Source organism: Notamacropus eugenii, chromosome 2, assembly GCF_028372415.1.
Source record: "Notamacropus eugenii isolate mMacEug1 chromosome 2, mMacEug1.pri_v2, whole genome shotgun sequence".
NCBI classification, from domain to species: Eukaryota; Metazoa; Chordata; class Mammalia; order Diprotodontia; family Macropodidae; genus Notamacropus; species Notamacropus eugenii.
In genome coordinates this window covers 94629538-94701626 of record NC_092873.1, presented here as the reverse complement: position 1 = coordinate 94701626, position 72089 = coordinate 94629538, and the positions used below count along the sequence as shown (strand labels likewise).

Sequence of the window (72089 nt, the reverse complement as noted above, 5' to 3'; positions counted from 1 at the left end):
TTTTTGATTCATTCATTCATTGATTCATTCTTTCTACGAGTTTTAAGGTTTACAAAGGTCTTCTTCGTGTAATAACCCCTTTCCCCCACATTATGATCCACTTACAGTGGCTGCCTCAAGGTGCTTCCAAGATGACATTCCATTGCCTAACTTCATACATTTTCACTTGGCTCCTCCATATTTGGAATTCCCCTCCTTCCTCATCTCTACCTCCTGGCTTCTGTGGTTTCCTTCAAGTTTCAACTAAAACCTCACTTTCTATAGGAAGTTTTTCCAGGTCCCCCTAAGGGCTTCCTCTCTGAAATTATCTTCAATGATTGCTGCAGATATTTTTTTATAAATAGCTGTTTGCATGTTTCTCCCCCATTAGACTGCGATTTCCCAGGGGGCAGGCATCATGGTTTTGCCCTACTTTGTGTGCCCAGGACTTAGCCTGTGCGCAGTGGTTGCAGGCACTTTATAAATGCTTGTCGATTTGATTCAATGGAAAGTAGGTGAAGTGTTATCATCTCCATTTTGAAGATGAGGAAATTACAGTTCAGAAACATGAAGCCACTCAGCTCAGCCAAGAAGGGGCAAGGCCTAAGGTCATTCAGCGAAATAAGTGACCTTACTTGACTAGGAAAGTGGGGGAGCAGGGATTTCTAGCCCAACTCTTTGTTTTGGTGATTGGCTGATTGGCAGCACCCCATAACCTGGGTAGGTAACACATTAGCCGGCTGCACCCATGATCATAATAAGTGAGTGCCAGGTCCTGAGGGGATAAGGAGGGAAATGTCTGGGAGATTGCCCAGTAGATGGGCAGGGGAGGGAGGCCCGAGAGCAGTGGAGAACAGCCAAGAGTTCTTAACCTGGGGTCTGTGACCTTGTTTTTAAAAATATTTTGATAAGCCTATATATATATTTAAGTATAATTTTGGAGTGTAATCTCTTGTATTTTATTATAAGCATTTAAAAACATTATTCTGAGAAAGAGGGCTGAGGTTTCACCAGATTTCTAAAGGAATTCATGATCAAAAAAGCAAAAACAAATCCAGTTTAAAATCCCTGGTCTAGAACTGGCATCTAGAACCCCTATGCCTAGAACTCTGTCCCTTCTTACCCCCAGCATCACCAAGACACTCTCTTCCTCTTAGAGGAGGCTCAAGTATTACTTTCTCCATGAAACCCTTCCTGATACCCTCAGTGTCAATGCCCCCTCTCCCAACTACCTTGTAATGAACTACTTTGTAACTGTATATAAATGAAAATCAATTTCTTGTGAGTAGGGATTGTTTCATTCACTTGTAACCCCATTGCCTAGCAGAGTACCTAGTATAGAGTAGGTGCTTAATAAATGCTTGTTGATTGATCAACACTGAATGTAGCACTGAAAGACTGTGTCTTTGAGAGCTTTGTGATTTTAAGAGCACTTTACCTCCCAGGGCTGTTGCGAAGGTCAAATGAGATATCCCATGTAAAGCACTTTGCAAACCCTAAAAAATACAATGCTATTATTATTATTAATATTAGTTATAATAATAATTTTGCCCTAGTCTAGAAACATTAGGGGCTTGGCCACTGCTTGCCCGTCCCCTCTTCCCCCCCTCCCTCAACCCTCCCCCACCTGCGGTCTCTGTGAGGCAGTTTCCGAGAAAGGGATGGTCAAGACTTTCTTGTCAGGGGCAGCTCCAAGTTCCTCTTACCGAAGAACAGGAAGTTGCTTAGTTTCTCCTTAGGGGTTTTCAGTTTCTTTCTAAGAAGTTCAAGGAGTCCCACCCCCTGGCCTCTGGGCCTCTTGCCCCCACCCTCTCTCTTCACCTCTCCCCCTTCCCCCCTCCCATTTCTCTAGTCAAAGAATTGTCAGAGTTGGAAGGTCCTTTAGGGATCATCTAATTCTGACCTCTTTTTACAGATGAGGAAACTGAGGTCCAGAACAATTAAGTGACTTGGGCAAGGCCACACAGCTAGTAAGTGGCAGAGGCAGGATTTTAACTCAGGACTTCCTGACTCCATCTGACTACAGGCAATGCTATTTCCACTGCACAAGAGGGCTGGGACCTTGATGCTTGTTTCTAGCTACCCAAGGCCCACTTCTCCCCTCCCATCCTCCGTTCTCAATTTAATTTAAGAATTTATTAAGTGACCACTATGTACCAGGCACTATGCTAGGGTATGGGGAAGCAAAATCAAATTTTGTTCCTGTCCTCAAGGAGTTTAAATTCCATTTTCAAAGTGAAATTAAAATGTGAAATATTATATATACCTTCCATTTTTCTCATCACCTTCATTTCTAGATATATTCCTTCCCTGCACAGAGAGCCAACCCCTGTAACAAAGAATAGAAAAGGAGAAAAGAGAAAAGAATGCCTTGTAAACAGTCTGACAGCACAGGCAATATTTTGCATCCATCATCCCTCTACAAAGTAATCCATTTTGTACATTGCTAAAAGACATCCTTCCAAAAGTGGGGGGGAGGGATCCCTACATAGTGTGAGATGATCATTTTTAAAATGAGCATCATTTCTTCAACTTTTTGCTTTAAAAAATTATGTCAATTCCCCCCCTCCCCCCCATCTCTCCAATAAAGGAGAGAAATGTATTTTCTCATCATTTATTCCAGGTCAGGCTTGGTGAGACTTAAATTATCTTATGGAAAGAAACAATAAACACAGAAATCAAGTACAAGAAATATACACAGCGATTTCTAGGATGAGGGCACTCACAACTAGGAGAGGCTATGTATAAGAGTTGACACTTGAACTGACCTTTTGGGGGGGGGTGGGGAGGGGATTCAGGGTTAGATAACCTGGCCAGGGTCACACAACTAGTGAGTATCTGGGGTCACATTTGAACTCAGGTCCTCCTGACTCTAGGGCTGGTGCTCTATTCACTGTGCCATCTAGCTTCCCCTGACATGTGACCTGATCTTTGAGGGAAGCTAGGGATTCTTCTCTATGAGGGAGACATGAGGAGGAACAGCATTCTAGGCAGGGGGAACAGTCTTTGGAGGTAAGAGATTCCCTATATGGGGGTAACAAGTGGGCAGGTTTGACTGAAACATATATGAGAGAGAAATGTGCAACAATCCTGTAAAGGGAGACTGAAGTCAAATTATGAAGGACTTTAAAAAAGAAGAGTTTGTATTTTATTCTAGATAGGGAAGAGGTGATGGGGACCACTGGACTTTATTGAGCAGAAGTGGGAAATGATCAGACCTGTCCTTTAGCAATATCTCTTTATCAGCAATCCCAGGGATGGAGGAGGAAAAAGCAGAAGGGGGAGAAGCCAATGAGGAACCTGTTGCAGTAGTACAGGTGAGAGATAACAGAAGGGTTCAACTACAGTGGTGGCCATGTGAGTAGAAACGAGACATGTATGAGATGTATTATGTCATGTAGGCTTGACAACACTTGCCAACTGATTAAATATGTGGGGTGAGAGAAGGTGAAAAGTCAGGGATAGCTCTGAGGTTTTGAATCTGGATAACTGGATAGAATAAGGCAGCTAGGTGGTATAGTGGATACAGTGCCAGGGTTGTAGGCAGGAAGACTTGTCTTCCTGAGTTCAAATCTGGCCACAGATGCTTATTGGCTGTGTGATCCTGGGTAAGTCACTTAACCCTGTTTGTCTCCATTTCCTCATCTACAAAATGAGCTGGAGAAGGAAATGGCAAACCAGTCTAATACTTTTGCCAAGTTCCATGATCCAGATGGGGTCATGAAGGTTTGGACATGACTGAACAATAGTTAGAAAGATGATGCTAGCTTCAACAGAAATTGAGACAGTAGGAAGTGGGGAGGAAGGTAATGAGTTCTGTTTTGAACCTGTTGAGTCTGAGATACAATGGGATATCCAGTTGGAAATGTCCAATATGTAGTTGGTGATATTCAGGAATTCAGGTGGAATTCAGGAAAAAGGTAGAGAATGAACATTTATTAAGCACCTACTATGTAAAAGACATTCTGCTAACTGGTTTACAATAATGTCATTTGATCCTGACAAGGACTCTGGAAGATCCATATTAGTCTTATTTATTGCCATTTTACAGTTGCAAAAACAGGTTAAGTGACTTGGCTAGGGTCACACAATCAGTAAGTGTTTGAGGTTAGATTTGAACTCAGGTCTATCCTAACTCTAGGTGAAGAGTTCTATCTGCTATACCACCTGGCTGCCTCTAGGAAGGTTGAGAGTGCATATGAAGATCTAGGGGATGTCAATAGAAAATTAATAGCTGGACCCAGAGAGAGTGAGAAGGTAAGAGGGAGTTGAACAGAACAGAGAGAATGGAATGAAATTGATGATTCTGCGAAAGAGCTGGGGAAAGAGTTCACCTCACTTTGGCTCTCCAGGGCATCCCTTCCCTGCGCTGTGGAAAGAGGATTGGCCCCGGAGTCAGAAATTCAAGCCCTGGCTTTGTCAACATGAACTATTCACTTGACTGCTCTAAGCCTGAGTTCCCACCTTTGTAAAAGGAGGTGAATAATACATCTTTTACGTAGTATCAGATGAAGTAATGGATGTATAAATATTATACATTATACAAAATGATTATCCTATGTTCCAAGGCTTCCCCCTTCCCTCCATTTCCTGTCTTCTTTTCAAGCTTCCTTCCCCTCACCTCAAACCACAAAAATTCATCTGATCTGTGTCCATTTACTTGGGGCTTTGCCACGTGACATATAAAGTAATTCACACTAAAGTATTGATGGGTGATACTGGGTTAATAGTATTTTCCTTTCTGGTAAATTTAAAAGAGAGTAGAGCTCACAAAGAGTCAGATAGGAGTGAAGTCACTGAGGTTCATTGGGTTTGGAGGAAGACCTTTGTGGGGCCTCTAGGAGACCATGCACAGTGTAACAGAGTTGGTTTCTAGAAGTTCCAGAGCAGGAGTTCCCCACATTTTTTTGGCCCTGTGCACCTTGGCTTTTATCCAACCTTCCTGTACTCCCTGTTCAGGATGAAAGGAAATATATTCTACAATTTCCTTACATGCATATGCATGTGAGAAAGAAAATAGAGTAAATTCAATACAATAAAATAATTATTAACCAATTATAGTTATTCCTTCCACATCGAGAGGGTTAAAGGCGTGGTACCCACTTGATCTGGAAAATCTGCGTAAAATTTTTGGTGCTCCCTTCATGCCAGTGAAGAAGTCTGAATTATGATGGTATTAAAAGATGAAGTACGTTGATATTATCCAATACTATACATATATTTTATGCTCTTTTAAGTTTCTAAACTTTTTCTGTGTTGTCTGTTGGTATTTTCATGTCATCCATGGCTTTCACAAAACTCTCCCCAAAATTTCCATTTAATTTCTTATGCCTACCTACAATATGTGGAAATTGCAATGGGGAAAGTCACGGTGTGGAAGATAGAAGTATCTACCCCATGGCCTCTTTAGCAAACTTCTCATGCTCCTTGGGGCTACATGCATCCTAACTTGGGAATGGGCTTGTTTTGGGTTCTACAGAGGAAATTCTTCTAGGGGGGAAGCATTATACCGGGTCAGATTGTCTAAAAGGGAGAGCCAGGAAATGAGAACGAGAAGCAAAGCTGATCCGTCAACCAGCATATATTGTTTGTCTACTACATACTAGGCATTGAGCCAGGTGTTGGGGATATGAAGATGTATACAAAGCAGTAGTGACCTCAAGGATCGCATCATTGCCTCACCGGGAAACGACATGTAAACATTTTAGTTGTGCATGTGTGTATATTATATATACACACATACATATATAATGTATATATGTGTATATATATATATACACATATGTATTATACACACATAACCCCCCCAAAATTGAAGGTAATTTTGGTGTGTGTGAGGGGTCCCTAAACAGCAGAAGATTCAGCAAAAATTTCATCCAGACTCAGAAAGATTCTGAATCTTTTTTATGTGTCATGGACTCCTTTGAGTGTCAGGTGAAATCTATGGAGTTTTTCTCAGAATAACTTTTAAAAATGCACAAAATTTTTTAAATGGGACTCAAAGGCTATCTATATATGTATAAATATGCATGCATATATAAATATACACGTATATATCATATGGGGGGTGTATATGTGTATATATACATGTAAACGTGTATATGTACATATATGCCATATGTTGTTTGGTTGTTTCAGTTGTGTCTGACTCTGCGTGACTCCATTTGGGATTTTCTTGGCAGAGATACAGGAATAATTTGCCATTTTCTTCTCCAGCTCATTTTACAGATGAGCATCTGAGGATGGATTTGAACTTGGGCAGATGAGTCTTCATGACTCCAGGCCCAGCACTCTATCCACTGCATCACCCAGCTACCGTAGATGGGCTTCTAAGAGGCAAAAGTGAGGATGGGGAGTATTCCAGGCACAGCATCTGCTAAGGCACGGAGATGGAAAAGAGAATGTTCCATGGGTTGAACAATGAGAGGACCATGGAGTGAGTGAAAAGGAGTAATGTATACTCAAGCTTCTAAAGTAGGATGGACTTAGCTTGTAAAGATCTCCAGAAAGTGTGAAAAGTCTGTATGGCTGCCTCTAAGAGAGATTTGCCTGCTATGGTCTGAGGGCAACTTGATTGAACAGAATGGTTCCCCATACCCCAACTTGTCTTTCCCCCATAATCCTCTGCTTCACTTGTAATCATTCTTTACATCAGTCTCATTTTTTTTTTTGTTTTTGTTTTTGTACCCTCAATGTCTGGTGCAGGGCCTTACACATGGTAGACATTTAACAAATACTTCTTAGTTGAAAGCTTAAACAGGTGGTCTTCTAGAAACCCATGTCTGAAACTAGCGGTTCTCAACTTTTTCAAGTTTGAGGATCCCTTTAGTAGTGAAAAATTTTTTTTCCAACCCTCAGATGACGGTAGTTATCTGACAAGTATTCATTGAGAAAAAAACAACCCCTTGCAATAACTCAACTCCCAAGACTGGGAACCATTGTCCTTACCACAATCTCTTCCCTCTCCCCAGATTTTTATATCCAATGAGTAATCAATTTGTTATTGCTACTTCCTGATGAAGTCTTGACTCACTTCTGGAATCATTGTTTCCTTCTCATATCTCACTTTTTACTTTGTTCCTTTCTAGTAAACTTCGTGAATTATGTTATATTATGGTTACTGTGCCTTCCTTCTTGCCCTACTAGAAGGTCAGCTCACTGAGGGTAGGTACTATGTCTCAGCTAAACTTTGCATCATAAATCTTTTTTTTTCTGGTCATCTTTATTGAAGGGGCAGCTAGGTGGCTCAGTGAATAGAACCCTGTCCTGGAGTCAGGAAGATTTGCATTCAAATCCAGCCTCAGGTCTTCTTGGCAAATCACAACTTTGTTCGCAAGTTTTCTTACCTGTAATATGAGCGAACCACTTCAGTATCTTTGCTAAGAAGTTTCCAAATGAGTCACGAAGAGTCCTGAGGTGACTGAAAACGATTAGAAACTATAGAATTGTCTATTGAAATGGTCATGATAGTTGATGTTTACTCTCACGATAAAAAATAAAATTAATAAATAGATTTTTGTACCTCCCTTAGTGCTTAGCACAGTGAATTGTATTTGGGTGCTTCATGAATATTCACATACACATATGTGCGTGCATGCACAGACACACCACAGAACCACAGGATGTTAGAACGGGAAAGGATCTTAGAGATGAGGAAATTGAGGGAGAGAAGTTATTTGCCCAAGGTCACACAGAAAATTAATCCAAGGCCACAGAGCAGGGGTCAGACAATGACCAACTTCTCATGACTCCAAGTTCTACTATACCACCTTTCCACATTCTTGTTTCATAAAGGAACCAGCAAAAACAAACAGACAGAAACCTGGACCAATAGGATTCAATCAGAGCATCCAGTACAATGGGAATAGTACATAGCAGTTTAATAAATGCTTGTTGATTGACTAATCAATTGATTGATTGAGTAGAGACAGAATGAGGCATTTGTGACCCCTAAACAAAACTGGAACATTTTATTCTGGATATTACATATTTATCTACACAAAGTAGATATCTATGAATTTTGAATTGTCTATGAAATGAAATTTCCTGGCAACGAAATTTGTGTCTATGGCAGGGGCCATCCTATAAATTGTGCATGGGGGTGAGCCTACCCTCTGGCCCCCTGCTAAAGGACATGAGTGACCAGTGCCATCTGGCTGGTCTCCATATGTTGTATCCACATTGCTGGGGGCTGTGTTGAAGAGGATTGTCAGCTGGGTCAGGAAGAGGTACCCACTCAAAAAGGTTTAAAAGAAAAAGCTGAAGACCCCACTTCTGTCTTTGGAGAGTGTCCCTACTAGCTCTCCTTTGGACTTTCAGTGATCGAGAGAGGGAATTGCTCTCCCTTACCCCTTCCCAGTAGAAGCTCTGGTGCAGAGACTGAGGTTGGACCTCAAGGCCTGGATGCCTCTTCTGTTTTGTGTTTCTTTCCCAGAGTACAGATGACCTGTCAGGTCCAGGGCTTAGACCCATTCCCCACATATCCTGTAGAGGTTGGTATCCCCCTTCTCCTTACATGTGCATTTATAAAAAGGAATGTAAAAAAATGCTTCTAGATGCACCCTTCATAACTGTCTACCTTAGCACAGTGCTTGGCACATAGTAGGTACTTAGCAGGGTCACATAGTAGGTGCTTAACAGTGGATAGAATGCCCGGTCTCATTTTTCTGAATGCAAATCTGGCCTCAGACACTTCCTAGATGTGTGATCCTGGGCAAGTCACTTAACCTGTTTGCCTCAGTTTCTTCATCTATAAAATGAGCTGGAGAAGGAAATGGCAAACCTCTTCAGTATCTCTGCCAAGAAAATACCAAATGGTGTCATCAAGAACCAGACACAACTAAATGACAATAGTAAATGCTGATTGATTGACTGATTGTCTTTATGCCTAGACCTGGCTCTGAGGTTCAGTCTATAGAAACTCATTTGACAGTCACACTGATAGGGACCTAATTTTTCTGAAGATGGAGGAATCTCTTTCCTCATAGGATATCCTATGGGCCAAGGGAAGCTGACAGCATGACCTTTGCCTTCTGCAGCCCTTCTCTTTTCTCATCATAAGTTAGGGTGACCATACTTCCTGAACAAAAAAAAATCAGTTTTGAAAAAGAACGTTGTTAATTGCAGAACTTCTATTTAACAAGTGCTCTTTTTTCCTTGAAATTAGGACTTTGAGAAAAATCCAGATATGTGGATGGCAGTGCCTAGCACATAGTTGGTGTCTAATAAATGCTTGTTGACTGACATATTTTGATGAGTCATTGATCTATAGGATCATAAATTTAAAACTGAAAAGGACCTTAGACATCATCTAAACCTAACCTCTTCATTTTACAGATGAGGAAACTGAGGCCTAGGGAGGTAAAGTATTTTGCCTAAAGTCACATAGGCAGTAAGTGGCAGAACTTAAATTTGAACTCAGATCTTCTGTCTCCAAATTCACCAATCTTTTTTGTTTAATTTCCAAATTTAAAAACTTTTTTGGGGAGATCATAGATTTGCTTTATTCTGAAGTAAAGAATGTTATAAATCATAACATTATGTTATCACTTAAAAATGTGACATGACTAGATCTCAAAGTATTTATAATTAATTTTCTTCAGAAAATGCCATTAAGATGACTCTTTCTTAAAAATTCAATTTTATTTTCAATTCCAGATTCTCTCCTTCCTTCCCAATCTTTTCCTCCACCCATTGAGGAGGCAAGGAATAACTCAACCCATTACAAATATGAAGTCATGCAAAACAAATTTCCTCAGTCCCCATATTCTGAAGAAAAAAAAAAAAGAAAGAAAGAAGAAAAAAAGATTCAGCATCTTCCCACGACTGTTGCCTTAGAGAGCCATGGAGGGAACCCTTGGCTTTCCAAGGCCAAGTCACATACTTGTGGACCCTCGACCTGAAAAACTTTGAGTCAAACTATATGTCAATCAGTTGAGTGCCGCCACCAGCAGCCTAGCTAAATTCAGACAGGCTCAGCAGTAGATTAGCTCCCCCCAGGTCACTGTAATGTTTTGGGGCCCCTGTACCCCCCAAAGAAGACCATCTATCAAGATATGGAGAAACTTGCCCTTTGCGTCTTGATAAAGGACTCCCATCGCCAAGATCTTTGATCTTTGTCAACATCCAAGGATGGTCTGGGTTCTTGTATCCACATGGAACCTCTTTCTGCATGTTGACTTATGTAGGGGAACTGTGACCATGAGGCCAGCACAGTATAGGAGCATTGGGATTGAAGTTCAAAGGGCCTGGATTTGAATGCTGCCTCTCCTACTTACTGTTCGTGTAACCTTGTGTACTTCATGCTTCGGGGAGTTAGTCCCTCATCTAGGGAGTTAGTGGCAGAGTGGGAGACATGAGTTCAAATCCTGCCTCAGACATTACTACACAAGGGTCATCTCTCAACACATTTTCTCATCTGAAGAATGGGGATAATGGCAACCCCTCCCCTCTCGGGGTTGTTCAGGGTTCTTGTGAGGATTGAATGAGCTAACAGCTAAAGCACTTTACAAACTTCAAAGTGTCATTTAAATGCTTCCTATTTGTAAAATGACAGAGTTTGACTAAATGATCTGTGAGGTCGCTATCAGCTCTGAATCTAAGATCCTATAATTCAGATCAGGAAGATACCTTAGAGATTATCTAGTCTATTCCTCCCTTAGTTTACAAATGAGAAAACTGAGACCTAGCATGGGTAGGTGACTTGCCTGAGGTCACGGGGCATTAAGTAGGAGAGCCAAGATTTACACTCAGGTCGTCAGATTCCTTCACCCTCTGCCCCATGCCAACCACCCCCCACAGCTTTCCAGCTTGCTTTTATGTTGGGTCTCCCCCTGTTAGAACGAAAGGTCCTCTAGAGTAGGAACTCTCCTGTTTTCTTATATTCACATCCCCAGTACTTATTTAGCACAATGCCTGGCCTACAATAAGTTTTATAAAAGCTTTATCTTATATCCAAATTCAATGCTGTCATTATTTTCGCACTGCATCAGGCTGTCGCTTTCAGTACCTTATAGTCCCCAGGCTATTAGTGCCCCAAGAAAACTAACCAGAACAAGACAGATAGTGGGCAGAAAGATAGTGGTTTAGTGATGTCTGACCCTTGATGACCCCATTTGGGGTTTTCTTGACAAAGATACTGGAGTGGTCTGCCATTTCCTTCTCCACTCATTTTGCATATGAGAAAACTGAGGTACATAAGGTTAACTGACTTGCCCAGGGTCACACAGCTAGTAAGTGTCTGAGGCTAGATTTGAACTCAGAAAGATAAACCTTCCTGACTTCAGGCCTAGTGCTGTATTCACTGTGCCACCTAGCTGCCCCAGCAATGAAGGATAGAAAAGATCCTAAAAGCCATCTGATCCAGGACATGGGGAAGTACAGTTTGGTAGAATGAACCCTGATGTCAGAGAATCTAGAATTGAAAGCCAGCTCTGCTTCCTACCAAGTATGACCTTGGGAAAGTCACTTATCTTGAGTTTCAGTTTCCACCTCTGTAGAAAGGCAGGATGAGATAATCTCTAAGATTCCTTCCAGACCCAAAGTCTATAAATTTAGGATGATGGATGGAACAGGGAGACAAAGTCCCTGGGACCAACAAACTCCCTCCTTCAGGGAGGAGGAAAAAGGGGGAGGGAAGGTGCACCCATGGTGAAAACAGTAAGGAAACAGCTTGTCCACAGTTAAGATCATTCCATTCATTGTCAGTGACAGATGTCCTATTTAGCAGTCTTGAAAATCAGGAAACCCAGGACCTGAGTCCTACACTTGGCTTTCATTTCTCATCCCAACCCTGAACTTTCCCAGCTGCTCCCTGGGCAAGTAATTTCTGTTCCTGCGGCCTCTGTTTGTTCATTTATCTAATAAGGGGGTTATACTGGATGGTCACTAAGGACCTTCTCCAACTCCATAAATCCCATGTCCTGGCATGACCTACTGGGAAAGGCCATTTAAATCAAAACACTTAATGATTCTGCAGGTCCTCAGGGAAGGTGAAAGTCAGTCAGAAAGAAAGTTTGGATAGACAGGGCTTTCTGCTTAAGGAGGCACTGGACTTTCACCTCAGGAACTGAGACCACCTCAAAATAAGGAGCAGACTGGAACAGTTCCTAAGCATCATCACTGTATGCCTTTATTTTTTGATTTAAAATGCTGAGAACTCCCACAACTTGAGACACACTCCTAATCCAAGTCCAAGATGGAAATATAGAAAAAAAAATCCCTCCTCACTCAGTCACTCAATAGATATATCCCTATTAGAAAATTTAAGCTAAGTTAATTTTTTCCATTCATTCCATCTTTCAACAAATGTTATTGAGCATTTACATGTGATTAAAATATAATGGCATTTTAAATTGAACAGGGGAGGTGCTATTTAAAGAAGTCATTCTGAATCCTGGTGTTAATTATAGCAGAAAGAACCCTTGACAAAGAATTGAGTTCTATTGTGGGCTCTGTCACTGATGCACCATGAGACTGTAGGCAGGTACACAGCGAATTATGAGAATTAGAAAATCTAGGCCTCAATTTCCTCGTCTTTCAAGAGGGAATACAACCTGTCCTGTCCTCTCTCACTGGGCTGTTGTAAAGACTGAATGGGACGGAGTCTATGGAAACACTTTGTAAATATACAGTTGCCAGGGTTCCACCTTCCCCCTAAATCTGCCCCTTATCCAAACTCACTGTTTCTGTGGAGAGCACTAGAATCTTCTCAGTTACCCGGGTTTTATAACTTTGGAGTCATCCTTGATGACTTGTCAATCAACCAATTATCCTTTATTAAGCCCTTACTATATGCCACCTAGCTACCTATTTGTCATGTACCTCAAGATGCTGCTTTTTTTTCTTCCTTCCTTCCTTCCTTCCTTCCTTCCTTCCTTCCTTCCTTCCTTCCTTCCTTCCTTCCTTCCTTCCTTCCTTCCTTCCTTTCTTTCTTTCTTTCTTTCTTTCTTCTTTCTTTCTTTCTTTCTTTCTTTCTTTCTTTCTTTCTTTTTTCTTTCTTTTTCTTTCTTTCTTTCTTTCTTTCTTTCTTTCTTTCTTTCTTTCTTTCTTTTTTTCTTTCTTTCTTTCTACCTCTCTCTCTCCCTCCCTCCCTCCCTCTTTCCTTCTCTCCCTCCCTCCCTTCCTTCCTTCCTTTCCTTCTTTCCCTAAAACTTTACACTATTTTATGGAGGACTCACATGGGGCAGGAGATCACACGGTGGCCAGAAGAAATGATTCAAGGACACTCTCAAGGTCTCTCTCAAGAACTTTGGATTTGACTGTGCAACATGGGGCACACTGGCACAGGACCACTCAGCATGGCGTGCCCACATCAGAAAGGCTGCTGTGCTCTATGAGCAAAGCAGAATTGAGACAGCACAAAGTAAATGTAGGATGCGCAAATTTGGAGTATCCACCCCAAATATTCACATGGACTATCTGTGCCCAACCTGTGGTAGAACATTCTGAGCTCGTATTGGTCTGATCAGCCACAGTCGGACACATTGAACTTTTGCTTTATCATGGTGATGTCATTTTGGTCCTCTTGGAGAACGAAGGACAGCAACCAGACCCAGTGCACTCTGAAGCCCATAGATTGAACAACAATGGTCCCTGCCCAAACTCCACTGTTTTTGGACCCTCCTGGCTTAGAGTGAATGTCAATAGTAACAGTTTCTCTTCAAAACAAAAACATCCCTGAGGCTCCTGCCCCTCCCATTATGATTTATTTAACTATTATTTTTCTATTCTATTCCCTGACTACTTCTTAAAGAGGCCTATTCACTGAATAGGCATTACCTCACTTTAAGTGAGTACCTGAAAAGACCTTAGCCTAAAAGACCAAGGTCTCCCATTGCATCCTGGGCCATCTTCAATCATCCTGATGAATATCTGGTCACTGGACCCAGATGGCTCTTGAAGAGAAAGTGAGGCTGATAACCTTGCACAGCCCTCCCTCGCTCAATTCAAAGTCAAGAGCAAGTCATGTCATCATTTCTCGGATGTCACCGTCCTCTTTGAAAAAGGACAAGCACAAGCCATGAGAAGGCACAGTGGATAGAGTGCCAGGTCTGAAGTCTGGAAGACTCATCTTCCTGAGTTCAAATCTCAGACACTTACTAGCTGTGTGACCGGGGGCAAGTCAATTTACCCCGTTTTCCTCAGTTTCGTCATCTGCCAAATGAGCTGGAGCAGGAAAGAGCAAACTACTCCAGTGTCTTTGCCAAGAAAACTCCAAAAGTGGTCACAAAGAGACAGACATGACTGAACAACAATCTGCTTGATTGGGACTTTCTGGGTCAGGAGCATTTATTCCATGTAGAGTAGGAATTATTGACAAACCTTCAGGCTTGTTCTGATTATATATCAATCTTCTAAGTGCCAAAGCTTATTCCAGACACAGCAGAGAAACAAAATCTGAGCTAGCCTTTTTAAAAAACCAGGCATGTGATTTCATTAATGTGGAAAGCTCCAAGATTGTCTTTCTTTATAGCACAGTACCTAGCATGTAGTCAGCACTTACATGGGCATTTAGGCAAAGTGCAGTGGATAGAGCGCTGGGCTTGGAGTTAGGAAGACCTGAATTCAAATTCATTCTCAGACTCTTTACTAGCTGTGTGAACCTGGGTAAGTCACTTAACCCTCTCACAACTTTCACTCTTGGATTAACCCATTCAAAAAACCACTGTCCTTGAGTCTTCTGTCAGTCGCTTAGTAGGTTAAAAGGCCTCTAAGCGCTGTGGTAGCTAGAGGCTAGACCTGGTCTTGGAAGACCTGAATTAATATCTGGCCATTTTTAACACTAAACAAAGTCACTTAATCTCAGTCTCTGTTTCCTCATCTGTAACATGGGGATAATAATAGAACCTACTTTTCAGAGTGGTTGTAAGGATGAAGGGAGATAATAGTCATAAAGCACATCGTCTATGATGCCTTAGGTGCCATATAATTGTTAACTTTTTGTTGCCTGATTCCTCATGACCTCATGGACCAGCTGTCCATGGGGTTTTATTGGCAAAGATACTGAAGTGGTTTGCCATTTCTTTTCCAGTGGGTCACCTTTGTCAGATAGTGATCACTGCCACCACAACAAGGTGGTGATCCATGAGGAAAATAGGGGTTAAGTGATTTATCCAAAGTCATGCAGCTAGGAAGTATCTGAGGCTGGATTTGAACTCAAGTCTTACTGGTTCTCCTGACCCAGTGCTTTATCCACTGCACCACCAGCTGCCCTTATTGTTAAACTGTTAGCTATTAATAAATGTTTGTTGACTGACTGACAGATCAGCATTTACTGCATGCTCTGCAATTTATCGTGTTGGCAAGTTGTCTAGGGGCACCGAGATGTTAATTGCCTGTATGTGTCAGAGGTGAGATTTGAGCCTAGGTCTGAATGATGTCCACTTTTTACGTCATACTTTTATCCACTTAGAAGGATGAACCTTGATTCTCAGAACAGAAAAATTCCTGAAAAATACCATAAGACAAAATTTCTAGAAATGAAATGCATTTTCCCCAATGCTTTCCATGACAATTTCCAAGATGTCTTCTCACTTTTCTTGCTGGTGCTGCTGGGTTGGGAAAGAGGAAATGCAAGAACTTGTCCAAGCATGGACACTAGAGCACTGGGCAGAAGAAACCTGCCCTCTTCCATCCTCCTCAAGGCTGTTTTGGGGATTGTTCAGTCATTCCAGTTGTGTCCGACTCTTCGTGACCCTATTTGGGATTTTCTTGGCAAAGATACTAGAGTGGTTTACCATTTCCTTCTCCAGCTTATTTTACAGATGAGAAAACTGAGGCAAACAAGGTTAAGGGACTTGCCCAGGACCAAATAGCTAGTGTCTAAGGTCACATTTGAACTCAGGTCTTTGTAACTCCAGGCCCAGCTACAGTGCCTCATAGGGGAGTAGAAACTAAAACAGGGAATTCATTAATATAGAGAACTCCCAGATAAGCAAACTTCCTCTACTAATGCCAGTCAGCAGCTCCTTCTCTGAAATTTATAGTCTTGGAGAGTTGCCTAGAGCACTGAACAGGTAAATGACTTGCCCAGGGTCACACAGTCAGTATGAATCAGAGTCCAGACTTGAACCCAAGTCTTCCACGCTTCGAGGCCAGCTTTCTAGCCACTGTGTCATACTGTCTTAAAGGAGTGAAAAGAGAGCTGAAATTTAATTAAAGTTGACAAAGATACATTGTCAACTCTGTGGGTACAGAGTTAGCCTGGCAGGAGAGAAAATGAAGAGACAATGGAAGTAGGATGGAGAGAGAGAAAGTATGGTGGAGAGAGAGGGAGAGTGACAGAGACACAGAGAGACAGAGACACAGAGAGAGACAAAAACATAATAGGAGAGACAGAGCAGGGAGAGAATGAAGAGAGAGAATGGAAATAGGATGGAGAGAAAATATAGTGGGGAGAGACACAGAGTGACAGAGACAGAGACAGACAGAGACACAGAGAGAGACAAAAACATAAGAGGAGAGACAGACAGAGAGACAGAGCAGGGAGAGAATGGAGAGAGAGAATGGAAATAGGATGGAGAGAAAGTATAGTGGGGAGAGACGGAGACACAGAGAGACACAGAGAAAGAGACAGAGACAGAGAGAGAGATTGAGAGAGAGTGGGAAAATAATGGAAATAGAATGGAGAGAGAATATGTAGTGGGGGAGAGAGAGAAACAGAGACAGAGACAGAAACAGAGAGAGAGGAGACAGAGAGAGATTGAGAGAGACAGAGAGGGGAGAGAATGGAGAGAGAAAATGTAGTGGGGGAGACAGAGACAGAGAGAGCTAATGTTTGAGTGTTTGTCAGGCCTCATCCTGCTCCCAGGGCCTGGTGAGAACCATGACACAGCATTGCAGGAGGGCCCCAGGCAGCTCTCTGCTTCCCACGGAGGGAAAGGTGACTCTCAGCTGTTTCTGTTGGCACAGACCCATCGGGCAGCTGGCCCAGGCACGGGGCCATGAGGGGAATGAGGGCAAAGGGAGGTTTGAAAGTGGTGGGGAGAGATTGTGCTGGTAGGGCAGGAAGAGGTGACAGCATGCCTCCCAAGAGGAGGAAAGGAAGGAGGAGGGGAACAGGCAGCTCTGAGGGCATCTCTGAGGCTGAGGCTGCAGGAGAGGGAGAGATAAAGGGGGAAATGACCAATCATCAAAGGGGATCCTTTGGCAGAATGTTTCTCAGAACACCACCCTGCTGGGGGCAGGTACTTCACTGGTTAGTTCATTCATTCATTCATTTATTGAGAACCCACTATGTGCAGGGCACCGAATGAAAACTTTCCTGGCTCAAGGGTCACCTTTTTTCCTGCAAATGTTCCTGGTTCCCTCCAGATAAAAGTGACAGACTTTTCCACTTTCCTTAAGGTGTTTTGCCTCTCTCCCTGGTCTTCAACATATCTGACATTGTATTATACTCATGCAGCTCATATCCCAACTACAGTAGGGAATAAGCTCTCTGAGGGCAGGGACTCGCCCATGTTTGTTTGTTTTTTAATCTTTTCAGCCAAGTGCCTTGTGCATAGTAGGGCATAAGTGTTTATTAAATGCCTTTAAAACCTACAAAGCATGGTGCAGAACCCTGAAGGAGAGACAGAAATGAATGTAGACATTCAATTACACAACCTGAGATTCATATTTATACTCTTCTGGTTGTGACAGACCTTGTACACAAACAGATAGTTCACCTTTTTCTTTTGTCCACATCTGTGAGTCCATTGGTATAAGGAACTCCTCAGGGACAAAGCCTTGTAGGCTTGATGCCTACTCTCTAATTTCTAGTCTCAGAGAGCTGCCTGGGGGCACAGAGATGTGGAAGGTTGGAGGGGAGGGCACCCAGATCTTCCTGACTCTTTCTCCACCACATTTTCCTTTCTTCTCCCTGGAGTTTGGAAGGAGTTTTTGTTAATATGGGGAGCAGCTAAGGTGACAGGTCCAACTCACACTGTCTATGAGGACATCCAGGGTCACATAGGATGTGTCAGAAGTGGGTCTTGAATGCAGGTTTTTCCTGACTCCAAGACAGACCCTCTATTTGCTCCACCTTCCTACCTTTTTAAATGAACAGTGTAAGGCATGAGTAAATACCAAGCCCTCAGTCCTTCTCCCCATCTCCCAACTTTTCCCCCAAGAATTCCTCACTCAGCACCTCCTACACTCGGGAGTTTTGGTTGTGGGGTGAGTATAGGAGGCAGGAGAGGACAGTGACTGTCTTTCCTACTCTCCTATCTCATGACCAGTCTCAGTCTTTCCCCAAACTATATTGAGGCCCATTGAGAAGTGAGCCTAAGGAGCCTAGCAGATTGATTCAGCTAGCAGAGACATCATGGTGGATAAGGAGCTGAGAAGCCTGTCCAGCAAGGTGCTGCACCCGTTGGTAAGAAGAAAGGGCATTGAGGCCTTGCAGATCTGCCACTGGGAACTTTCTCGACCATATTTGTTGTCTACATGTGCGCTATTGCCTGTTTTGTTGGTGCCCACTCTTTGTACAAAGATGATGGTTATTTTCCAGATTGGGGGAGGGATACATATGAACAACACACATGTAGACACATATGTATACATACATGTGAGCGAGCTGCAAAACCCAAATATGTGCGGTGTACACATGCATGTGTTCACATGCACTGCATGCTTGTGGCTGTAGTACAGTGCTTGTATGTATGTATACATGCACATACATGTATATATGTGCACACCCATATATGTATGTGTGTGTATATACATATATGTGTATGTGTGTAGATATATATATCTGGAGAGGGAGAGAGAGAGATGGTGGATAAAAGGCCAGTCAGGAACACTTGAGTTCAAATCCTGTTTCAGAAATTTATTAGCTGTATGACCAGAGGCAAATCACAAGCCTCTCAGCCTCAGTTTCCTAATCTGCAAAATGGGGATGCAAATACTAGCACCTACCCTGCAGATTTATTAGGAGGCTCAAATGTCCAAACCTTATATAAATTATATATGTACGTGTATATTAATATTATTAATTATCCGTTACACAAGAATCCTCTCAGAGGGAGTCCACCAGTCTCCTCTAGGCAAAGGAGTTTCCCATCTATAAAATGAAAGGGTAGGACCCGATGTTCTCCTTGGTTCCTTCCAGCTGTGACACTCTATGGTTCGAAGGCAAAGGAAGGTGTGCAAATAACCCCTGAAAAGCTCTTTCACCCATGTCTGCAAAATCAGGCATGTGCTCTGTGGTGGCAGCCCACCCCCTTGTGGACATGGTGTGTCTTAGCAGCTACCTGACCTTTCCATTCCAAGTGTTTGCTTGTGGATGGCTCCTCCCTCGATTTCTGGGACAGGGAGAAGGAGAGAGCCCTTCAGGGAGGTCCATTTCAGGGCATGGTCTGAGGCACAGTATGCGGCGCTTCCCGTCACCATCCTCCAAGGGCCTCAGGCAGGATCCAGTTGTCCAGGGGTCTGGCAGGATTGGTCTCAGCTGCCTGTTCTGGGGCGGACTTGGAGAATTGAACATGGATGTTCTGGAGCTGGGGAAGCCAGTACCAGGGAAAGCTCTGCGAGGAGTGCAGTGGAGGCGGGGGGATGGGGTACTGAGGCAGAATATGAAAGGGGGGTCACTCCTCTTTCTAGGACTCCCCCCTTTCCCCACCAGAACCCACCATTCTTCTTTCAAGCCCACCCTAAAAGGTGTCTATCATATCACCATTTGATTTCCTGGGTCATCGTCTTCATGCCACATGCCCCTTTTCCATCTTGAGGGACCATGCGAATGGCTTTCCTGGCACATACCGTACTCTGGCAGTCACCATTAAAATTGACTGGAGGAGTGTCCCCCCATGGATATTGGGCTCAATTCAACTGTCTCCCTCTTTTAGGTTTTCCTTTATTCACTTCTCCCCACTTATCCTAACCCTAACCCTGACTCTTCCTCCTTTTTCCTCCATCGTTCCTCTTCTTTTTCTTTTCTTCTCTTTCTCCTTGCCTTCTTATTCTTTCCTCCCTTTCTTTTTGCCACAGGATCAGGGACTTAGAGCTGGAGGGGACCTTAGAGTTCACCTAGTTCAACTTCCTCATTTTTACAATGGAGGAAACTGAGGCCAAGGAAAGTCAAGTAACTTGCCCAAGGTCACACAGGTAGTGGGAGCACCAGATTTGAATGCAGATCCTATCATTTCAGACAGCCTTTCCCCTGCACCCTCCTGGCTCCTCTTCTCCCTGACCCTCCTCTTCCACTTTGCTATTTTTTTAAAATTTTATTTCTAGCCTTGAGGTCACTCTCATTCTGGGTGCCCTTCAGTAAGGCGTCTTGCCTCTTAGGCTCTCATTTCCCACAGAGGATAATATGGCAGACACGTAAGTCTCTTTATTTATAGTGACTAAATGCAGGGTTTCATTTCTGGGGTCCCAATCTGTTTTCATTCAGGGAGATGAGAATTAATAGGAGAGGATGAAAATAATTCTGCCTCGAAGGAGGGAGTAGTCAATCAGCAGGTGTGTGTGTGTGCGTGTGTGTGTGTGTGTGTGTGTGTGTGTGTGTGTGTGTGTGTGCCATGGAGGTGGAGAAGATACAGGTCTCCTCACTCCAGCTCAGTCTGACAATTCATCCTCAGGTCCACTGAAGCTCTGACCCCTGGCTGCCCGATCTATGGCCTTCATCCATTGCCCCTTTAGGTCCTCAGATTCAGCCCTGAATGAGTAGACCAGGCCAGACTGCTGGAGCTGGAATGCCCGGGCATCAGTCGGGGGCCCATTGGTCACCTGGTACCCCAGCAAGGGAATGGAGGTGTGAGCTTTCATATCCTGGGAAGGCCAGAGGACAGAAAGTGATGTAAAAGGGAGGGAGGGAGGGAGAGGAAAGAGAAAAAGAAAGGGAAAATTAATAATGGTCAATTCTATACTGTTTGGGAGTACCCTTCAACCTTACAGAAGGACTGGAATTAGGATCACTCAAGAGGTATGGGGGCAGGTGTCAAGGAATTGTTCATCTCTCTTAGGGAAAAGTAATCACTACCTGAAGCATGAGCAGTGGACTACAAATCAAAAGATCTGGTTCAAATCTTGGTTGCATCACTAACTTGCTCTATGCTCTAAGTCACTCCCACCCCTCCCCATCCTTCTCCATAAAAAAGAAAGATGGTATCTCTATTGCTTACTTATCTTGTGATGGATGGAAATAGCATATGTGCAGGTGGACCCTGGGAGAGGTAAAAGGGGCTACTGAGATGGTGGTGATTACCTGTGGGGCTGCATAGATGTAAAGCACCAGGGGGTCGTCTCTGGGGATGACACACCAGCCTCGGCTGCTGCCCTTCCCCCACTTGTCTCCCAGGAGCTGCAGGAAGCTGCACATCAGGCTCTGTTCGGATCCCTTCGAAGACTCTTTCTGGAAAATACGCAGGGGTATCCATCAGTTTGTGTGGAACAATTCCTCCAAAGAGCTAGTGGGAATTGGAAACCAATTGTCATCTCCTCAGTTTCCTTCCCTGTAAAGGGAGGGATTTGAACCAGATGATCTCCAAGGTGCCTTTCACTGTGATTGTGTGACCTAGGAGAAGGGGGAGAGATCTGTGTGGGCAGGAGCAGTCTGGGAAAGCTTCATGGAGGATGTGAGCCTTGCAACTGAGGCAAGATTTGAAGAGATAGAAAGAAGAAGCAAAGGCATTCCAAGAAGGCTTTCAAATATGTGAGTGTGCATGTATGAAACTGTGTGGATGTGCCAGTGGGCATGTGCTCAGGGCAGGAGAAAACCTGGGACAACTGTGTCCTAGAGAAGATCCCTGAGCCTCGGGGATACAGTCACCACTTGCTGTAACAATGTATCCCGGTTCAGAGCAGTGCCCGTCTGGTGGAGTCCTCTAGTGGAGGAAAGGGAGAAGACATGCAGAACACCCCTCCTAGGGTCTTAGTTTCTCCTGAGCTCTGTCTAGTCCAGATTTGGGGTCCAGATCTGAGCTTTCAGTTCAGTTAGGGAGTGTTCCCTGTTCAACACCAGCACAAGTTCATCAGATTGCGAGTTCCTTAAGAGCAGGGATTGTTTTTTGGTCTTGGTATCTCTAGCACTTAGCACAGTGCTGGGCACATAGTAGGTGCTTCATAGATGATAGCTGACTGACTGATAGATTAGATGCTGCTCTGAACTTATAGCCTTAGAGAATTCTCAGAACGAGTAGGGCCAGTGAGAAGTTGACTGATTTGCCCAGGGTCACAGGGTCATAAGTCAGCATTTGTCAGCACTTGAACCCAAATCTCCCTAACTCCCAGATCTACTACACTAGATCATAATACCCATCCCTGGAAGTCGGGAGGATATTTTGACATTAGCAATATGGGAAGCTGATAATAGCAGAGGGGTCAGAATTAAAGCACATGCCTCCAGCCTTTTCTGTTCCCGTTGGAGAGTGGGACAGGAGAGTCTTGAAGAGGGAGGGAGCTGGGGCCAGGAGATAGACCAGGAAGGGTTAGAACGCTTTGAACCACTCCCTTATCCCCTTCCACTCAACCTCACCACATATTTGTTTGTGTTATAGCTCTCTGCCCTCAGTCAGATTCTTCTTGAAGGCAGGAATTAGGTCACTTTCCATCTCTGTCTCCCTTAGTGGCTAGCACATCACCTTAGAAACACAGGAAACACTTAATAAACGAATTGCATCATAATATGTGTATATATGCTTTACATTGGGGCAGCAAGAATTGAACACCAGGGCAGCCCTGCCATTTCATGGAATTGGGTAGAGATGACAAGATACTGGAAGAAAGTGACAGAAGACTCCCGGTCACAGTTGGGGTGCAATGCAGAACGTTAACAAGCTGGAGCATCCAGGGCACAAGGGTCAGGTAGAGGAAGGGAACAGGGATGACAGCATGATAGTGTGGGGCATTGGTTGGATCCAGAGCCAGGAGACACTTGGTTTGAATCTTGTCTCCGGCACTATGAGCAGTTTTGGGAAAATTGCTTACTCTCTCAGAAGGAAGGAAAGAAGAAAGGAAGGAAGAAAAAAGGAAGGAAGGAAGGAAGAAAGGAAGGAAGAAAAAAGGAAGGAAGGAAGGAAGAGACAAAAAGAAAAGAGACAGAAAGATACAGAGAGATGGAGAGAGAAGAAAAAGGAAAGGAGGGAGGAAGGAAGGTAAGAAGGAAGAGAGAGAAAGAATGTGGGAAGTCAGGGAAGTCTGGGGGTGTAAGAACTGAGGCTTGGTTTGATTTATTCAGTTCCTCGTAATGTGGGTGAGGGTTCATCAGTTCTGTCTTTGCAGGTTGACATCAGGGTGGCATGTGTGCACTGGGGTGGGGTACCACCTTTCTTATTTTATTCTAAGTCCAAATCAAGAGTAAATTCAATCAGAAACTAAAATTCAATTTTCTTCCAGATTATCTGAAAACATGGGCCCTAATATCCTCTTCCGTAAGACCAGGGAGTTGGATGAATTGATGGGCAAGGCCCCTGACAGCTCAGAAATTCTTGGATTCTGGATTCATTCTGGACTCTGGAGACATAAACCCTGAAGCGGACTCTGAGTCTCCCTGAGGCAGGCTCTACACTAAGACCAGTCCTGGGAGCTGGGGGCTGGGCTAGGGTTTTGAAGATTGATGTTGTTTCTTCATTCTCAAAGAGGGCCCATGGCAGCAGGAGGGGGATGACTCTCAAGTGAATTGGATTTAAGTGAGGCAGGGCTGTGCAGAGTCATCAGCCTCACTCCTTCCCCCAGAGTCATTAGAGTCCAGCGACAAGACACAGGCCGGTGTGACTGGTAATACAGTGGGAGGCCTTGGCCTTTTTAAGCTAAGGTCTTTCCCAGGTCTTGATTTGTCTGAGAAAACAGTCATTCAGTGATTAAGGCTAGGTATGAATTGAGGTAAAAGGTGGCCTAGGCTGCCTTCACAAAAGAATCAATCAGGGAGGGGAAGACCCCTGGAGCTTTTTGAGGAAGGAGACAAAGGAAGCCCAGAAATGTTCCTTGCTGCTCAGTTGGATCCAACTCTTTGTGACCCCATTTGGGGTTTCTTGGCAAAGATACTAGAGTGGTTTACCATTTCTTTCTCCAGATAATTTTTTATATGGGGAAACTGAGGCAAACAGGGTTAAGTGACTTATCCAGGATGACATGGATAGTAAGTGTCTGAGACCACAATTGAACTCACGATTGGAGTGCTCTTCCTCACTCCAAGCCTGAACCTAACTGCCCAGAGATAGACTAGGCAGAGAATCCCAGACCAAGAGGAGGAAGAGGAGATAGGCTTAGTTTGGATCCATTCCCGTGGTGATAATGTTTATTTGGTCTGAAAATGGTATCTGTTGTGGCTAGGACAGGGAAAGAGAAGTGGAGGGGAGGGTGGCAATTGATAGGTGGAAGATGTGCCAGAGGAGAGAGGTAGGGTACAATGGAGGTGAGAAATGAGCAGTGTGGCATTGGAGGGTATCCTCACCCCATCCTCACCTCAAGGATTCCTCTCTTCTTATCTTCCTTGTCCTCTGGCAGTAGGTTTCCAGTAAGGAAAACATAACACTCGAGGCAGACCCGGCTGAACCGATTGTCGTCGTATTTCATCCTCGCTCTGTAATCAGAACACTTAGCACATACCACCTGCAGGAGAGTTGGGAGTCAGGGTCAGGGGTAATGCAAGCACTGACCCAGCCTGAGACTGGATGGACGTATGCAGCTATGAACTGGGGGCAGTTCAGGGTGAAAGAAAGAGACAGGAGAAGAGGAAGGACAGGCAGGGAGAAACAAAAAGGTATCTATCTATACTGACTGCCCTTTTCACCCTCTTCCAAGTACAGAGCTAAAACGAGGGGAGGGCAGCGGTAGCTCTGTCCAAGACGCCGACATCGGTGCCTTCCTAGCCCAGGAATGGGGCAAATGGGCATTGCTTTCTTTCTATTATGGGAAAGCTTACAAACATGGAAGTCACTTCCAGCTGAGGTCTAGGTCCCCCCAACTAAAAATGGGGGCAATGTTGACAAATGTGTCATTGTCTGAAGTCATAAAATAAGTGAAGTCCCCAAAGAGTGAGTGTAGAGAAAAAAGATCAGGAGCCCTGGGACTGGATCCCAAGAGAGAGGCGTAGTCAAAGATAATGAGGAGAAAAGAAGTCAACAAAGGATGGGAGGACAAAAGAAAAGAAGAGGAAGGAAATAGGACTAGGGCCATGTCTACTACTTTTATATCCCCCAGAGCTATAAGTAGCACTTTTGGACCCTTGGGCAGGAAGCTAAATCAAGTCAATAAGTGTTTATTAAGAGCTTACAAATGTCCTCTTGCCTGTGGAAAGTAGCACAAAACATTACAGAAATCATTTTTGTAATTCATGATTGAAAAATAATATAAGCAATTAGGATATATTTGGTTGAATGGGAGAGAGGAATTAGTGACTATAGTCACTTCTAGCTGCTTCAGTGTTTGAACCCTCTAAATTTCAGTGACTTGGGACAAAGCCTTGATGGCCCTACTCTAGTTATGGCTTTCTGTATTCCTCTCTGTGCCTATCACAGTGCTGAATACATGGTAAGCAAGCTCTCAATAAATGTTTGTTGATTGACTGAAAGAGACAGATGTTTGAGAAAGGGAAGGAATAGGTAAGGGAAAGAGGAAGGTGATGAAGATAAGGAAAGGAAGGAAAGAGGAGAGGTGCCGCTCACATAGCCACATGCCCGGCAATGGTGTCGTCTTCGGGTGAGGGCATTGAAGGGCGTCTTGCAGCGCATGCACATGGTCACCATCTTGTCACGGACCCACTGGGGAGCTCGGATGCCCAGCTCTTCAGACTTCAACTGAGCAAAAGGGGTGGAGGTTTAAAATCTTCCTGACCTTTTTCCCAATGTCCATATCCCATCCTTGCAATTATTTATCAATTCCTATTTTCTCAGACGCTATCTGAAATATTCAGGTTTAGAGCAACTCTGAGAAGTAGTTGGGTATGGTATTAATATCATCTCCTCTTGACAAATGAGGAAACTGAGGACTACGGAGGGAAAGTGACTTAGCCCTGGTCACACAAGTTAGAAGGAAAGCCAGGATGAGAACCCAGGCCTCCAGGTTCCCAGTCTTGGGCTCTGTCCACTGGAGAACATTGTCTTCTTCCCAGGAGCTGTCTCACTCACTCTTTTTCTTCATTCTCCATCTCTGTCCCTTTGACTTAGTCTTCCTAGCCTCGTACCACCCCCAAACATCTGCCTTCTCCCCAAAGACCCTTCCTTAGCCAAGTCCTCCTGGGGCTGCAGCTGCAAAGCAGGCAAAGTCTTTCCTCAGTGACCCCCTCCTTCCCTTCCTGTGCCCTGTCCTTTATAGCTAGTCTCCCTTCTCCTCCAGCAACCCTTGGGCTACTGTTTCCCTTATCCTACATCAGGAGTGGGGAACTTGCAGCCTCGAGGCCTGGCCTTCTAGGTCCTCATGTGCAGCCCTTTGACTGAATCCAATTCAAAGGGTCACACTTGAGGACCTAGAGGGCCACACGAGACCTCAAGACCTCAGGTTTCCCCCCCAGCATCCATGTGCTTCAGAGCAGGAGTTCTTCAACTTTGGATCTCTTTGGCAGTCTGCTGAAGCTTATGGACTCCTTTCTCAGAATAATGTTTTTAAATGCATACAATAAAATAAAGGCAAAGGAAAAATATAGAAACATAATACATAAATATAAAATATATACTAAAATAAAATATATTTATAGAAATATAATATAAAATAGGCAAAGGAAAAAAATTCTATTGAAATAGTTATCAAAGTACCAAAACAAAGGGAAAGTTCACCCCCCCCCGATGAAAAGCTTCTGTTATAGATCTTATAAGGCACCTTTAGGATTATTTTATCTGACGCCTCCACCTCATTTTACAGATGAGAAAACTGAGTCTGAGAGAAGGAAAGAGATTTGCCCAAGAATTGAGCAGCAAGCCTGGGAATCAATAGTAGCTCTTATTGTTCTAACTAGCATTTAGATCACGCTTTAAGGTTCACAAAGCCCTTTACTAATACTATCCTATTTTATTCTCATAACAACCCTGGGAAGTAGGTGCTCTTGTGTTATCTGTACTTTTGTTGTGCCATCATGTCAGTCGTGTCCTACACTTCGTGACCCCATTGGGGGCTTTGTTGGTAGAGATACAGATGAGAAAACCAAGGCAAACAGGGAGAAGTGACTTGCCCAGGGTCACACAGCTAGTAAGTGTCTGAGGTTGGATTTGAAGGTGAATCTTCCTGACTCCAGGCACCATGGCTCCCCCTAGCGGCTCTATCCCTACTTTACAGAGACTGAAGTAGATGTGGAATAACTTCATTGGGTAGCAAGTGTTTATGGTGGGATTTGAAACTCAGGTCTTTCTGACTCCAGGTCTCTCGTTCTGACCACTGCACTACCTAGCTGCCTCATTCAGTACTTTTCTCACTGTTATCCTGCCTACCTCTGCTCTGTCACTAACCCCTCACTGGAGTGGGCTCTCTTACTCAGAATTTATTTGCAGGGAAAAGATCCTAAAGAAATAAATTGGAAACACGACATTTCAGATGCAGGGAAGATTTTTTTTGTGGGGGGGGACAAGTGGGAGTATGGAACTTCCTCTACTACCCAGGTGACTCTGCTGTGTGTGAGGCACGCCTGGCCACAGCAGAGGAATAGGAGGTGTTCTTGGGAGGCGGGGTGGCAGGGTTCAGTGCATTTACCTGGTGCTCCTCCATGTCTCCCTCAGGCCCCTGGATGGCAGCTTTGAAGGTTTCATGCCGCTTCCCAATTTGGTCAATGGCCCGTTGGCAAGCCTGGGTACAGGAAGAATGCTTTATTAATTGTAGTGGCCAGTTTCCCCTATCCGAGGACCCTGGGTCTCCCAGCATGTCAGATCTACCTTTCTTCCTTCCCTGGCCATAGAATCACACAATAACCTGGGAAATTTCAATGGCCTGAAAGATGAATTCACTAGCTAATATCTACCCTGGGCATAAAGACCTCTATGTGGGAAGAAAGGTCAGGTTGATTTGTCTACTCAATGCCCCGCCAACGCAGGTCTAGGAAAGTTGCAGAGAATAGTAAAAGGAAGCCTCAAAGGCTCCTCCCATTTCTTTTAGCCTCTCTAAATCCACCCTCTCATTCAAGCTCCATCTCAAATTACCTCCTCCAGGAAGCCTTCCTTGATCACCCCAGTTGACTCCTTTAGTGCTTATATGCCACACTAGATAAAAGGGGCATTTATCATGCTCTGTTTATACTATTAACTATTCTTCCTGGTAGAATATATGATCCTTTAGGGCAGGGACTTTGTAGTTCTTTGTATTTGTACTCCCAGTAAAAAGTATCTGGCCCACAGTGTTGTTATTCAGTCATGTTTCAGTCATGTTCTACTATTCATGATCCCATGTGCGATTTTCTTGACAATGGCATTGGAGTGGTTTGCCATTTCCTTCTCCAGATCATTTTATAGATGAGGAAACTGAGGCAAACAGGGTGAAGTGACTTGTCCAGGGCCACACAGCTAGTAAGTGTCTAACCCCAGATTTGAACTCAGGAAGATGAGTCTTCCTGACTCCAGGCCTGGCTCTAAAATAAATTATTATTGATGGATTGATTGGTGCATCTGTGCCATATCTCCCTAGTTAGTACTTATACTGTTATTATCCTCCCTGATAGAGTATATGCTCCTTGAGGTCAGGGACTCACTTATTCTTTATATTTGTATCATTAGTGCCTAGGAGGGACTTAATATACTTTCTGATAAGTTGATGTGCCTATCCCATATCTTTCTAGTCAAACATTAAGTCCCTTGAAGGCAAGGACTATGTCTCTTATTTATTTTTCTCTCTTCCTCAGTGCCTAATTGTGGTTTGCTATAGGCTCTTAATGTGCCAGGGACTGTAGTAGGCACTAATGATACAAATTCAACAAGCATTTATTAAGTGTCTACCATAGGTGGGACACCAGGTATATACAGATAAAAAAATGACAGTTTCTGTCCTCAAGGAGTTTCCCATTTTATGGTGCTGGTGGTAGCAAGGGCATCAATGAATCCCCAAGCATTTGTTAAGCACCTACTATGTGCTAAATACAATGGATACACAGATGAAAGTAGTTCTGCCCTAAAACAAAATGTGCTAATGCATGTATAAATAGAGATGCTAGGAGGCCGAAGTTAATGGGTAAAGGGGAGATCATTTTCAGTGGGAAGGGCTATCCACTGATTGGATGAATGAAAATGCCCATCTTGCTCATTTAGCTGGTTGTCCCTGGGTGGGTAACCCTGGCACAGGGAAGGGAGTTGGGACAAGCACAGTCAGAGACTTCAGCTCAATTCACTTGGCAGGGGGAGAACAAGGTTCCTGGAGTGGGGGTGGGGGGAGAGAAGTGGTTATGTTTGTGAGCTGGAGATGGCAGGAAGAAAAGCTGGAATGAGGTTCTGTCTGTTGAAGCTGTGACCACCTTCTCCTCCCCGCTCCCTAGCTCCTACCCTGGGTAAGGGTAAGGTTACCTGGATCCAGGAGTTCATTTCTTCCTGAGACCTGCCCCAAAATAGGACATATCCATTAAGGAAAGTCAGACTCCATTTCCCCAGCACCACCCTCACCTGACCCCACAGGCATCCTGTCTGCTCCCCACCTCTGTGCCTTGTAGGGTACATTCAAGATGCCTTACTGGGCTTGTAGTTCCAGGGTCCTCTGTTTCCCAGACACCAAGAAAGAGTGAGGAAACTCCACATCATTCAGTTCCCGGACCTAGAAGGTAAGAAGAATCATTCAGGAGTAACAGCAAGGAACCCCAATGGTGCATTGGGTCATATCAAGTTTGGCCTTGGCCGAGCATGTTCACAAAAGAGGAGGAGGCAGGCAGCATGCAACTTGGAGAAGAAGTGGTTGCTGCTATCCAGTCTACTGCTGGACAAATGCACATGTAGAAGTCAGAATCACATTTCTGAGTTGGAAGGGACGTCAACGGGAATGTGGTCCAATTCCATGCAGAATAGAATCTCCCCTACAATCTTCCTGACAGTGGGTATCCAGCCTCTGCTTAGAGACCTCCAAGAAGAGGCAACCCCTTTCACTTTTGCACAGCTCTCCTTATGAGAAGGGGAGAAGCTAGGTGGCGCTGGGGTGGATAGAGCCTGGAATCAGCAAGACTCATTTTCCTGAGTTCAAATCCAGCCTCAGACACTTACTAACTGTGTGACCCTGGGCAAGTCATTTATCCATTGTTTGCCTCAGTTTCCTCAACTGTCAAACAAGGATAATAATAGTACCTACCTCTGAAAGTTGCTGCTGTGAGGGGATCTAACAAACTTCCCAAATGTTCCTTTGAAACCTGGTGGTTTGGGGCAATGTGAGCATGTGGGCCTGTGAGAAATATGCTAGTGATATTTTCCCTTTTGGAGAAATAATAAAATCTAGCATTCATATAACACCTGAAGATTTGCCATACGCTTTACATGTTATTTCATTTGATCTTCACATCAACCCTGGGAGGTAGGTGTTATTATTATCCCCATTTTACAGATGAGGAAACTTAGGCAAACAGAAGGTAAGTGACTTATTCAGGGTCACACAGCTAACACATCTCTGAGGCAGGGTTTGAACTCAGGTCTTCCTGAATGCAAGGCCAACACTTTATCCACAGGGTTACTGTGATATTTTCTCTGGAAGAGAAAATATTGCTAGCATTAAAATCTTCTCCTAGAACAAATTACACATGGATCAAATATATTTATTATATGTGGCAACATTTTTTGGCATGAAAATAGGCTTAAATTTCACTTATTTTGTTCCAGCACTTCCCTAGCTTCTCTTTATGGCTGAGTATTCCATTTTCTCAGCCCCTCCCCACAAGCATTTATGGGTTCCATCAATATATTTCAAGTCCAAGAATTTCTTGTGGCCAAATTAGTCTGAGAAATGCTGCCCTTGGAAATTACAGTACAGACAACAAGACCACACATGATACTTCCCTCCGGAAAAGAAGGGGAGGAGGGCAGGGATCAGGGACCAGGGTGGTAAAGCCTGGTGGAGGAGGAGGAGACCACCTCTCCCTGGATGACTTCACTGTTTTGGTTCCAAACCACAGGCACAGGCTCTTGAGCCAATGAAGATACAGGAATACATGGTTTTCTGGGTCCCTCCCAACTCTGATATCCTGTTCTCTGATCTGATGTTCTGTGTTCTAAGTCCTCTCCCAGCTCTGACATCCCTATTCTATGTTCTAGAACATGCCATGCTCTAAAGTCTCTCCCAGCTCTGACATCCCTGTTCTATGCTCTGACATGCCATGTTCTAAGGCCTTTCCTAATTCTGATATTTTTTGAGACACATCTTCTCAGATGAACAGTTGACATTGGGATTATCCCCTTTCCTTCTGTTTGACAACTGGTATCCTCTCCAGGAAAGGATAATGTATTTGCACGCACAAGTACACCCATAGATATGCATAGGTTTAGGGGAACCAGTGGGCTCAGAGACACCCACAGAGACCAACATGCAGGGAGGGATTTTCAGAGACACACGCACCTGCAAGCATTTCCATGGTCATCTCTACTGAGACAGACATTTAGAACACACTCAGAGACATGTGCAAGCATAGGCACCAAGAAAAATACATAACACATGGAACAGACTTGGGAAGAGACACATGTAGAGATGTTCTGAGATACACACAGCCAACATATCCCAACTCACACACTAATTACATAGACACATGATCAAATTGGAATCAATTGAAAACCTGGGACAGGTTCCATTGAATGAGAGGTTGGGGGAGGTAGTAGTTGAGAGGTAGCATCAGAGGCAGACCCTGGGAGAGACAGTTAGACCTTGGGTGAGGGTGGGACCTTCTCTGTACCTCTATCCCCTGACTTCCACTGGCTTAAGATACTACTCCCTCTTCCTTTCCAGAGGTCCAGCTTTTCCTCTAACTTCTTTTGAGGTTTAGATTGGAAGAGAAATGGCAAAGTCCTCCTAGACACAGGGCTGGCTGTCTATGGACCACTGTGGGAGGAATGTCAAGCTTCATATAGAGAATAAGAGTGTTTCCCCCACCATACATGTATGTGTGCATGTATATCACATATGTGCAGATATATACCTACATGATATATAACACATACATGACATATGTTTCTATATATCAATATAATATATAATGCAATATATTTATATGTGACATATATCATATATTTATATAGGATATATATTATATACATGATATACATGTATGAGTAGCTCTCATACACACACACACACACACACACACACACACACACACACACACAAAGATAGCGTCCATAATCCAGAGATACATTCCTCATCCAGGGTCATGAGAGGCATTGCTTTTGGCTTTGGTCCCCAAGCTTCCTCAGAACCCTCAGTAGACTCTGCTCTTCTGTTTGGAGGGTTGGAGAGAGAAATCAAAATCTCCTCCCAGAGCCTTCATATGAAAAGTGCTCAAAAGCCCAGCAAATTCTTCACGTCCCACTTGCTGAACTCTTCGTATTTCTCTCCACTATCATCACAACCCCATCGTGCAGACATTGTCCCATCCCCACTTTCTAGTTCCCTTTTGTGCTTTGTCTACCCCATTAGATTATAAGCTTCTTGAGGGCAGGAGCCATCTTTTTCTTATTTGTATCCTCAGTATTAAGTACAGTGCCTGGCACATAGTAGGGACTTACGAAACGTTTATTGCATTATAATGCATTCCTGAAAATGTTCTCTTATGCTCACCTGCACAATATGACCTTGTATGTATTCCTGGGCATGTCTAAGAATGTAGGCCCTGGGTAGTGACTCTGTGTTCACTGGAAGAGGTAATGCTTCATTCCCCAGAAGGCTGAGGGTTGACTTGAAAAAGAAAAGCCTGAGCCAAATTGAGGGCAGATAAGCTTTCAGATAATAATTTACAGCCTTTCCAAGAATAGGCAGGCGGAGCAATGCCCAGAAAATGCCAGTCTGAGATGCCCTTTTGGTGCCAGCTCCAGGCTTCCAACAGTAGCCAATAGGTTCTGCTCCTGATGCTCTCCATCTAATTAGGAGTCAACATGGTTTGACTGGGACTCACTGTGTGTTGGGTCTGGCACAAAGGGGTAGTTTAGGGGCTTAGGTAAAGTGCCAGGCCTGGGGTAGGAGAGTTGGCAGCTACCTAGGATGCAACAAGGCAGCTTTTAAAATTCCTTTTTTTATAAATGCACATGGTTTTATTTTGACAGGAGGTGGTAAGACAGGCAGGGCATAAATAATAACTTACATTATATATCATTTTAAAGTCTGCAAAGCACTTTTGCATATATTACCACAATGTTTCTCAAAATTTTTGTTTATGTCAAGGTATTTTTTACTGTGAGGAAGAGCAAAGTTGGGAGATTTTACATGGAATTTCAAGTGTGTGTTATATTCACTTCCCAGGATAATGCTGTATTCATAAGAGACTGCAAACGTAAGTTCCATGCAATTCATAAAACACTGGGCATTTTCACTGACTGTCCCCCCACATGCCTGGAATGTTCTCCCTCCTCATCTCTACCTCCTGGCTTTCCTGGCTTCCTTCAAGTCCCAGCTAAAATCCCACCTTCTTTTAAAGGAAGCCTTTCCCAATCCTCCTTAATTCTTCCTTCCCTCTGTGGATTATCTCCAATTTATCCTGTCTATAACTTGTTTTGACAGTTGTTTGCATGCTGTCTTCTCTATTAGATCGTGAGCTCCATAAGAACTGGGAGTGTCTTTTGCCTTTCTTTGTATCTCCAGAACTTAGCATGGTGCCTGGCCCATAGTAGAAGCTTAATAAATGTTTGTTGACTTACTGATGTGGCCTCTTACCTCACACACCCTTTGAGAGCCTCATCATCTCATTTGGTCCTGGTAACAACTCTATTATGCCATATTCCCTCTTTTACAAATAAGGATTTATAATAGGTTCAGTGACTTGCCTAGGGTTACACAATCACTAAATCTCCCTAAGGTAGGATTCAAACCCAAGTCTTCCTAACTCTACAACCAGGGCTATATCCAATACTTCACATTGCTTCCTTTCTGATTAATCCCTGAGAGGAGAAGAGAGAAAGGCAAAGGCAAAAATTGACCAGAGGTTGGATATCTGTAGATCACCAAGATAAGAGCTGAGGCGACTTACTCTTTAAGGTAAAACTATTATTGTTATAATCTAGGAACTGAAAATCCAGTGAGTGGGGCTAGCAGAAGAAAGGAGGAAAACTGAGAAAAGGATGGAAAAGCTATTTATAAAATTCTTATTTAGAAACTCAGACAGACCATTTTAAGTAGTGAAAAGGTACGGGGAATAAGCGGTTTGCCAGAGACAGTTTACAGCAAAAGAGAGAAATGGGGATCTTGGTGTGAAAACAAGTAAGAAAGGCAAGGGAAATGATCCATTGACGTACAGAGAATGTGCTGTGCTTGGGTTTCTTCCAGTGTGTCCAATAACAACTACATACCCAAATGCAAGTCAGTGTACCTGTTAAATGAAAAAGTGAAAGATCCAAGTCTTGTCTCATCCTTAAAAATCCAGATTAGATCCACTAGTTATCATCCTATAACTCTCTTCCTTTTCTTAGCCAAACTCCTTCAAAAAGCCATCTACACCCAGTCCTTCCACTTTCTCTCCTTTTACTCTTCTAAATATTGGATTCTAACCTTATCATTCAACAGAAACAATTCTTCTTAAAGCTACCAAATGATTTCTTCATCGCTAAATCTAATAGCGTTTTCTCAGCGCTCATTCTTCTTGACCTTTCTATAGCATTCTTGACCTCTTTGTCCTACCTTAACATTGCTGATCACCCTCTCTTCCTGCAAATTCTATTCTCTCTGGGGTTTGTGATGCTGCCCTCTCTTTGTACTCCTATCTGTTTGCTCCTTCTCGTTCTCCTTAGAGGGATCATCATCCAAGTCACATCCACTAATTGTGCATGTATCCTGGTCCCTCTTCTCTCATTTAGTGACCTCCTTGATTATCATGTACCTTTTAATTATTAATTAATTAACTAGTTTTTAGTTTTCAACATTTACTTTCATAAGCTTTTGAGTTTTAAGTTTTCCCAACCACCCTCTGCTCTCCCATCTCCAAGACAGTATGCAATCTGATATAGGCTCTACATATACATTCTTATTAAACATATTTTCACCTTAGTCATATTGTAAAGAAGAATTAGATCCAATGAGAGGAATCATGAGAAAGAAAAACAAAACAAAACAGAACAAAAGAAAAGGAGGTCAAATTTCTATTTGCATTCAGACTCCATAGTTCTTTTTCTGGATGTGGATAGTATTTTCCAACATGAGTCTTTTGAAATTGTCTTAGATCCTTGCACCGCTGAGAAGAGCTAAGTCTTGTGAAAGTCAGTCATCGCACAGCGTCACCGTTACTGTGTGTAATGCCTACCCTCTGTTTCAAGCTGGAGTTCCACATCACCAAATACGGACTAGACATTTCTAACTGAGTATGAAATGTCCCACAGGTATCTCAAACTCAGCACTTTCCAGTACAGCTTATTAACCTTTCCCCCTAAACTCATCCTTTTTTCTGTACTTCCCTATTATTTTTGAAGTCACCAGGAGCCTTTAAGTCATCCACGTTCATAACTTCCTTGTCATCCTTATATCCTCACTCTCTCACTCCACACAGATAATTTGTCTCTAAATCTTGTCATTTTCATCACCACAAAATCTTGCCTATATCCCCTTCTTTTCACTTACAGGAAACATCATCATTATAGCTTAGGCACCCATCCCTGCTCCCTTGGATTATTATAATAGCTTCCTATTTGGTCTCACTGCCTCCAATTTGTCTCCTCTCTAATCCATCCTCTGCTCAACTGCAAAAAATGATATCACTAGAACATAGGTCTGACCATGTCACTTTCCTATTCAATAAACTCCTATTCAATAAATCCTTCTAGGATTAAACATAAACTCCTTTGCTTGGCATTTAAAGCTCTTTGCAACATGGCACCTGCCTACGTTTAGAATCTTCTGAAGTTTTGTTGTTGTTCAACTGTGTCCAACCTTCGATGACCCCATCTGGGGTTTTCTTGGAAAAGATACTAGACTGACTCTCCATTTCCTTCTTTAACTCATTTTACTGATGAAGAAATGGAGGCAAATAGGATTGTGTGACTTATCCAAGTCACACAGTTAGTACATACTTGAGGCTGGATTTAAACTCAGAAGATGAGTCTCCCTGACTCCAGGTCCACAATTCCATCCACTTGACCCTTACTCTCTCTTTCCCTCCATATCCTCCACAATCGGGACATGCTAATAATCTACTTGCTATCCCTCACACATGACACATCTCTGATTTCTACATCTTTGGCTGTAAAATAATATTCAGAAAGGGGATAATATTTAGAAAGAATTCACAGCTTCAGAGTCTTATGTATAGATATGCAAAGTTTGGGCAATAAATGGAGCAAATTCGCAATTTCAGAGCAAAATGGCAAAATGGGGGTCCTTAGAACACGTGCAAATTTGCCTGGTGGAGTATTCAAAGCATGCATAATAATCTCTATCCAGTTTCAATTCATGGAACATTAGGGAAGAAAGAAAATGAAAGAAACAAGCCTTTATTAAATATTTACTATGTACCAGGTACTGTGCTAAGCACTTCACAAATATATCTCATTTGATCCTCACAATAACCCTGAGAGGTAGGTGCTATTATCATTCCCATTTTACAGTTGAGGAAATGGAGGCAGATAGCAATAATATGACTTGTCATATAGCTCCTAAGTGTTTGAGGAAAGATTTGAACTCAGGTTTTCCTGACTCTAGTCCTTTTGTCTATCCACTGTGCAACCTAGTTGCCTTCTTTTAGCCATGAATCACTGAGTGGCTAGGGCTATGTGTTGACAATGAATTTTCTGGTTGGCTTTGCAGCTAGAAGAACAAGAACTTTGTATAAAATGGATGGCTATGTTCATCCTTTGGATCTTTTTACATTTATTATTCTGGGGTAGCTTCTATTAACATTAAATACTTGCTTCCTTCCTTTGCTTCCTTCCCCAGCATTGCATGCATTGGATTGAAACTGGTGAGGAGGATTATTATGAGCCTCTGGGTGGAGGAAAGGGCAATGGATTCAGCTGCTCTTCTCACCTCACCTGGCTACAACTCTCCCTAAATCCATGGCTTCTCTTTGTGCTGCTTACTTATTTTCTAATCTTAGGTGAATGAGTATCCACAGATGGAATAACTCAGGTTGTGACCTTGTGAACGTCAAAAGGTAAGAAGAGCTATGAAGGATCCCCTCAGCTACTGAAGTGAGTAGCAGAGAACACTGTAGCTGACGGAGTCAGTGACTGAATCTGATGAGGAATCAGTCTTGAGATGTGACCTATCCGAACAGAAGATTGACCTGGCAGCTGAGACATTGCATCCTGGAAGGAGCTGACCCAGTTAAGTAAGAAACTTGTTCATAGGTGACATTATATTCTCCCAGCCATATCTGTTACAAGACCCTAACCCTAAAGACCTTCAGCTCTAACTCTTATCCTAACCCTAAATGTGCAAAGACTTCTATATCTGGTAGATTCTGAGATGGCTGGTCATCAAAAGGCAGTGCTTAGTTCCTCCTCAAGGCCAGAAAATTTTCAGAACCTTGGAAGGAAAAATCAGCCAGGGTATGCTTGGAATCTGTAATTGAAGGACTTGGCATCTCAGTTGCCATCTCAATCCACTGTTGGGCTGTCACAAAGGTTGCTTCATAAGTCTAGGGCTTCACCAAACTCAGCTACTACTGCCAGCTGATAAATTTGTCTCTGTTACCACTCCAGTTGCTAAGGAGATGTATTATGGCTCTTCTAATCTTTTGAAGTTCACATGGTCATAACTTGATCTCTAGACATTCATTCACTTAAGATAAAAAATAAGTAAACAAACAAGAAAAAGGCACCATGCACTCAGGGATACATGGTGAGGAGATAAGGTAGTTGAAGCTACTGCTTTGCTATCCGCTAGAGCTCTTTGCTAAAATCAAAGTGGTTGATCACTTCAAAAGGTTGAGGAAGTGATGACAGGATTTGGTTCTGACCTAAGTAGAAACAACCAAAACCTTGGAAGGAAGTGACCACACCATCATACATGGTGAATCAATCATATATGAACTCCCCTAAATTTGAGGAGAGTGGAGAGTTGGGAGAAAAAATAAATAGGACTCCATGGCTTAAGATTCTATAGGAAATGTTGACTTGAGAGGTTGTATGCTCTCAACAATGAAATTCTAACTAGGTTAATGATTCTGATAAGGAAGACTTTCTAGAGACACTGATGGAGATGGACAGTTCAAATAACTTAGACTTTTTTAAAGACATGAGAAGAAGATGGGAGCAAGGACAGGTAATATCACATGAATATCACCCCAAAAAAAAAGGCAGCTAGGTGACACAATAGGGTAGAGGAAACTGAAGCAAACAAGGTTAAGTGACTTGCCCAGGGTCACACAGCTAGTAAGTGTCTGAGGCTGGTCTTCCTGACTCCAGGCCTTGCATTCTATCCACTGTGTCACCTAACTACCCTGATAAAGGAGGAGGGGACTTTTTATAAGCTATGCTGGGAGCCAAAAGGAAGGTCAAATAAGAGATAGCTCGTTGTTTAGGGTAATAGTGATGATGGATAATGGAGAAAAAGCGAAACTACTCAACTCCTATTTTTCTTCCTTTTTTTCTGCCTAAGAGAAAGATTTAACTGGGAAAGATAGACCAAAAGTGGTCTATTTGAATTGGAAATGCAAGGTAAGTGAGGCCATGGCAAGCAAGCACCTAACTCCTCTCAATGAGTTTGAGTCCCTAGTCTCAAACAAACTCCATTCCTCAGTACTGAGATAATTTGTAGATCTGGTAGCCAAACCACTGTCAGTGAGATCTGAAAAAACCCAGAGAATGAGATGGGTGCCACAGGACTAGAGATAAGAAATCGTGTCCAGATTATCAAGAAAGGGGAAAAATAGAAAGATTCTTCAAACTTGTAGACTAGTGCACTTGACTTGAATAATTCTAGAACTCATTTTTAAAGGAGTTTCTGAGAATTTAAGAAGAGAAGCTGTGATCATTAAGTATGCACCACTCTGTTAGTGTTTACACTAGTGCTAGCTTTATATATACCTGCTCTTTTCATTGATGTGTATGCACATATGTACCCTAGATTTATGGAGAGGAGAGAATATTTTGCTACTACCATTCTCACTATTTTATTTTTGGTTGTTGTTCAGCTGCGTCTGACTCTTTGTGACCCCATTTGGGGTTTTCTTGGCAAAGATACTGGAATAGTTTGCCATTTCCATCTCCAGTTCATTTTACAGATGAAGAAACTGAGGTAAAAAGGATGAAATGACTTGCCCAGGGTCACACAGCTAATGTGAATGAACTCATGAAGATGAGCCTTACTGCTTTCAAGCCCAATTGTTTCATCCACTGTGCCAACCAGCTGCTTGGTCTCATTGTACCTTTTTCAGTAAAGGCCTTTGGTTTGATATAATTGTGTCTACTGGCAGATAATTAAATCAGTCAGGGCTTAGCCTTAACTGAACAGACCCATTGAATACATTGCACCTGACGTAGCATCCCCCTGGGGTCAGCTTGGTGGTGTAATGGATAGAGCACTAGCTGGGAACCAATTCCTATTTCTGAGTTGAAATCTGTCCTCAGACGCTTACTTGTTGTGTGATCCTGGGCAAGTCACTTCACCCTGTTTGCCTCAATTTCCTCATCTGTAAAATCAGCTGGAGAAGGAAATGGCAAGCCACTCCAGTATCTTTGCCAACAAAACCCCCAAAGGGGGTCAGTAAGAGTCAGACAACTAAAAAATGGCTGAAGAAGAATACTCCATAGCAGAGTACTGCTATCTTTGACTCTGTTCTAATGAACACTTTTTATCAATAATTGAGTGAAAGCATAGATGGCATTCCATAGCTAATGTAGGTGACAAGCCAGAATTTGAACCCAGATCTCCTCATTCCTTTTGTAAATCCTTTGCTTCTTCAATGGAACACTGTATCTCTTTTCCTTGGAAAACTTATTCTCTGTGTTTGTCCAGGACTGGGCTAGATAGGATCCCAAGGAACTAAGTGGGATTAATCCCTTTCTGCCGCTAGAGCACCTTCCTCACTAGCTTTAAATTCTGTGCTCCTATTCATGAAGCAAATGTGCTGGAGGGAAGTTGAGAAAATAAACTCTCCTTTTTTGCAGACATGGAAGACTGTGGTTATAGAATGTTGCATGTGCTGTCAGATACAGATGATAGGTTGGTTGGTTTTTTGGGGGGGAGGGGAGTTGTCTTTTTAAAAAAATTTTTGTACAATTCTGTTTCTGTCCAAACCAGGGACATTTTTGTGGTAAGGCAGCCCTATACTTCTTGCTGTATATTGGGAGGGATATGTTACTCCTGATTGGCTAAAATAATGCTAAGCATAACACTGTTATCTGTGGTGAGGGATTTGAGTTAATTCCAAAAATTCTTTAGGCAGACATGGCAAAAGGACCTATTGGAAGGGTGTGTGTGTGTGTGTGTGTGTGTGTGTGTGTGTGTGTGTGTGTGTGTGTGTGTGTGTGTGTGTGTGTGTGTGAGAGAGAGAGAGAGAGAGACAGAGAGAAAGAGAGAGAGAGAGAGAGAGAGAGAGAGAGAGAGAGAGAGAGAGAGAGAGAGAGAGAGAGAGAGAGAGTTGAATGGTAGATCGGAGTTCTGATATAAAAACTTGTATTGGAACTGATTCCATCATGTTCCTTGGTCTCCAGGGAGACTATGGAGAGTGGACCTCTTCTTAGGGATATCATCATCTTTCTCCTGGTTTGAGCTGAGATCTTATCTCAATTCCAACTGAAGATCTCATTATCCCTTTTGTAAATTCTCTGATATATTCTGATCTGTGGAATGTCTCTAGATGCCTTTTTTTTTTTTTTTTACTGTTTTGCTTAGAGAAGTGGGCTTACTTACTATCTCTACTTATGATGGTCTTTGGTATAACCATTGTTTGACGGCAAGGGGCTAAACTAACAAGTGTAAGCTAGGGGCTGCTCTCCCCGCTCAAGACTGATCCAAGAAGCCGCTTTTGTTCTGAGCCTATTGTACCTCCTAGACCAGAGATCAGGCAGGTGGCAGATAGAAATATGTAGACCGATCTCTCTCTTCAAGATTGAAGGACAGATTGCACAGTTTTAGAGGTCCTGGACCTTGCTGCTCACCTGCCCCCTCCCCATTTAGGCTGCTGAAAGGGCCAGGACAACCTTTCTCCTATTCCCCACAAAAGAGGAAAGACCAGGTGGGCTTAGATCAGATTTCAGATCATACCTATCCATGCTACCCACAAGCCACATCTATGTATTTAGTCACATTCCACTCCTATGTGTCTTATATTTGTTAAAAGGTAGGGGAAAAGGGAAGGGCATATTTGGGAGGAAAAAAAATATAATAACAGAAGAAATCAATACAATAGAGTGGAGGGGCCAGAGAGAATCTCACCTTCATTCCAGCCACCTCTATTCGTGTCCTCACCTGGAACTGAGCCCCAACCTGAATCACCTTAGGTATACAGTACAGCAGCATATTGTTGAACTGATGGAGGAAAGTACATATGGTCACCAACAAAATAATAATGGTCAACATGAACATAGCACGTTAAAGGTTTACATATATTATCTCATTTGAGTCTCATGACAGCCAAATAACATGGGTAATATGTGTGTGTATTATACACACACACATACACATCCGTGTGTGTATATACACACATACATGTATATGTATATATAGGTACATACACACACACACATATATATACACACTTTAAAATCTGGATCTGTTATTTCACCAGTACAGGGAACTTCTAGTGCAGAAATCCCTTCCCCAAATGCAAATCATGCAAATGTTTTTCAATTTATAGTTTTAAAGCGTGGGAAGGGGAGGAGTGGTTTGGGAGGTTAAGATATTTGCCCAGGGTCACACAGTCAGTATATGTCAAAGATGAGACTTGAACTCAGACATTCCTGACTCCAAAGCCAGCTGTCTATTCACTAAAGCACAGTGTCTCTCAGTATGGGTGTTAACAATCCTCCTTTATAGATAAGGGGGCAGCTAGGTGGCACAGTGAATACAGTGCCAGTCCTGGAGTCAAGAGAATCAGACACTTGCTAGCTGTAAGATCCTGGGCAAGTCACTCTGTTTGTCTGTTTGCCTCAGTTTCCTCATCTGCAAAATGAGCTGGAGAAGGAAATGGCAACCCATTCCAGTATCTTTGCTAAGAAAACCCCAAATGAGTTCACAGAGTCAGACACAACTGAAAAATGACTCAACTCACTCATTCTTTTACAGATAAGGAAAATGAGGCCCAGAGAATTGAAGTGACTTATCTAAAAGTTCATGCTGAGTGCAAGTAATCATAATAACTGTCTTTATATGGAACTTTAAGGTTTACAAAACATTTTACACATTGTCTTATGTGATCCTCATCACCATTATGGGAGAGAGGTGTTATCATCATCCCCATTTTACAGATGAGAAAACTAAGGCAAGGAGAGCAAGTGATTTTCTAAAGTCACATAGTTGATATCTGAGGCAGGATTCAAACTCAGGTCCCCCTGACTCTAGGTCTTACACTCAATCCACTTCAGCACTTAGCTGCCCAGTAAGTGACAGAGCCAAGGACTCAAACTCAGATTAAATTCAAGTTCTCAGCTCAGTGCTCATTCTCTGTAGACTGCACTTGGTCCAAGGCTTCTCCCTTGGAATCCAATAGATTCACCCCTTGGTCTCCTAGGGCACATGTTCTCATCAAAAGACCATGGGGAGATGGTCTTGTCTCTTGTAGCTTACACGATGATGAGGATGGCATTTACTGAAATGTCACTTCCATGTGCCAGGTTTTTCCAACCATAACAGTCAAAGAAGTCTTTGAATTTTATGATCCAAGACCCTTCTCAATAAGGTCCGAGGGCTGAGAAGTGAAGAGATGAAGCACCAGAGAGATTTACCTGTGCTCATTCTTTCCTCTTGAGGGCATTAGAGGGCCTATGACTAGTCCTAAATGCAGAGACAGTATCCAGAGGCCTGTTCTGACATTCTCATGGATGATACAAAACCAAAGGAACCCAGGACTGGAAGTAACTCAGTAGATATCTCCTCAACCTTTCCCCTGCATCCTGGCAAGAACATAGTGAGCCCAGCCCAGACAGAAGATGGGTTTGTCTGTTCTTCTACAAAGTGACGGAATTTGAAGGAACTTCAGAGTTCACCTGGTCCAGAGGTGTGTTGGAGTTGGATCAAATAGGTTCCTAAGAGCCAATTTTTAAATTTTCTGTGTAAGCGTTTACACCTCTGAAATCAGCAAACCTGCAAATCAGTGCTTGGTTTATTATTCTACTTAATCCATAGAAGTTAAGAAAGTTGAATCCATAGAACTTTTAAAAATATTGGACTTAAGAAAATGATGGAGAAAGTATTAAAAATGCAGATTAAGTGTGTCTTTCATACATTTTTTTTCGTGATGAGCTGCTTGTTAAATATTCACCAGCATGCCCCTGACCTAGTCTACCCTGTACCTGATCAAAGATATAGTAGAGTGGTTAGAATGCTGGACTTTGAGTCAGGAAGACCTTCCCAGTCCCATATCTCAGTGACAAAGAGCCTCACTCCTTTGGGCCCCCCTCCCTACCAGGAACAAGTAGCGCTCCATAGTGCTGCTATGTCTGAAAGAGATCTTCTGGATGGGGCCTTCCTGGAGCAGTTCATTGGAGGGATCCACAATATCATCCTCAAGGCCCAGTCGCTGGTACACATCCCACAAGTTCTGTAGACGCTCCTGGGGAGGGAGAGAGAGAAGGAGAAAACGCAAAACAGGAAGGCCATGAAATATATCCAGTCTATTTTGTGCCCCTTGGTTCTTAGGGAGAATCTGGATCATAGTGGTCCAGAACGCTCTGACTTCTAGAGTGGGGAACCCCTGAACCATGCAGACAAGAGAGCTGAACAAGACATTTTGTCTGAAAAGTGTCTTTTTAACAACAGGACGTAGATCTAACTTAGGAAGGTTTGCCTGTAGAAGGGTAGCCTATATCAGAACATATAAGAGAGTATGAGTAAGAACCTCTTCCATAACTGCACAGGCTGTCTCCATGTCTGGAATGCATTTCTTCCTCACCTCCACATCTTAGCAAGTAGAACTCCTAGCTGAGCACAAATGGGACCCCATACATGGGGCCTGTTCTTTTTTTTTTTTTGAGGGTTTATATTTAAATTATATTTCCTTTTTCCTTAAGGAGGCAGTTGGGATTAAGTGACTTGCCCAAGGTCATGCAGCTTGTGAATGTCAATAAGGTAGGATTTGAACTCAGGTCCTCCTGACCCCAGGGCCAGTGTGCTATCCAGTGTGCCACTTAGTGGCCTCTATTTTATTTTTTCAATGAATAAAAAATAATTTTCTCTCCCTCTTCTCCCATTACTGGGGGGGGGGGGGGCAGGGCAGGGGGAGAGAAAAGAAAAACCACTGTAATAAATACACATAGTCAAACAGAACAAATTCCTGTATGGCCATGTCCAAATAAATATATGAATCATTCTTTATGAGTCCATCTCTCTGCCAAGAAGTGAAGAGCCTGCTTCATCTCTGGTCCTGAGAGGTCTTTGCTGATCCCATCAACTACTAGTGCTCCCCCCTAGAAATTACTTTGTATTTTCAAGTTGTTTCCTCTGATAGAATGTAAATTCCCTGGGGGTAAGTGCTGTCCTGCTTTTGCTTTGGTAACTCCAGCACCTTGCTTAGTCTCTGGCCCATAGTGGGAGCTTAATAAATGCTTATTCCTGGGCTAATTGGTAGGGATAAGGGAATGAGGGTGTGTTAGTGAATGACAGGCATCCAAGGAACATAGCAGCTTCCAGGATGAGCGGTTCCAGTAGATCCAGAGTGAATCAGGGATGAGGAAGTCCAGGAATGAGGGGAAAGTCACAGTACAGGGATATTAGGGGCTTTAGGGAGCAAGGAGCCCTAGTGGGAGGATCAGAAGGAATTGAAAACTTTAGGATTTGAGGCTCCCACCCTGCTGAGAGCTGAAGGGTTCCAGCTCACCATCTCAGTGATGGCTGCATTCGAATGCTGAGCAGCAGAGAAGATCATGTCCAGAGCTTCTGAAAAAGAGAGTCAGAGAAAGTCACAAAAAGGATGGATGGGTGAGAGGACTTGCTTTCTGAATCCTAGGATACTAAGACTGGTGAGGTGAAGGGAGGTGGTTCTGAATTCTCAAAGAGGTTCATTAGAACCAAAATCAAAAGGCAGATCTAGATCAAAAGGCAGATCTAGAATGAGTTATTAGGGGAAACAAAGAGTATTTGGGGCTGGGAGGCTGATGCCAGGAAGGACACCTATCTTTTTTCCCAGTTGACCCCTACTACCCAACTTGGGGGACTCTTGTTAGAGACAAAGCCCTGGGCAAAAGAGTTGAGCAGGCTGACACAGAGTAGATATTACCAAGGTTTCACAGTGGTGGGGAAATGTCATTCAATTTAATTATCATTTATTAAGCACCTACTATGTGCAGAGCCCATGCTAAGCAGTCTTAGTTTAGGACAATTCCTGAATCTCATTCTCCAGGGTTTGATTCCTCACTGCAGGGTGTAAAGACTACGAGTTCTTCAAGGGTAGGAACTGAGCCTTATATACTTTTTTCTCTCCCAGTGGGGGTCCTTTCCAGTTGTCCTGAACTATATTTTGCCATTGGCTGTGGAGGAGAAAGAGGCTGGTGACCTTGCACAACCCTCCTCACTTAAATCCAATTCACTTGCAAGTCATGACATCACTTTCCTGAAGTCATGGTCCTCTTCGAGAATGAAGGACAAACAGCCACAATAAAAACATCTCTCCTAACACCTGTCTCTGTTTGTTGCACGTAGTAGGTGTTTGATTCCATTTGACAAATATTAACAGAACATTGAAATAAATAAGACTGATTCTTCTTTCACAACATGACTAATGTGGAAATCTGTTTAAATATGATTGTACATGTATAGCCTATATCAGAAGAGAGGGGGCGGGGAAGGCAAGGGAAAAATTTGGAACTCAAGATCGTATAAAAGTGAATGTTGAAAACTAAAAATAAATTTAAAAAGAGAAATAAGACATAACTTATAGCACATGTAGGGGATAAAATAAGAAGATAGAATACGGCCCACAAGGTGATATATGAGACGTATGGACAAAGCGCTACTGACGGGGGCTCAGAAAACGAAGGGAGGCCATCTGGACAACCTATCCCCCCTCTCATGTCCCCAGGGCTAAGACCTTACTCTGGGCATCTGCCTGGTCTGGGGCATCAGGGGGAAGCTTCTGCACGTACTCCTTCAACAGCAGCTCATAGCGAGGGATCCTTTGCACTGGCTCCAGCATGTGATGTTGCAGGGTGAGGTTGCCAGAGACCTCGCTGTTCTTGGGGGCAAAAAGGAAAGTAAGGAGGGTGGGAGTGGAGGGAGAGTCAGACTGCTACTCATCCTAGATGGGGTAGAATGCAGATATGCCAGGCCTGGGGGTGGATTCAGAGAGAAGAGATACAGGATGGGGTAGTGGGGAGATTCAGGAGACCCAGAATCTAGACTCAGCTCTGCCCTGAAATTCCTATGTGATCTTGCCCTCTGTGCATCCCAGTTTCCTCCTCTTTGAAGTAAAGAGTTGTACAGCATGATCTTTAAGGTCCTTTCTGGCTCTAGGACTCTGTGGATTTGGATGGAGATATTCATAGTTTGGGAGGGTAGTGACAGAGAGAGAGTCTGATGGGCCAGTATCTGCTGCCCCCATACATCTGAAAGGGAGAGGTGGGAAATGAGGCCAACAGAGGAAGAGCAGGCTGGCCGTCTAGCTGACCAGGACCTGATGGTGACTCTTGGTTTATATATGGTATGTATATGAAGGGGCTAAGGAGGGCATGTTTTCCTTGAACCTCAGTTTTTTAAAACTCTCTCCACAGTGGAGATTTCAAGGGTAGACCTGCCTCTCTGCTTTCCCTTCCCATCCCTGTACCCATTCTGTACCTCCTCCCACCCCTACCCTGGCATCTAGTGCTTCAGCCTCTCCACCTGGATTCGAGTGATGACCTCTTGGAAGGGTGGGCACTTCTCCATCCATATAGCCAACAGTTCTGCTGCCCGCTCAAAGTTCTTCACATACTCGCTGTACATCTTCAGAAAGGGTGCCAGTTTCTGGATCACGTCACCAATGCGGGGGATGGCAGCCCTGTGGGCACCATAGCTCAGTCTTCTGCTCATCCCAAGGAACTCAACCCTTATCCTCAGGCCTTTGGACCAATAGCATTTAGGCACTGATTGGACTTGGAGTTAAGAAGTCTTGGGTTCAGATCCCACCCCTGATATTTACTTATTTTGCAACTCTTTGTGTTACTTAATTTTTCTGGGTCTCAGTTTCCTTACATGTACAATAATGGAATTGGGTTCAATGGCCTTTAAGGTCCCTTCTAATTCTAAGTCTATGACCCTATGATTTGGATATGGCAAGAACTGCCAATAATCCTAAAAAACCAGGCCAACCCTGATGTCCTTCAGGAAGAAGTAACTCTAATGACACATACATGTGACTGGATGGTTGTCTGTTTCCTAGCCGTTAGACTTTCCATTTGGATAATAAACTCCTTGAAGGTGGTGACTGGGCCTTCCATTTCTGGGACTCCCTTTTAGCACAGAGATGACGACATACTAAGCTCTCAACCTACACTTGTTGGAGCATATTAGCTCGGTCTCTAAGACCAGCCTTAGAATCTTTCCATGATCTTTGACTTTTTCCCAAAGACGCAATCAAAGAATTTTAGAGCTGAATGATCATCAGTTTTAACACGTGACCTTTTTTCTGGGGGGCAGGGGGTAGGGATCTTCACCTGTGTGGGGAGAATGCATGTGTGGAACACTCCACCAGCAGCGCACCTCATCTGTAACTTGGCCTTTGAAAGGTGGTTTCTGAGAGGTGAAGTACTGCTAATACTAGTAACAGCTAACATTTACATGGCACTTTAGATTTGGAAAGTGTTTTACATATGCTCTCTCTTTGACCCTCACAACAACCCTGGGAGGTAGATGTTATTATTATGCCCAGATGAGGAAACTGAGTCTGAGAGAAGTAAAGAGGCTTGCCCAGGGGCAACTGGAACAAGATTCAAATTCAGGTCTTCCCGACTCCAGACCTGGCACTCTGGCCACTATATCGTATAGTTGTCTCCAAATGATAGTTTATGTTGACCACAATCCTTAAGATTTGCAAAGAGTGCTTTTCATAGTTTACCTTTTCTTTTTTAAATGTACTTGCCTGTAGTCAGAATGTCTAGTATATATTAGAACCCAATCCCGATCCCAAGGACCCAATCCCAAGTCTTTATGACTCCAAAGCCTTCATCCACCATCCAAGAGTCAGGAAACTGGTTCAAAGACCAAATTTGTCCTGTCATTTGTTTTTGTATGGCCCATGAGCAGAAAATAGTGCTTATATTTTAAAATAAATTGTATTTATCTCTAAGGCTGTACAAAAACTGGTGGCAGACCAGATTTGGCCCTTGATGGACCATATTGCCTCTCCCACTTTATGGAAGAGAAAAATGAGTCCTAGTGAGGGGAAATTATTTTCCCAAGTTCCCACAGTATCCACCCTGATTCTCCTCATATCTAGTCAACTTAATTCAACCCAACAAATACCTGTGGAGTGCCTACTATGTGCAAAGCACCCCATTGCCTCCTCCTTCAGGGACTCCCCTCCAGGAACTCCCCAGGTGCACCCAGCCACTCTGACTCACCATTTGTCCACACGCCTCTGAATTTCCGGGAGGAAGAACTGGGAGTGGAATTGGTGAATGGAAGAGATGTTGGAAAAGATGAGTTTGACGACATCTTCAGAGAAAGCCTTGCTACTGCGAGCCTCCTTCAGTAGTTCCTCAAAGAAAACCTGAAGGCAGAATTCATTCAGACATATGGGAGAGTAGTACAGACAGCCAGGGGATCCTCCTAGGCAAGAGGCGTCCTGTCTGACGCAGACGGCATCACAAAGAGATGGAGAAAGCTGAGTGCCAGAGAGCTGGTGACCTGCCCAAGATCACACAGCCAGTATCTGATGGGCACTTCTGATACAGTGCAAGGTTTTATATTGACAAAGATCTGACGTCTTTGTTTTTATCAGGTATTTATATTCCATCTTCCTACTAGAATTCAGGGCTTGGCGAACGATCTCTGACTATTTTAAAATGTAAAAACCATTCTTAACTTATAGGCTGTGCAAAAACAGGCTGGGACCAAATTCACTGACTATAGTTTTCTGACTCCTATATGAAATTATCAATTCCATTAAGGAATAGAAACTTTCTCTAAAGGTGAGATTATGAATTCAGAGTTGGAAGGAACCTGAGAGGTATTTAGTCTACCACTCTCATTTTACACATGAGGAGACTAAGACTCAGAGAGGACTTGCCCAAGACCACACTTGTTCAAGACTACTAGAATTTAGGTATCGCTTACCAGGCAGCGAGGTGTGCAGTGGATAGTGCGCTGGGTCTGACTCGTGAAGAGGAATCTTCCTGATTCCAGACCCAGCACTCTATCCACTGGGTCAGCTCCCTGCCCAGGTGCATAGTAGGAACTGTTTAAATGTTAGTGGTTACCGTCATCATCACGATCATCACAACTTGCTGTATGACCTTGGGCAAGTCATTTAACCACAATTAGCCTCATTTTCCTCATCTGTAAAATGAAGATAATAATAGCACCTCCCTCCCAGGGTTGTTGTGCACATCAAATGACATTACATTTGTAAAGCACTTAGCGTACAATAGGTGCTATATAAAAGTTTATTGCTATTCCTGTTTATTAAGAAGAAAGTAACTGAGCAGGGATTTGAACCCACATCTCCTGACTTCAAACCCAGCACACTTTTCCCCTGTTGCCATGCTGATTTCCTCTCTCAGTGCCCAGCACACAGAGCTGGGTAATGCAGCAGGCATTTAAACATGAAAGGAGAGGAGCCCTGAAGGTGGAGCCTGGAGCCGGGGCATATCAATCACTCACCTGATCCAGCAGGTGGAGGCGGGACACGTAAGCCTTCTCCGTCTCCAGGAGCTCCCTGACAATTTTATTCTCTTCTGGCTCCTGCAGCTGGGGAGGCCGTTTCTGAGTTAGAAAATGGAACCAAGAGCATTTTTCCCTGATGGGTCCCAAGGACAGGACAGGACAGGAGGCAGTGGAAGGCAAATTCCTCTGTTTAACATTTAAAGCCCTTCCTATTCTGACTCCAGGCTACTTTCTAGGCTTATTTCCCATTAGTCCCCTTCCACGTCCTCAGCCTCCTGGTCAGATCACTAGCCTTGCTGTGGCCCCTGTGCCAGGAATGCTCTGGTTCTCAGAATTCCTTAGCTTCCTTCCAGGCTCAAGTCAGCTGCCACCACCTTCAGAAAGCCCTTTTCATTTCCTGGTAGAAATTAGTCCTCGTTCCTTCTTTGATTTATATTATATTTACTTCTTTCTCCATATGTTGCACCTCCCAGTAGAATGTATGTCCCCTGAAGGCAAGAATTGGTTTTAGTTTTTGTCTCCCCAGGGCTCAACATGGTGCATTGTAGGCAGTTATTGTACCTGTTGAGAGAACTAGGTATGCTTCCTAGTAGTGGGGAAGATTCAAATCCTCCCTTAGATACATAATAGTTGCATCATCCTGGACAAGTCACCTAACCTTTCTCTATCTCAGTTTTCTCATCTGTAAAATGGGGATAATAATAGCACCTACCTCCCCGAGTGTTGTGAGGACCAAATGAGATAAGACCCATAATGTAGCACTTTGTAATCTATAAATGCTAGTTAATGTCATTGAATGGTATTGAGGCAGCCAAATTTAGTCCAGCCTAGGCTTTTATTGTGACCCACTCATTCAGCCAACAAAATAATAGCAATTTTTATTATTATCACTAATAGATTCCTAACACATGATAATTCTGAACATTTCACATAACATACTGATACTAATTCATGATGATAAGTAATAAAGGTTTTACTAAAAACGCTTCATATTCATACGATAAAAATACTCCAATACTTCATATTGGAAAATATTTGTACTTTCCAGAGTACTTTTATATACATACATTATCTCATTTGAACCTTGGACTTCCTCATGAGAAAGGTGTTCTACCCATTGTATAGGTAGAGAGACTGAGTCTCAGATAAATAAAATGATTTGCCCATGGTCACCCTAATCAATGAAAAAGTCAGAGCTAGAACCCAGGCCTCCTAGCTTCCAACTGAAGGTAGTTTCAGCTGTGTCATCATAGTGCCTCCTTGGAAAAGAGAGAAACTGAGGCTCCACATGTGGAAGGATCCCAGCTCACAGAGGGAGATGGGGAGAAACCCCCAAAGAACCCAAGCACCTAACTACTCAAATGCTGCCTTTGGTGGTTAGACAACTCTATCTTGGAGGGCTGCTCATTCCCCCATGAGTCCAGACCCCAACGGCTCACACTCTTTAAGGTGTGATGACAAGTGGGTAAGGGATGATGGACAGCAGGGTCACCTCCCTTGCCCCAGCATCAGCCCTTAGGAACCTGCATCCTGACGTTTACTGTAGCTTCACATGACTTCCTCCAGCTTCCATCTGAGAGCTTATTCTTCAGGGAGCTCAGTAACCTGGTGCTGACTGCCCGTTGGCCAGGTCCTAGTGTATCTTCCAGATTCGTGCTTTTCCAGGGCTCTGAAGTCGTATCAAAGAGGGGTTCCGTAAGAGTCTGGGGTTTCTTGAGCATGGAGCCGTGCTGCTCTTGTTCAGACCTGGGGACTTTGGTCTCAGCTCCAAGGGTCCTAAGAAGGTCTGTAGAGGATGGTGTGAACTTCTCCAACCTGGAAGAGACAGAGCAGCTTTTGGGAGAAGGTCTGTCCTTGGTTTGCTGCTTGTGGAAGGCCCTGGATATGGGATGCAGAACCACAGAACGTTGTTTTTAAATTTTAGACTGGATGGTTTCTAATGCCCTTCCTAACTCTAAATTATTTCAGATACCTGTCTTAAGAAACTGAACAAGTATGTTCATGTGGGAAGGATCAGTTAAAGCAGCTGGTGAGCTGAGGGTTGGAAAAACTGGGGAGTAAAGGCCTACACACTCCCCTTCCCATCTCCACAGGTCTGTTGCTACCATCCTAGGCAGGAAATATTCTAATATTCTCACTCTTCTTTGAGTTTCCAGCTTCCGGTCTAGGGAGGGAGAGAAGAAGGGAAACAGATGACAGTTTCAGATCTTTAGAATTGGAAGGGACCTCAGGAGCCCTCACACTGATATAAGGCAGAAGTGAAAACAAGTTTTCCACCACCTCCATCACCCCCCCACTCCTGTCTCCCAGGTCACTCTTTCTCAGGAACCTCAGCTTTTCAACATGAGTCAAAGCAGACTGTGTCTCGTGTCTTTGGGGAACAATCTACTTCCCCATTTAAACACACACACTCAGACAGGAACTTGTGCACTTACACAAAATTATATATAGGTCTTTACACACACATGAACAAAAAGAATCTTGTACACACTCACATGTTTGTAAAACTTGTTCACGTCGCCACATGCATATGTGCATACAAGTGTGCTCAACAGGTATCCATCTGGCCACAGAGATTTCTAAAATAGCCTATGAAGTCCCACTACACCCAGCTCTTCACTCTTGGGCCCATATATGCAAAACAATGGGTGATGAATAGGGGGAGGATTCCTCTTCCTGTTTAACTTCTAAGAGGTGTTCAGTAAATGCTTTTTGACTTGACCACTGCTGCCCTTTAAATTTAAAGGGAGAGTCCTTTTAAATGCCCAATAATCACTTAGACCCAGAGAGAGTACAATGTGAGTAGAGAACCAGAGGGAGAGAGAGAATGAGAGAGAACATTGTGAAAGGGAAAAGGAGAGAGAGGAGGAGGTAGAGAGAGAGAAGAAGAGACTGAGAAAGAGAGAATGAGAAAGGACAATGTGAAAGGATAAGAGAGAGAAGGAGATGGAAAGAGAGAAGAGAAAGACTGAGAAAGAATGAAAGAGATAGAGAGAGTGGAGAATGAGAGAGGAGGAAGTAGAGAAAGAATGACAGAGAGGCTGAGAAAGAGGGAGAGAGAGAAAAGGAGAGAGACTGAGAAAAAGAGAATGAGAAAGAGAAAAAACAATTTGAAAGAAAGGATGAGAAAGGGAGAGGAGAAGGAAAAGAAGTAAGAGGGGGAGAGAATAAGACAAAAAAGAAAGAAAATAAGAAATGAGAAAGAGACAATGTGAAAGAGAGAATGAGAAAAAGAGAGGAGAAAGAAGAGAGAGAGAAAGAGGGGAGACAGAGAGGAGAGAGGAGGGAGAGAAGATAGACACACAGACAGAGACAGAAAGAGAGAGAGGAGAGGGACAGAGACAGACAGACAGAGACACAGAGAGAGGAGAGACACAGAGAGAAGAGAGACAGAGAGAAAAAGGATAAAGAAACAGAGAGAGGAAGACAGAGAGAGACACAGAGAGACAGAAAGAGGAGAAATAGAGAGACAGAGAAAGAGAAGAGAGAAAAACAGAGTAAAGAGAGAACAAAGAGAAAAGAGAAACACAGAGAGAGAGAAGACAGAGAGAAAAGAGAGAAAGATAGACAGAGAGAGAGAGAGAGAGCTTCTGCTGAGGCTGGTGATTTACATCTAAGGGAGGTGATGCTGCTTTGCTCCCAACACAGATGGGGAACAAATGGAGAAAGAGAACTGGGGTGGCAGGGCTGGGATTAAGAAGTTGTCCACTTCCCTGCTTCTCCTGAACTTGGTCTACACATTGGTCATTTTATTTCTTGGCTTGCAGTATTTTTAAATGGTCAGGAAATGAAGCAAACCCTATCTAAATATAGTAATAGCAACAGATTTCACAGCCCTTTATAGTACTTTCCCCAGTACTTTCCCAACATTAGCTCTCTGAGGTACCAGTGTTACCACTGATAGATGAGGAAGGTGATGATCATAGGGCTATGTCAAAGTCAGCTCTCACTTGGCTCTGGTTCTCTAGTCATTGACACTGTGCCATGTTGTCTTTCATAGACTAATATATAAGGGATGTTCTCAAGGTCAGTGAGGCTTATCAGTGACAATTGCAAAGACTCAATATCTCTCATTTCAGTCCCTCTGTCCCCATTCATATGACTACTACCCTAGTTCAGGCTCTCCTCACCTCTCACTTCAGACTATTGCATTAGCTTCCTGATTGGGCTCCCTACTTCAAGGGCCTCCCCTCTCTAAATGTCACTCCCCTGCTCAAAAATCTTCAATGGCTCCCTACTGTCTCTAGAATAAAATCCAAGCTCCTTAGCTTAGGAAGGGCAGTTAAAGCCCTTTTCAGTTTGGCTCCAGTCTATCTTTCTAGGTTTTCAATTTAATTATCAATTTCAATTCTCTGGTTATTCAAATGAAGCCTTCAAGGAGGTTTTACCTCCAGTAAAGAGACTTTCCTGAAGTTTCTAGCTGTTGGTGCTTTCTCCTCCCTCAAAATATCTTTTATTTTTTCATTTACAGGTTGGATTTTCCCAGTGGAAGGTGAGTTTCCTGGGGGCTGAGATGATTTCATTTTTGTCTTTGTAAACCCAGCCCATAGCGTCTTTGATATTTTAATGGAACGATTATGTCATCTATATGGGCTTTCCCACAATGCAGATCATCACCTCTCTATGGTGCCTGCCCATTCAGTGTCAATCTTCTCTGTGTCCTCCTGTAAATAAATGATTCTTCCCCAGGATGGAAGATCTACCCAGTGTTCTGGTGGTTCTTGCTGGAGATGTCTGTATGAGCTCTGGTGAAGGCTGTGTCCCATCCTCACTCTCTCTGTGTGACCAAACCACACTCTATTATGGTCATCCATTTCTCTGATGATGTCCTGCACATCATGTCTGAAGCAGAATTCTTTACTGGGAATGATTTGCAGATTTACTTATGCCTACCATGCACCTCTCCATGACCCTTTGGTTATTTGTTGCTGTGTTTGACTCTTTGTGACCCCATTTGGTGTTTTCTTGGCAAAGATACTGGAGAGGTTTGCCATTTCCTTCATCAGCTCATTTTACAGATGAGGAAACCGAGGTAAATTGGGTGAAGTGACTTGCCCAGGGTCACACAGCTAGTCAGTATCTAAGGCTGGATTTGAACTCAGGAAGAGGAGTCTTTCTGATTATAAGTCCAATGTTCTATCCACTGTGCTATCCAGTTGACACTCTGGGTAGCTTACAACTTTAAATTTTGTGTTTGTGGGGAAGGGGAGACTGGTATTTCGTGGGATATAACATCAATGGAAAAATATTATTGTTAAAAAAGAGGGGCTTTTACTTCAGGGACAAACTTAGGGTCATTAAAAGCACAATACAATTTTCCAAAGGTGACTCAGCCTGTTTTCTCCTGTTAGAATCTAGTTCAGCATCAGTTTGCAGTGTCCACCCAATCCATCCCCCATTTGGCTGCTAAAGTGCAGGTTAAACCATATCATTCCCCTACTTGATAAACTCCAGTAGCTCCCTATTATCCCTACAATCAAAAATAAACTCCACTGCTTGGCATTTAAAGTCTTTCACAATGTGGTTCCTTCCTGCCTTTCCAGCCTCCTTACTTTTTACTTCCATCTACACACTCTCCAGAGGGCAGCTAGGTGGAACAATAGACAGAGTACTGAGCTTGAAGTCAGGAAGACTCATCAAATCCAGCTTCAGATACTTACTAGCTGTATGACCCTCGGCAAGTCACTTAACCCTGTTTAAGTTTCTTCATCTGTAAAATGAGCTGGAGAAGGAAATGGCAAACCACTCCAATATCTTTGCCAAGAAAACCCCAAATGGGGTCATGAAGCATTGGGCGTGACTAAAATAACACAACAATAAGGATAGCAACACACTCTACAATCCAATGACATAAGTCTCTTTGCTATTCCTCGCACACAACACTTGATCTCCCACCTCCATGCATTTGCCCTGGCTGCCTTCAATGCCTGGAATGTGTTTCCTTCTCAGTTCAGCCTCCTCACTTTCCTAGCATCCTTTAAGACTCAACTCAATCCTTTCCTTCTGCAAGCCTTTCTCAGTTCTTCTCCCCTCCCACTACCTCCATGACCAGGGCCTTTCTTCTGAAATTACCTCCCATTTACATTCTGTATATCTTCATATACAATTTTTTTAAGTAGTCTCCTCCATTCAGTTAGGAATTTCTTGAGGACAAGAGCTGTTAATTTGCCTAGCTTAACACAGTGCCGGGCACACAGGAAGTAATTGCATGTCATATGCAGTTGTCCATCCAACAGCATGTCATAACTTGTACCATAAGCGTTCTTCATTGACTTGTTTTTTTCTGGTTGGATAGTTAGGTCAAATTTTTTAATGATTCTTGATTTCATTTAGGAAATTCTTCTTCGTTGCAGGGATTTATACAATCAGCACACAAAGGAGAGTTTTTGTTTGTCCACACAAAGGAGCTTTTGAAAGTTCTGCGATGAGGATAGGGAGACCATTTGAACTCTGTACTGGATATTCTCCACAAATGCCTTTGGCCAAAATATGCTGCCTTATTTTATTCCCAGCTTGATTAATTATTTTAATTAATATTTATTCTAATTAATTATTAGAATTAGATAATTATTAGAATAATTCTAATTAATAATTAGAAGGTCATTGAGCAGTTTTCTTTCTTGTTCAGAAGTAGATAGAGGTGCGGTAGAAAGAGGCCTATGTCAGAAGTCAGGAAGACCTGAGTTCAAATGCAGCATCAGCCACTTCCTAGCTATGTGATGTTGGTCAATTTATTTAATCTTTTTTCTGCCTTAGTTTCCTCAATTGTTGGTACATCTATCCCCTGGAGTTATTGTGAGGACCAAATAAGATAATATTTGAAAAGCACTTAGCACGGTGTCTGACACACAGTAGGTACCTAATGAACACTTGTTCCCTTCTTCCTGTTCTATCTTTCCTGGAATCTCTTAGGATTTTGATATATGCTTGGGAGACAGCAAAGCAGTAAGGTAGCATTTTGTTCTAATGAATTGAAGGCTTTTTTCATATTCTGCAAATGATAAACAGTAAGATTATATATTCCTCTGTACCTCTCTATCAATTGTGTGACTGGGGCAGTGGACAGAGTGCCAGGTCTGCAGTCAGGGATACTACTCATCTTCTTGAGTTCAAATCCAGCCTCAGATGCTTACTAGCTGTGTGACCCTGGGCAAGTCACTTAACCCTCTTTACCTCAGTTTTCTCATCCGTAAAATGAATTGAAGAAGGGAATAGCAAACCACTCCAATATCTTTGGCAAGAAAACTCCAGATGGGGTCACAAAGAATAAGACACGACTGAACAACAAGAAATGACCCATTGTAAAGCAGCATTTGTGAAAATCATGTATATCTTTCTCATTCCCTCATCAGGAATGCCCTTAGTGCTTATATAAATATTTCTCATAAAAAATGTTCTATCAATCAGAAAGGAAACATATGGATTGTAGTGGTTTATATTCTTTGGTCATCTTTTTCAAAATAACTATAAAGTCCAAGAACTTTTCTCGGATCTTCCATTTCTTAAGTCCAGGGCTCTTTCCACACAACACCAAGTTGCCTTCATTTTAAATACAAAAAGGTACTCAAGTCAATCAAGAATGATATTTGACTACCGAGGTTTGGACACATCTTCCTTGCCTGAGGGCCCATTAGGAATAGGTTCCTTGAGTTAGAAAGACTCTGGCTCCCCTGGCCAGTGCCCCCTTTTAATTCATCTTAGTTTGCAATTTAATTAATCACTTTATTAAAAGCTCATGGTGGGTGCTCTGCTAAACAAACACTAGCAGGAGACTAGCTTGGTGCATTATTCCAGTGGAGAGGTTTGATCTGGGAGTTCCCAGATAAACTTGGCAAGCTTTCAAGGGGATGAACCTTGGTTTGGGACCTTGATTCTATCTTCTTTTGGAGGGTATGGACATGCCCAAGGACATCCGTGTGTGTGTATGTGTGTGTGTGTGTGTGTGTGTGTGTGTGTGTGTGTGTGTGTGTGTGTGTGTGTGTGTCTGTAAGAGACAGACAGACACAAAGAGACAGAGAAAGTGAAAGAAACAGAGAGACAGAGAGAAAAGAGAAAGAGGGGGAGGGAGAAAAAGGGAAAGGAGAGAAAAGGGAGAGACAGGAAAGTTTAGAGGAAGGAGAGAAAGGGGAGAGAGAAAAAGAACAGGAGAGGGAAAGGAGAGAGAGAGAGACAGAGAGACAGAGAGAGAGACAGAGAGAGACAGACAGAGAGAGAGAGAGAGAGAGAGAGAGAAAGAAAGAGAAAGAGAGAGAGAGAGCAGACGGGAAACTTCTGAGTCAAGGGGCATATATGGGAATTGGCCCTATCATGTTTCTTGATCTCCACAACTAACAATTCTAAAGATGATGAGAGATGATTTCCATCCCACCCCCAGATAATTCTCTCCTCTGGTTTGAGCTGAGATCTCTCTCTCAGCCAGAGAGTTGATTATTGGTATATTTTTGTTTGCATGCATGTATGTATATGTGTATGTTTGTGTATTTTAATCTATGGGATTTTTCTGATCTGTGCTTGGTAAATGGGTTCAATCATTAGTCACTATTTGTGATGGTCTTTGGTGTAACCAGCATTTGATGGGAAGAGGCCAAGTTGGTGAGTGTAAGCCAGGGGTGGGGAACCTGCAGCCTCGAGGCCACATGTGATCCTCTAGGTCTTCAAGTGCAGCCCTTTGACTGAATCCAAACTTCACAGAACAAATCCTTTTAATAAAAGGGGATTTCCCACCCCTTACACTATAAACTAAGGGTACTCTAACCCTCCCCCCTCTTAAGAATGACCAGAAAGGCAGTTTTTGTCCTAAATCTATCTTCCCTCTAGATCACAAATAGATTGATGTCACATAGATATTATTTTAGCTGTAAAACTATCTGGGAGACTGGAGGAGAGATTTCCCAGCCTTGGTGGTCCTGGCCTTTGCCCGTACCTTCCTCCCAGCTATCTGACCATCAGTGTGAATTCACATGGTCTTCCCACTTTCCACGAACATAGGCCAGAACCTACGTCATATCTATCCATGCCACTTGTGAACTGCTTCCATGTATAAATATATTTATATGTTATAGTATTATAGATAGTAGATAGCATAGTATATGGTATATATAACTGTGAGAGATGATCTCTCAGTAGTGAAGCCTTCTCAAAGAGTTGTTTCTTGTACTGTTTAAACACACTCCCTTGAAAAACTACATCTGCAGCTAGCTGGCCTTGGAGAGAAGCACACTTTATAACACATCTTGTACTGTGCCTGACCCCCATCTTCACCCCGATCTTGTTTCAGGCATGTAGTAAAAAATATATATATATAACATATGCCCTACCCCCCAACCTAAACTGCTTATCCTTGCAAAATTTCTGACTAAGTTTGTGTGTTCTTTGTTACTGGGGAAGATCTCTGCGAATACACTGTACCCCCTGAAGCTCAGCCAATGGGATAAAGGGAAGGGGGTTAGGGAGAGGGGCTCTCATTAGGGTATAATAGACCTTGTTTTCTGTAACTGCCTTGTACTCCCTGGCCGACACTATTAGTGCAATGGGGGTGGGTGGGTACCCTTTCTCATGAGAAAGCAATAAACTCCCTTTTTGCCTTTCTTAAGAAAAGTGTCTGGTCGATTATTTTCGGGGATCTCGATACCCGTACCACACATAACAAACATATTTAATTTGCATATTATAAATATATAATTTAAATTTATTTATATACGAAAGCAGTTCACAGGTGACATGGAAAGACATGATCACATTATCTAAATATGCGGGTATTTAGGTAGTATATGTATACATGTATATGTAAGCGTACATTTATGCCAGCCAGTACATATGAACATGTACCAAAGGGTGTACTCAGATGGCTCTGAAAGAGACAGTGAGTCTGGTGACCTGCACAGCCCTCCCTCACTCAAATCAAAGTTGACGGCAAGTCATGTCATCATCTCCCTGATGTCATGGTCCTCTTTGAAAAGGACAAAGACAACATATCTGTGTGTGTGTGTGTGTGTGTGTGTGTGTGTAGATAGATATAGATATATATCTGTGTATGTGTATGAGTATGTGCATGCATGTATTGTCCAGGGGTGTGTTAGAGCTCATTGCTAAATTTTCAGTGAGTTTCAGAGAGCCAGTAATTGAACAGTTATCAACACAATCCTGTACTTTATAAATACATACAGGAAAAGGAATTCTTGCCACCGTATATACAATGGTCATTCAATTTCTGTTGGATCATCTCCAAGCAGTGGGATCCTAACCCCTCTCAAGGAATCCCATAACCCTTTAGAAGACTTAGGTGAACTGATGAAAAATGAAATAAATAGGACCACAGAAACATCTCACACGATGACTATAACGTTGTGTTAATGGAAATAATAATTACCCAAATGCATCGGAGCATTGTAATTATAATTATTAAGCTTGACACCAAAGATGACAAAATGCCCCTTTGGAAGGACCTGAAATACACATTTTTCAAAGTATGACTAATGGGTCTTTTGGTTGGATTGACTGTGTTTGTTTGTTACAAAAGAAAACTTTTACTTGGGAAGGGGAGGAGGGCAGAAGGGGAAGTGTGAAGGGGAGAGAAAGTGTGTGAGTATGTGGGTGTATGAGTGTGTGGTGTGTGGGGATGTGGGGGTAGGGTCAGTAATTGCGATATAAAAAAACAATAGACGAAAAGGAAGAAAACTGGGTTGAAGAAATGTTTTGTTTTTGTTTTTAAATGCACAAAAGAGAATGGAAGTAAGTTGAGAAAAAGCCCAGGCAAACCAGGCAGTTTTGTTACTACTGAGTTAAATAAGACATACATTTAAAAAAAAAAAATCCAAACTAACAGAAGTTCAGAATCTCATATACAATTCTTTTTTTTCTGTTTTTCTTCATGTATTGAAATGATCATGTTGGTTGATGTTTGTTAAAATCATAACCAAAAAGAAAACTAAAAAATGAAATGTCTCTCTCCCCCTTCCTTGTAGCAGACTACACGCAAAGGTTTGCAAGGTTTGGAAGAGGCAGCTAGATGACTCAGTGGATAGAGAGCTGGGCCTGGAGTTAGGAAGAGATGAGTACAAATAAGGTTTTAGATATTTACTAGCTGTGTGATCCTGGGCAAGTCACTTAATCCTCTGCCTCAATTTCCTCATCTGTAAAATGAGTTGGAGAAGGAAATGCCAAAGTCCTCCAGTATCTTTACCAAGAAAACCCCAAGAAAAGTCACAAAGAGTCAGATATTACTGAAAAATGCCTCAACAATCTCAACAAAAAGTGTTCTTTCCACACCCCATGTGACTTGAGTTCATATCCCACCTCTAACAGATGCTGGCTATGTGACACTGGGCAAATCACTTAAGTTCTCATTGCTCTGGGCTACTCTCTGTAAATTGCAGAGAAGGTGAAACATGCATTGGTAGTGTGAGTTTCCTCACCTGGGAAGACCTGGGAGAGTCTCTCCCCCCATTCCAATGGAACTACAGGTCCAATCCCTATCCCCTAGGTATAGACGGCTTAAAACCAGGACATCTTCCCTGAGACTGTCTTCTCCAGACCCAAGGTCCTTTTGGGCCTGATTCTTACCGAGTAAATCTGTTAACCATCTCAGTTGGCTGCCCACTAGGCTCCAGCTCTCTTGCTCCTCATGAGTGAGCTCCTCTCTTCCCTCCAGCACACTCCCCAGGACTCCTGGATCACTTCCTCTTTCCCCAGAAGCTCACGTTCATGTGCTCTTTCCCTCTTATTTGTAATAGTTCCTTATATTTTTCAAAGCCTCTCCACAGGCATCACCCCTTTTGAATTTCCCAACAGCCCTTCAAGGTAATTGGTTGCTGGTCAGTATTCCGTCATGTCTGACTCTTCCTGACCCCATGGACCATAGCACATCCTTCTGTCCTCCACTAATTCCTGAGATCTGTCCAAGTTCATGTTCTTTGTTTCCATGACACTATCCACCTCATTTTTTTCCGTTCCCATGACACTATCCATCTCATCGTTTTCCGTCCCCTTTTCCTTTTGCCTTCAACCTTTCTCAACGTCAGGGTCTTTTCCAATGGGTCCTGTCTTCTCATTATGTGGCCAAAGTATTTAAACTTCAGCTTCAGTATTTGACCTTCCAGTGAACAGTCTGAATTAATTTCTTTAAATGTTGATTTCATTTTCTGCAGAGGAGGAAACTGAAGCTCATAGAAGTGAAGTGACTGAGCCAAGATTACAAGCAAGTAAAGGAGTTGGGTAGACTAGCATTTGGAGCTGGGAAACATCCTAAGGCTTGTCTATTCCAGCACTCTTCTTCTAAGGAGGAGGTAACTGAGTATTAAAGCAGAGGAATAACTTCTTCAAGGACACACAGCAAGCATATAGAATACTAAATCCAGCCTCAGACATTCACCAGTTGTATGACCCTGTGTGAGTCACTTAATTTTTTCTGCCTCAGTTTCCTAAATTGTAAAATGAGGATATTAGCAAGTTAGGGACAGTGTTGAGATGAGATTCTAAGTCTTCTGATCACTGTCCAATGTTATGTTCTTTCTACCAAACTGGTACCACACTGCCTCTTGGTTCTCTTGCCTCCTACTTAGATGATCTTTCAATGTCTCACACTCCTTGATGATCTGAGCCCTGGATTTGGATCCTAGGGGTTTGGGTTCAAATCTTAGGACTGCTATTTACCACTCATGCGATTTAGGGCAAGGCGTCTCTGGGCCTCAGTTTCTTCATCTGTAAAATGAGGGAATTGGACTAGATGACTTCTAGAGTTATGATCCAGCCTTCTTGCTTGTGAGCATAGTTCTTCCAGAAGGATGAGGGTTCTGTTGACACACTGTAACTGTTTTCTGTTCTATATTTTGTCTTAGTATCTGCTTCTCCATTTTCCCCCTCAAAAAACCCCAATCGAACTTCTGTTTCCTCTTGTTGTCCCCCTTGCCTCCAAGAAGCCAGGACCTGCTGAGCACAGAGTTGCGAATCCCCTAAGGAAGTACTCTCCTCCCCCCAGAGTCAGGCAGCATCTCACCCTTCCTCCACTCTGTTTCCCACCTTCACACTTCAAGGGGTTAGTTCAACCTACAGAGGGTTATCCTGATAGATGACTCCAATTCTGACAGATTTGTGAGAGAAGACACAGATTTGATTCTTGGGCACCTGGCAATAGGGGCTCACTAAGGGCAGAATGATGATGCCAAAAGGACTGATTAGGACTGATGATGCCTAAAGTACTGAAGAGAATTGGAATGGGTCAGGGATTATAAGAGCTATCATGAGAGCCTATATTTAGAGCTGGGAGGGACCTTAGAGGTCATCTAGTCCCACCTCTGCAGAAGAGGTGGCATACCCATTAAAATTTGATTCACCATTTACCAGCTCTGCTACTTTCTACCTGTGTGACCTTAGGGAGGTCATTTAACCCCTCTAGACTCAACCCTGAGGTTTGTCCCCTTCCAGATTGTGAAGGCAAACCAGGACACCTTTTGCCTCAATTCTTACCGAGCCTTGAATCACTGAATGGGTGTTGCTGCAGACAAATAGAGACCTGTAAAAGACCTTAGCTTAAAAGGCGAAGATCTCTCGTTGCATCCAGTTGTCTTGACTTATGTCTTGCCATTGGACTCTGATGACTCTGGAGGAGAGAGTGAATCTGGTGACTTTGCACAGCTCTGTCTCACTTAAATCCAATTCACTTGCAAGTCAAGACATCACCATCCTGATGTTATTGAGAATGAAGGATGAACAACAACCTCATATAATCTAAGAGTTGGACCCCATGACCTCTAAGGTTCCTTCCAGCTCTAAGTCTATGACCTCAGCTAGAATCATGCTCCCTGTCCCCTGAACAGACATTTTGTAGAGTTGAAATGGATTTGGACTCAGAGGACCTGAGTGCAAATCCTGGCTCTGCCCCTTACTGTATCTGTGGCTTTGATAATGTACTTCAGCTCTCTAGAACTTCATCTATAAAATGAATGGATTGGAATCCCAATTGTTGGTGGTGGTTGTTTTCAGCTATGTCTAACTCTTCATGACCCCCTTTTTGGGGTTTTCTTGGCAAACATACTGCAGCGGTCTGCCATGTTCTTCATAGGTGACCTTTAACCCATAACGCCATCTTGAGAGTTATGATTATATGATCCTATGAAGGAACAGCTAGGTGGCTTAGTGAATAGAGTGTTGAAGTCTGGAAGACCTAGATTCAAACCGAGCCTCAAACAATTATAAGTTGTGTGACCCTGGTCAAGTCCCCTCACTTTCATTTGCCTCAGTTTCCTCAATTGTAAAATGGGGATATTAGAACCTACCTCACAGGGTTGCTGTGAAGATCAAACAAGGCATTTATAAAGTACTAAGAGCACAGTGTTTGGCTCTTCATAAATCCTTGTTTATTAATAAATAAATTTCCTCCCCAATTCTGTACCTCAAACAGGAATCCCCTCCAAAATACATCTGAAAAACTTCTTACTCAGTTCTCATGCTTGAAGATCTCTAGTTACAGGGAGCCCTCTGAGGAATTCCATTCTTCTATGCAGCACTCATTTGAGGAAGTTTTCCCCTTTATCTAACCTAAATCTTTCGTCAGCAGTTTCCACCTATGGCTCCTACTTCTACCTTCTGGAGACAAGAAAAATGAACCTAAGCCCAATTCCACAAGATGGCTTTTGAGATATTTGAAAACAGCCATCGCATTTCCCCTGAGTCGTTCCTTCTTCAGGTCAAAGATACCCAATTCCTTCCATCAGTTTTCGGTTGGCTTCATCTCCAGCCCTCTCATCATCCTGGAGATTTTCCTCTGCACATTCTGCAGTTTGTCAATGTCCTTCCTAAAATGTGATAGCCCAAACCAAAAGGAATGTTCCAGATACAGCCCCTCTGCATTCTGGATACCTCATTTCTCTTTATGCATTCTAATATAGATTTAGCTTTCTCAATGGCTATGTTACATCATTAACTCAAATGAAGTTTGTATGTCACTAAAATATCCAGATCTTTTTACTTACACACACACGCACACACACACACACACACATACAGAATTGTCTAACTACAACTCCCCTGTCATGTCATTGTAAAAATGATTTTTTGAAATCAGCTGCAAGACATATCTTTATCAAAGTTCATCATGACTTGTGACCTTTTTCCATCCTCACTCATTCCACACTTAGTGTCTTGTCTCATAGCTACTTGAATACATGTCCTGCTATCTTTCTCACTAGATTATAGGCTCCTCGTGGACAGGGATGTTGCAGTATTCATTTCTGTATTCTTCATAGCACCTAACATAATACCTTGCTGCTGAACCATAAGGACTAACAGACCTTTCCATCTACCCTGTAACTGAGCCCTCCTATATCTATCTGTTGCCTCCTCACGTTAGAACATGAGCTCCTTCAGAGAAGACACTGTCTTGCTTTTCTCTCTGTATCAGAATGCTTGGCATGTAGTAAGTACCTAATAAATATCTTTTCATTTATTCATTCATTCACACTGTCAGGAGCCAGAGTTTCAAACTGGAACCCTAATATCACCCTCAAAATATGTGAATTATACATTGCCTTATCTCTAGGAGTTGCCAAGTGGTGTCCCATCTTATCTGTTTGCAGGGCCAATCCCTGTACACTATCTCAACCCACCCCACCCACTTGGAAGCTGAAAGTTTCAGAATGAGAAGATGGGAAGAGGTTACAACTAGACATGATGCTGGCTGAGGAGATGGGAATGTGGAGAGAAGAAAGCCAGGCAGTGATTTGGAGGACAGAAGAGAACAAGATTGGAGAGGCAGGGGAAGAGGAAGAAGGGAGCAAGGGGAAAGAGATGAGGTTATAGTTCAGTCGAGGACTTATACAACCCCATACCAATTTGTTACAGACCAGACTCTAACTTAAGCAGTTTCCAAACGTATGAACATATACATAGTACACAAACACATATCCATGTATAATATACCTTCATGCATATAATCCCCCTATATCTATAAACCATCAAATATACATGCACATATAGCATATATTGCTCTGAATTCATTTTAGTCATGTCCTACCTTCTGTGATCCCATTTTGAGATTTTCTTGGCAAAGATACTGGAGTGGTTTGCTATTTCCTTCTCCAGCTCATTTGACAGATTAAAGAGACTGAGGTAAATAGAGTAAAGCGACTTGCCCAGAATCACACAGCTAACAAGTGTTTGGAGTTGGATTTGAACTTGTGAAAATGAGTCTTCCTAATTCCAAGTCCAGTGCTCTATCCACTGCACCACCTAGTTGCCCTTTTGTATCACAAATATACAATTGTGTATTCAGGTTAAACAGACACAAACACACACATATGAACTCATGCACACATACAGAGTCTCCTTCTGGTGAAACTACTATTATTCCCTAAATCCATTTTCCTGAACCTCCAGGTCCTTATGCTGCACTGGGACAGGATGGGACATGTTTGCTGGGAACCATGACACAGAGTGAGACACCAAGCAGTAGGAAAAATTAGCATAAATCAGGAGTTAGTAGGCATCTTCTTTGTGACATTTGGAATTTGGATGGATTTATATTTAGTTGTAGCCTAAGGTTCTTGAGGGATGAGAGGAACAGAGTGAAAGGGTCTGGGCCTGGGGCAAGATGATTTAGTGAAAAAAAGCCTTGGTTCTGGAGTCAGAGGACCTTAATTTAAATCCTGCCTCTGACTAACCTGTGGGACATTAGTTAAAGTCATGTTCTTTCTCTAGGTTTCAGTTTCTTCATCTACCTGGAATAGACTATGGCCTTGGAGGTCCTTTCTAGAGGGAAATTGATGATAGGATGTTCCTATTATTTCTGAAGGTACTATAAAGGTGTCCTATCCCTTACAGCAGCAGCCCTACCTACCCCTGCCATTGCCCAGCTCCAGCCCAGTTTCTTTCCTAGTCTCCCAAGCCATACCTGCTGTCTTCAGTCACAGCCAGCAGGTCAAACTCCTTCATCAAGTTGTCTCCTTCTCTCTCCATCCTGTAGGGCACAAGTCACTTCTCCCCTACTGCCACAAAGAAATGGTTTCCAGCCACCAAACCCAACAACAGTCCTACTGTGCTGACTGCAGCCTAAGACATTCAGGAAGTGAGCCCATCCTGACTGGGGTGCAAACTCTGCAGTCCTGCCTTCCAAAATGGGGAAAGAGGAAGGATCTCCAACCTCCTCCCAGAAGTGATGTTCAGAGTAGGAGGAGCTTGGTCAGGATCGAGTGTATGTCCTCCTTTGACAGATAAACAAAATCTCACCCTGGGTGACCCATTGGCCTTAGGATCCATACACTTTGCTTTTGAAGAGGGAGAGAATTCTGTAGACAAAGCATATCCCCATTTCCCAGTCAGTCCCTGAGACATCTTGCAGATCATTAGTCCAGCACTCACACTTTACAGAATTTGGAGTGGAAGGGACCTCAAAGACCATATGGTCCAATTCATATGGGAGAGGACTCTCCAATACAAAATACTTGACAAATGATCATACAGGATCTCCTTGGAGACTTCCAGGGAGGAGGTACTCCACCGACTCTGGAGGCACCCAATTCCATTTTTTGGACAGGTCTAATTATTAGGAAGACAGTTAGGTGGTACCATAGTGCATAGAGCATTGGGTTTAGAGTCAAGAAGACTCATGTTCCTGAGTTCAAATCCAGCCTCAGACACTTACTAACTGTGTGACCCTGGGCAAGTCACAACCCTGTCTGCCTCAGTTTTCCTGTTGGTAAAATGAGCTGGAGAAGGAAATGGCAAACCACTCTTTGACCAGAAAACCCCAAATGGGATCATGAAGAATCAGACACAATTGAACAACAAAAAAATTGTTAGGGAGTTTCTCCTTGACCGTGAATCTAAATTGGCTGCTTCACAACTTCTGTCCTCTGGGACCAAACAGAAAAAGCCTAATCCCTCCTCCCCATAGTAGTTCTTAAAAATACTTGAAAACAGCTATCATTTCCCCTTGAGACTTGTGTTTTTCAGGCTAGATGTCTCCCATTCTTTCAATTGATCCTTATATGGCATGGGCTCAAGGTCCTTCACTATCCTTATTACCTTCCTCTGTAGATTTTCCAGTTTGGCAATTAAACAATTAGTTTATCAATTAGTCAGTTGTGTTTGACTCTCCATGACTCCATTTGGGGTTTTCTTGGCAAAGATACTGGAGTGATTTGCCATTTGCTCCCCCAGCTCATTTTACAGATGAGTAAACTGAGGCAAATGGGATTAAGTGACTTGTCCAGGGTCACACAGCTAATAAGTATCTGAGGTTGGATTTGAACTCAAGTCCTCCTAACTCCAAGGCTGGCATTCTATCCACAATGCCACCTAGCTGGCCTCATAGAATGATCTATGCAAAACATGTCATCTCTCACATCCATTCCTTTGCATGGACTGTCCCTGATGACTGGAATGTGCTCTCTCTCTCTCTCTTTCTCTCTCTGCCCTTAGAATCCTTTTCTTCCTTCAAGATTCAGCCCACTGCTTCTGACACTTTACCATAGTATATTTAAAATATTGCAATATAATATTATATTATAATATAATATAATATACTACAAATCATAGTATAGATACAGAAAGAAAATTGTATAAGAAAGGAATGTTTTCTTTTTATCTGTGACATAAATGATGATGACTGAAGAGTTTAGACCAAGATGGCAGAGTAGAAGGATGGATGTGCTCTAGCTCTCCTCCCATAACCCATAAAATACCTGTAAAAAATGACTCTAAACAAGTTTTAGAGCAGCAGAAGCCACAAAATGACAGAGTGAAACAGATTTCCAGCCCAAGACAGCCCTGAAGGCCAACAGGAAAGGTCCAACACACCAGATTTGAAGTGGAATGCAGTCTAGTGTGGACCATGTAGAATAGACAGTATTGAAGCAAGCTTCAGGGCATGGAATCATGGGCAGTTGCTGTGGTTCCCAGATTTCTCAGCCCACAAACGTCAAAGACAGCTTCAAAGGTCAGTAAGAAAGCTCTTTCACCTGGGTGAGAGGGGAGCATGGTTAGGTCCCAGCCTCAGGGTGGGGGCAGCCACTGTGGCAGCAGAATTCACTTTTGGAGCCCTAGGCCTAAAGAACCTGGGGGAATCTAGTGGTTGATCTTGGTCTCATTCCTGAGTAGCTATCTTGGGGTGAGAAGGAGCACTGGTGAGGCAGAGCTGGTGGCAGCTGTGGAGAGGGAATCCTACTCGCAGTTCCGGGGCAGTAAAGAGTGCTTGTGGTTGCTCACAGACCAGAGAGCAGGCCAGGAAATGTTAACTCCTCTCCCTTGAGTGCACCACCTTGGAGAAACCGAGAACTTACAGATACCTAGAGATATCTCAGAGAACAGCTGCACAAAACCTCTGAAACCTAGGGTAGCATACCCTCCACTTGACAAAGGACTCAAAAGTCAAGTAATTGGCTGGGAAAAAGCCCAAAATGGGGGGAAATGACAATAGAAGGTTACTTTCTTGATGAAAAAGCATTTTCTTCCATCCTTTCGGGTGAGGAAAACCAAAGCATACCATTAGAGGAAGAGAGCAAGATCAGGCTTCTACATCCAAAGCCTCCAAAAAAATATGCAGTGTTTCAGGTCATGGCCTGAGAAGAGCTCAAAAAGAATTTTGAAAATCTAAGAGAGATGGAGGAAAAATTGAGAAGACAAATGAGAGCAATGCAAGAAAATCGTGAAAAGTGAGTCAGCAGTTTGCTAAAGGAGACCCAAAAAAATGCTGAAGAAAATAACACCTTTAAAAATAGACTAATCCAAATGGAAAAAGAGGTCCAAAAAGACAATGAGGAGAATAATGCTTTAAAAAGCAGCATTGGCCAAATGAAAAAGGAGGTTCAAAAGCTCATTGAAGAAAATGGTTTTCTAAAAATTAGAATGGAAACTAATGAGTTTATGAGAAACCCAGAAATTATAAAACAAAACCAAAAGAATGAAAAAATAGAAGACAATGTGAAATATCTCATTGGAAAAACCACTGTCCTGGAAAATAGATTCAGGACAGATACTTTAAAAATTATTGGTCTATCTGAAAACCATGATCAAAAAAGAACCTAGACATCATCCTCCAAGAAATTATCAAGGAAAACTGCCCTGCTATTCTAGATCCAGAGGGTAAAATAGAAATGGAAAGAATTCACCAATCTCCTCCTGAAAGAGATCTCAAAAGGAAAACTCCTAGGAATATTGTAGCCAAATTCCAGAGTTCCTAGATCAAGGAGAAAATATTACAAGCAGTTGAAAAGAAACAATTCAAGTATAGTGGAAATACAATCAGGATAACACAGGATTTAGCAGCTTCTACACTAAGGGATCAAAGGGCTTGGAATATGATATTCCAGAGGTCAAAGGAGATAGAATTAAAACCAAGAATCACCTACCCAGCAAAACTGAGTGTAATACTTCAGGGGAAAAAATGAAATTTCAATGAAATAGAAGACTTCCAAACATTCTTGTTGAAAAGACCAGAGCTGAATAGAAAATTTGGCTTTCAAATACAAGAATCAAGAAAAACAAAAAGGTAAACAGAAAAGAGAAACCTTAAGAAACTCATTAAAGTTAAACTGTTTACATTCCTACATTGAAAGATGTTATTTGTAACTCATGAGACCTTTTTCAGTGTTGGGTAGTTAGAAGGAATATAAATATATGTGTTTTATGTGTGTGTGTGTGTGTGTATACACACACATATCTATATGTAGGTGTGTATGTGTATGTGTGTATGGGTATATTACGTATGTGTAGGTATGTACATGGGTGTATGTGTATATATGTGTGTGTATGTGTGTGTGTGTGTATATATGTATATATAGACACATAATATACACGCACATAGACAGAGGGCACAGGGTGAACTGAATATGAAGGGAGAATACCTAAAAAATAAAATTTACTATTGAGTGGAATGTACTAAGAGTAAGAGAAAGGGAGAGGTAGAATGTAGCAAATCATCCCACATAAAAGAGGGAAGAAAGAACTTTTACAATGGAGGGGAAGAGGGGGGAGATGAAAGGAAATAAGTGAGCCTTACTCTCATGGGATTTGGCTTAAGAAGGGAATAGCACACACTCAATAGGATATGGAAATCTATTTTACCCTGCAGGAAGGCGGGGGGAAGGGAATAGGAGAAGGAGGATAATAGAAGGGGCAGCAAATTGGAGAAAGGGATAATCAGAAGCAAACGGTAGTGTGGGAAGAAAGGTCAAGGAAGAGAATGGAATAAATAGAGGGCGGGATGGGACAGAGGAAATGTGGTTAGTCTTTTACAACATAACTATTATTAAAGTGCTTTGCATTGTTACACATGTATGACCTATATTAAATTTGCTGTTTTCTCAATGAGGGTAGGTGGGGAGGAAGGAAGGGAGAGAATATAGAACTCACAGCTTTAATAATGAATGTTAAAAATTGTTTTAGCATGCATCTGGAAAATAAGATATACAGGAAATGGGGTAAAGAAATCTATTTTTCCCTACAGGATAAAAGAGGGCAGGGGGATGGAAGAAGGTGGGATGATAAAAAGGAGAACAGACTGGAAGAAGGGGTCCATGGGGTGCATGCTGTACTGGGATGGGGAGAAATGGGAGAAATTTTTGAATTCAAATTCTTGTGGAAATGAATGTTGATAACTGAAAAATAAACAAATTATGTATATATATATATTTAAAATAAGAAGACTCAGAAAAAATAAATAAAAGAAAATCTCCAGTTCAATGCCTTCATTTTGGCTTGCGAATTCACATGGGGAGTATGCGTCAGAGGCAAAGGTCAAACTCCAATTGTTTGGTTATAAAATCAGTTCCCTTGCATTAATGGAAAACCAGTGGGCTTCAGTATGACCAGGCTAGGTGGGCAGGCCAAACTTTCCCTAGTATATGAAGGTGAAAGCACAAATGCAGGTCTCCAAACCCAACAGAAGTCATCTCAGAGGAGAGACAATTTACAAAGAGTTTGCACTCTACATGAAGTGATTCACCCATTCTGGAGAGCAATTTGGAACTATGCTCAAAGGGCTATAAAAGCATGTGTGCCCTTTGACCCAGCAATGCCTGAGCTAGGTCTCTATCAGAAAAAGGATAAAAAACAAAAAGGAAAAGGACCTATATGTACAAAAATATTTATAGCAACTCTTTTCTGGTTGGAAAGAATTGGATATTGAGGGGATGCTCCTTACTTGGGGAATGGCTGAACAAATTGTGGGATGT

General features: G+C 42.8%; 1 protein-coding gene across 4 annotated transcripts; it reads right to left on the bottom strand.

Moving 5' to 3' along the window:
- Positions 1-20273: 20273 nt before the first annotated feature.
- On the bottom strand, positions 20274-67016 carry FGD2 (FYVE, RhoGEF and PH domain containing 2). 4 transcript variants are annotated; one of them, XM_072641961.1, is made up of 16 exons: positions 66809-67016; positions 51447-51801; positions 49921-50022; positions 48660-48808; positions 46942-47098; positions 46159-46297; positions 44945-45003; positions 43535-43681; positions 41347-41439; positions 29537-29616; positions 29373-29403; positions 27580-27672; positions 25566-25697; positions 24364-24510; positions 21167-21313; positions 20274-20730 (listed from the first exon to the last, which is right to left on the bottom strand). In XM_072641961.1, the coding sequence occupies exons 1-16, from the start codon at positions 66871-66873 to the stop codon at positions 20518-20520; spliced, it is 2109 nt and encodes a 702-aa protein (XP_072498062.1). In that variant the 5' UTR covers positions 66874-67016; the 3' UTR covers positions 20274-20517. The 4 variants fall into 4 exon arrangements, with proteins under 4 accessions (XP_072498062.1, XP_072498063.1, XP_072498064.1 ...); XM_072641962.1 differs by having other exon boundaries at positions 49921-50007; XM_072641963.1 differs by having other exon boundaries at positions 51447-51738.
- Positions 67017-72089: the final 5073 nt, after the last annotated feature.

Coding starts and splice junctions, on each gene's coding strand:
- FGD2 (XM_072641961.1), bottom strand. CDS start 66,873: ATGGAGAGAGAAGGAGACAACTTGATGAAGGAGTTTGACCTGCTGGCT. Junction 45,004..46,158: donor AGACCAGGCAGATGCCCAGA/GTAAGGTCTTAG, acceptor TCTCTTTTTCAG/AAGCTCTGGACATGATCTTC. Junction 21,314..24,363: donor AGAAGAGAGGAATCCTTGAG/GTGAGGATGGGG, acceptor CGTATTTTCCAG/AAAGAGTCTTCGAAGGGATC.